Source organism: Quercus suber, unplaced genomic scaffold (genome assembly GCF_002906115.3).
Source record: "Quercus suber isolate HL8 unplaced genomic scaffold, Cork oak 2.0 scaffold_366, whole genome shotgun sequence".
Taxonomy (NCBI): domain Eukaryota; kingdom Viridiplantae; phylum Streptophyta; class Magnoliopsida; order Fagales; family Fagaceae; genus Quercus; species Quercus suber.
Window position 1 is genome coordinate 35,517 of NW_027069818.1, and position 69,115 is coordinate 104,631.

General features: G+C 34.7%; 5 protein-coding genes across 5 annotated transcripts; 1 reads left to right on the forward strand and 4 right to left on the reverse strand.

Moving 5' to 3' along the window:
* Positions 1-23,190: 23,190 nt before the first annotated feature.
* On the reverse strand, positions 23,191-26,217 carry LOC112026955 (nicotinamidase 1). The gene is made up of 5 exons (XM_024059624.2): positions 25,992-26,217; positions 25,378-25,561; positions 24,156-24,289; positions 23,840-24,025; positions 23,191-23,491 (listed from the first exon to the last, which is right to left on the reverse strand). Exons 1-5 carry the CDS (start codon positions 26,127-26,129, stop codon positions 23,399-23,401), a joined length of 735 nt encoding a protein of 244 aa, XP_023915392.1. The 5' UTR covers positions 26,130-26,217; the 3' UTR covers positions 23,191-23,398.
* A 4,139-nt stretch (positions 26,218-30,356) lies between these two features.
* Positions 30,357-33,757, forward strand: LOC112026954 (fructose-1,6-bisphosphatase, chloroplastic). The gene is made up of 3 exons (XM_024059623.2): positions 30,357-30,924; positions 32,251-32,647; positions 32,967-33,757. Exons 1-3 carry the CDS (start codon positions 30,496-30,498, stop codon positions 33,365-33,367), a joined length of 1,227 nt encoding a protein of 408 aa, XP_023915391.1. The 5' UTR covers positions 30,357-30,495; the 3' UTR covers positions 33,368-33,757.
* Positions 33,758-38,847: 5,090 nt separating this feature from the next.
* LOC112023576 (UDP-glycosyltransferase 91C1) lies at positions 38,848-40,435 on the reverse strand. The gene is made up of 3 exons (XM_024056189.1): positions 40,351-40,435; positions 39,268-39,905; positions 38,848-39,108 (listed from the first exon to the last, which is right to left on the reverse strand). The coding sequence occupies exons 1-3, from the start codon at positions 40,433-40,435 to the stop codon at positions 38,848-38,850; spliced, it is 984 nt and encodes a 327-aa protein (XP_023911957.1).
* Positions 40,436-44,437: 4,002 nt separating this feature from the next.
* LOC112023577 (anthocyanidin-3-O-glucoside rhamnosyltransferase) lies at positions 44,438-45,633 on the reverse strand. Its single transcript, XM_024056190.1, has 2 exons — positions 45,211-45,633; positions 44,438-44,809 (listed from the first exon to the last, which is right to left on the reverse strand). The coding sequence occupies exons 1-2, from the start codon at positions 45,631-45,633 to the stop codon at positions 44,438-44,440; spliced, it is 795 nt and encodes a 264-aa protein (XP_023911958.1).
* Positions 45,634-61,857: 16,224 nt separating this feature from the next.
* Positions 61,858-69,100, reverse strand: LOC111993927 (uncharacterized). The gene is made up of 3 exons (XM_024025767.2): positions 68,862-69,100; positions 62,821-63,001; positions 61,858-62,386 (listed from the first exon to the last, which is right to left on the reverse strand). The coding sequence occupies exons 2-3, from the start codon at positions 62,977-62,979 to the stop codon at positions 62,219-62,221; spliced, it is 327 nt and encodes a 108-aa protein (XP_023881535.2). The 5' UTR covers positions 62,980-63,001; positions 68,862-69,100; the 3' UTR covers positions 61,858-62,218.
* Positions 69,101-69,115: the final 15 nt, after the last annotated feature.

The following is a 69,115-nucleotide window of genomic DNA, read 5'->3' on the forward strand; positions in this document are numbered from 1 at the left end:
GTAAAGTGCCTTTCAAATCAAATCTTTCTTCAGTTACAAATTACTCTCTCTCAGCACGTATTCATTGAATCTGTCTTTCTCTCATTACTCTACACTCTCATAAATACCAAGAGTCCGTCCGAGGAGCTTATTTTCCACACCTGTAAGTTTCCTTAACCCTCCCTATTTTTTCATCTTCTGTATCATTTTTTTTTTTTTTTTTTTTTTTGCTGTTGTTAGAAAATGGGTAGATTTAAGCACCTAGTAGATTCCGAGGAGCAAATGGAATCATTTAGGGCTACGTACAGGATTCCTTCAACAGTGGGTATGAGATACGCTTCCTCCCAAACCTGGTCGCGCGATAGAAGAACGGGGAGTAGTCATTCCCATGGTAGCTTTTGTCGAAGGAGGGATGACTATCCTAATGGGTAATTTGACGAGAAGCTACCTTAGGTTTTTCACGTTATCTCCTACGCAGTGCGCCTCGAATATGTTCAGGGTGCTCGGGAGCATAGAGGCTTTAAACGCCTTATACAACTTAGGTTTAACACACCACGATGTGAATTGGTATACAACCTCAATCATTTGAAGGATCAGGGGTATTACCTTAAGTCTAGGTACCCTGCGGTAAGACTAATTCAGTGCCTCCCTACCTCAAACAAGGGTTTAAAGACGACTTCCTTATTTTTCCGGGAGTGCACGATGGTTCGCCTTACCCAACTGAAGAGGGACAACCAGGTGGGTTCCCAGGATATGCGTTTTAAATCTACCCATTTTCTAACAACAGCAAAAAAAAAAAAAAAAAAAAAAATTGATACAGAAGATGAAAAAATAGGGAGGGTTAAGGAAACTTACAGGTGTGGAAAATAAGCTCCTCGGACGGACTCTTGGTATTTATGAGAGTGTAGAGTAATGAGAGAAAGACAGATTCAATGAATACGTGCTGAGAGAGAGTAATTTGTAACTGAAGAAAGATTTGATTTGAAAGGTACTTTACAAGAGCGCAGAAAGAAGGAGCGGGAAAGGCCCCGCCCATAAATGCAAAGGATCCCCCACCGTTAGATTCACATCAGGTCGTTGAACGTGTGGGACAACAGAGCAGTTACCATTTAATACTGGCGTGCCCATGACGCCGAAGCGTCAGGAGCGTGCCTTGGGCAAACAAAAAGACATTCTGAAAGCGGCGGAAACCTACGAAATAAATGAAGATTGGATATCAAAATCTCCTTTTTCCCGAGGTGGCAAAAAACGAGATTTTGAGGGGCTATTGTGGGGCCTGTTAACCAAAAAAGTATAGTAGTCCTCAGAAGTGGGCTCGGGGTCCAAAGGCCCAATCCGAGAACACGTAGTCGTCCGAGGACAGCCTAAAAAAATGTTATTCTTATCAAATGGGTAATATGAAAGAGACGAGTAGATATTATGTACGGTGGCATAACACACGCCCGAGGACACCAAAGTCCGAGGAGAAGGCAACCTTCATGTTAGCGGAAAGACTCCGCCAAGTTAGATCTGAACTGAAAATTGGATATAGCTTAAGGAGGCGTTGGGGAAGGTAGCAAATATCTTCTGACGGCTATCACCTCCACATTAAATGCTTTCCAGCTAACGCCCTGGCCGCATTAATGTGGAGGTGATACCTGAACAGTAACTAAGCAGCTTTATGACCACTAAGCTGAAAGTTCCGGTAGGTTCTGGATGGGACAGAAAGGAGCTCCCGGGATAAGAACTACACGTGTACGATGGAGACAAGAAAGAAACGGAGTATATAACATAGGAACGTAGAAAGCAGAGGAGGACTTTTTGAACCAAAAAAAAAAAAAGGAAATAACAAAAGGAAGAGAGAGAGACCAACTAAAAGGAGGCCGAGGATAATTTTTCTCACAGAGCGAACCTAAAGTATCCCTTATTATTTGATGAGTAGAACCTTTCCTGAAAAACAGTACTAGTTCTTGGACCCATTCTCTAAAAATTTATTGTTTGGGCTTAGTGGGCTGAAAACCCATTACTCAGGGTCAATCCAACTTGAGTCCCTACAATTAGTTATATTAATTATAATTGCAATTTAAGATTTTTTTAATTATAGTCTTAGAAAAATTCTATTCTTACCCAATTATATTTGCTATAAAATTCTTATATTTAAAATAAATGAAAATTTTAAAACTAAAAATTCAATTTGCTTTAGAATTATTATATTTTAAAAAGAAATATGTGGGAGATCGATTGGAACAACCTTGAACCGGATTGATACCACAACTAATTTGTATGTAGGAATGAGGGACCAACTCAAAATGGGAGGTACGAAAAGGAAAAGCCCTAAAAGAGGAGAAATTATAAGGTCCACATGGTGGACAAGTGACGTAGTCCACCATTCCACTAAAAAATTCCCACTTGTTTAAAATTGCTGAGTTAGAAATTTTTTTTAAACATAAACTAATTACTGATTTAGCAATTTTAAACAAGTGGAAGTCTTTTAGTGGAATGGTGGACAAATGACGTGGTCCAGCAGAGTACTGTATAATTTCTCCATAATCAGGATGTGAGCTCTCCTGACACCGTCTATGTGGCAATTTCCTCGTAATTAGTGTAATGCATTGAGACCCATACTTGCTTATTTTAAGGAATTAGATATAAATTGACATCATAAGGGCATAATTAGCAATTAAATTTTTTTAATATAAGTTAAACCCTCCCCTTTACTCCCTATTGGCCTATGTGGATTTTGGTTTGTGTTTGATCTGGTTTGTGACCTGACCTAATTTGGATGCGTTATAATTTTAAATGGGAGATTTGCTGCGAGGAAATTTTTTTGGCTCATTTTGGATCCATTTTTTGGGATATATATACTATTGCTTTGGATTAGGGTTTGATGTGTTGAAAACTGTATTTTATGGCCAGTTTTGTATTTTCTCTTCCTTAAATCCTTGCAACTCTGTTGACACCAACATATTGTCGAACCTTGTAAATATTTATGTTGTGTGATTGTTCTTGGCGCATAGTTTTATCTATTTTTCGTTTCTTATAGATTTTGGGATTAGGTTAAATTCCTAACACTACCCTCCAAATTTTTCTAATTGGGAGAACTAAAAAAGTGGGGTTGTGAACCCTCCAAATTCCCCCCTCCTCCCACCTCAAAAAACATTCAAATGAGGTTTTGATTAAACCTAACCTTGGTCCCCTTCCTCTACTCCCCTCTCCATCCAAATAAGCTTCTAGGTAAACTAAAATCACTTCATTTTCACTATTGTTAAATGTTTTCATGCACAAACATGAATTACAATCTAGTTTGTATAAAATTTTAAATGTGTAGTCAATGTTATTTCGGTAAGATAACAATGAGAAAATAAATAAATACATTGATAGACAAAAATACTTGAGTAAAAAATGTTATGAAAACCTACCTCGGTTATTAAAGTGTAGCTGCTAATTGAAAGCCTGAAAGAACGAACTTGTAAGTACAAATTAACTATTAACAGCTCATGCAATCTATGATTCTTAGTTCTCACCGAGGCGAAATGAACCCCATTAGGATATATTTGTTAGGGAAAATATATAAGATGAATTAAATAGAGTAAAATTGAAAAGAAAGAAAAATTTATTAATGGTTGAAGGCTGAAGTGTGGAACTTTACCCACTATCTTAAGAAGTGATTTCACCCCACTAGATATAATTTATTTTTTGTGCAAAATTGGCTCTAACGATTACCCCTAGGATTCAACGGCAAACTTTGGTTGTGTGCACTCACAAAACAAGGTTTTGGACTAGTATTAATTAATGTCCAAAAAAGTGAAGGAATTTGTAATAGAGTAAGGGGCACAAAATAGAGGATTTTTGGACTAATCTTCGTATACGTGAAGAGAACATTACCTCTGTTTATATATTGCACTAATTAATTAGGAAATTTTAAAGGAAATGGTTGACAAAAAGATCAGCACATCCTTAGCATCAGCCATGGTGAGCGTCAACCATATTGTTCCTCTTGTTTGTCTTTTTCGTCTTTTATGATTGAGGGAATCTAGGTGAAAACGGGCTTTTGCCCCTTTTTTTTTTTTTTTTTTTTTTTTTTTTTTTTTTTTTAAATATCCAACAAAATGCCCATATCTGAAACTATTTAGAGAAATGTCCATGTTTTGAAACTCGATTTTCTAAAAATCGAGTTTCAATTTTGATGGTGAACTAAAAATCAGACTATCTCCAATTCGTCCATAGAGTCGTCTAGGACCAAGAAGGTTAACCCAACATAGAAAGGTCGTCCAAGACCAGAAGGGTCATCCAGGTCGCTTCATGAGCTAGACGACCACCTAACACTTAGATTTTCAGAGTGAATATCTACATAAGCTTGAAATTCGAACCACGTGGTACTATTTTGAAACATGAACAAGATCCTTATTCATCGCTACAAATTTCTTGGTAAGTACTTAACTTCCAATGGCAGTTGTAGAAGATAAAATTGAACATTCGAACTTCTATAGCAGTTGTAGAAGTTAAGTCTGAATCTTCTAACTTCCACAAATATTGGGGAAGTTACTAAACAAGTAACCGCTCCAAACTCACCATATAAGGACTCATCCACATCAAATCGAAGTAAGTTTCCACGACTCCTAAAGTTGGAATTCTTGAGTTCTAGAGGGAAAACTAACTTAAGCATCAGAGGGTTCTTGGCCAGTTCACTCCAGTCACCTTTGATCTTGTGTCTCTTTCTTTTCAGGCCTTCCAAGCAACCACTAGCCCATTGAAGCCCGAAGCATTTAGCCTACTGATTTTCTATGCATCATCAAATTTAAAACTCGATTTTTGGACAATTGAGTTATTAGCGAATTGAAAAATTAAAAAAGTAATAAATAAAAAAAATCTGGAACTCAAGTTCCATGTGAAGTACTCGAGTTCATGGAACTCTAGTTCCTTGAAAAAATTCAAGTGGAACTCGAGTTCCAAAAAAAAAAAAAAATTCCTAAGTCCACATTCGCTATAACTCGATATTCCAAAAATCGAGTTAAACATTTGAAACTTAAAACTTGATTTTTAGAAAATCGAGTTTCAAAACAGGGACATTTTTCTAATTAATTTCAGACATTGGGCTTTTGCTTGATATTTTAAAAAGAAAAAACAAAAGCACATTTTCTCCCGGGAATCTGCCTTAGCAGCTGTCTTCCTTCATTTTCATTATTGGAAGGAGGAAATATGTTTAAGAAAAGAGAGATAAGAGGGGCCGAAATGATGGGATGTTTATTAAGTTTATTATCACCTACCCTACCCTTCTTACTGATTTAGTCAAAGATTGTGGATAAGAGTAGAATTTCTACTCTTACACACATGAGTAAGAAGACATTAACCAATGCAGCCATCATCAATTCAAACATAACATTTCCAACAATGTAACATAAATAAAGGATTTTACTACTCAATGACGTTAATTAATAAATTATTTTAAGAAATTTTTATAATGAAAGAAAAAATTATTAATTTTTCTTACAATTTTTTTCATTTTTTTATAGAACTTTTATAAAATAAATGATTAAAGGTATATATTAATTGGACTTATGCATAATTAAATAAATGATGATGTTGACGCCAACGGTGCCCTTATGATAATTGTTAATAAATTCTTTTTTAAAAGTTTTGACATTGCTTTTTATGAGAATGAAATATATAAAAAGTCATCAAAAAAATTAATTACTTTTTCTTTTTACATAAAAAGTTTCTTAAAGTAGTTACTTTTTTCTAAGTTTAAAATTATAATTTCTAAGTTATGTTAAAAAATAGAATATATGTAAAATTGTGCATAACATTTTGTATGTAATAAACACAATTCCATCCCATAATATCTCTATTTCTCCAGTGGCATTACGTCATATCTGAATCCTGCCAATTAGATAGAGGATCGATAGATATAGACTATAGAGATGTTTTTTCTTCGGTTGGTTTTGAAAACTCATCTTCAGAAGTATTAAAGCAGGAAGGTGCAATAGCTAGTAGTCTTTGAAAATCTCGTATTGCAATTATGAGGCCAAAATGAGCACTTTCCCCTTTCGCCCAAAACAAGTAGGAAAATGTCCCTATTCTGAAACTATTTACCCATATGTCCTGTTTTAAACTCGATTTTTAGAAAATTGAGTTATAGGAAAAAAACTAAAATTAAAAAATTTAAAAAAAAATTACATGGAACTCAAGTTCCATGTAACATTTTGCAAGTAACTCGATTTTCATTATATCGAGATTTTCATTGAAACTCAATTTTTTTTTAAATCGACTTTCAAAAACAGGGGCAATTTGCTACTTGTTTTGGGTGAGAGGGGCAAATGCCCATTTTGGCCCAATTATGATGGAAAAGAATCGCTACTTCTTCTTCTTCTTCTTCTTCTTCTTCTTTTGCTAAATAGAATCACTAGTTCATTAACCTTCTTCTTCTTCTTCTTCTTCTTTTTGCTGAATAGAATCGATAGTTTATTAACCTTCGCATTTGGAATTGGAATTATGGATAAAGAGGTTTCTTTTTCTTTTCTTTTTTTGTGTTGGTTTTGAAAGAAAAAATCTCGTATTGCATGGATGACTAAGAAAAAATAGCTCGGTTGTTAAGTAACTTTGCAGAAAAATAATGATTTGGCCCCATTCTAGATCGTGGCAATTAGATGATAGATTATTTTTTTCCCTTGTTGATTCTGAAATCTTATGTTGATCTTAGTATAAAAGTAAGAAAGAATGTGCAATAGCTCAAACATAACTATAGAAATATCAATAACTCTAGAGCCACAACATTTTTCATAATTTCTAAAGTGACAAGTTATTAATAATAGATGATGGTATGAAGTTAGTGATGAACCTGAATTAGAAACAATAAAAACCCAACTCAATTATTAAAAAAAAATGTGAAAATTATTGTGTCTATAGTATTATTCTAGAAACATAGAACCCTAAATTAATGATAGTCGGTAAAAATAAGATTGATTCTATAGTTTTTGTTCTACATGAGAGTTAGAAGACAAAATTTTAATTAATTTATGTTGTTAGTTGGAGAGTACGATACCAAGAGTTTTGTAGTTCAACTGACTAATCTTGGTATTTTCAATAGAGATCTTTAGAATTAAAATCCCCTCACTTTAATTATCGAATTATTTATAATAAAAAATTGTAAGGTACCGTTGTTATGGTGGGAATTTGAAATTTGAGATGAAAAGAAAAAAAACTTGAAATAAAATAGTTTTATGGAAATATTTAATTTAATGCATTAATAATAAAAGGTGTTCGGGCTTGTCTATGTAAGAGTATCCGCATCAGTTGGTGCAAATTTTTTTGTCTATTTTAAAATAAAAACCTATTTTTTCTATTTCACATAACCACCTTGTAAAACACCCCACATCAGATTATCTATTTTACATGACATTTTGTTGGAATACATTTTATTTGTTTAGAGAGAGAGAGAGCATATTTGAGGTGAGAAAAAAAATGTAATATACAAACGAATAGTCATCATGTATATATACATGGTTACAGTAACAACTATAGATATTTACATAATTTTAACTTAGCTGATATGGGTAATATTTAGACTTTAAAGTGTAAATTTGACACATTTTTCTATTATATCCATACTAATATGAATGCTCTAAAGGTGCATCAAAAATTTGTTAGAGAGAGTTCTCAAAAGGAAAAAAAAAAAAGTGTATATATATATATATATATTGTTAAGTAATGTTTTTCACATAACATTTGTGTTGGCTTTATTCCATGATAAAAAGTGTTGTAATTGCATTAATTCATTTCCTTGTATTTGTGGGATTTTATTGAAATGGGTTTAGTATTAAGTTGATCTCTAGAAGCTGAAGAGTCAAGTGCCAGACTATATTTCGCGAGTCACTTTGTGACTCAGGTCAAGTCACGAGTGACACGCAAAACTCTCTGCCTGGAGGATTAGTGTGACTTTCTTACCCTTCACCCATATTATATATACCCTCATTACCCATAAAATTGAAAGGAGGCTATTCAGAAGAAAACCGTAGAGAGGTTTCTACAACACAACTACCTTTTAGAGAGAGAGCTACTCATACTTTAGTGAGAAATCATTATNTCTACAGTTCCTGCCCAAGCCCTTTTGGGAGGTACGTCCTATTAGGATGACAGACCGCCAAAAGAGGCAAGGTTGAGGGAGGAACCGTTGGGTGCATGCCATGAGGGAGAGAGAGAGAAAGCATTTACATCGTGGCAGGAAAGGTGCCACGATAGACTAACAAACGACATAAACCTGCCTTTGTCTGGCAAGTGTAAGTGGTACACAGACGAACTCCTTGGTGGCCGGCAAGTACACCCAGACCAGACAAAGGCGGTTAAGGGGTAAAGTGGTAAAATTTGGTCACGGCAGGCCCTATAAAAGGACCCTTGCCGTGCACTGTAGAAAAGATAGAAAAATATAGGTTTTATAAAGTGAAAAGAAAAAAAAGAAAAAGAAAGGAAAGAAGAAAAGATAAGAGAGAAAACAGAAAGAAAAAGAAAGATAATATAATGGGCATGCACTAGTAGGTCAGTTCCCTTCTCTCCCCCTCGAAATCCCACTCTCTTGGAGGCAAGTAAACAATAGAGATTCCTTTGGACACTAAACATTTAGGTCCGGTTCCCTCAAAGTCATTAATCCCTACAGTAGGATCTTTTCATGGAAGATTAGTTTCATTGAGAGGAGGCGTTCTTCCTCTTTGGTTTTTGTCTCTACGGACCTAAACTTGACTTGACATTTATTTTCAATTAACTTATATTAGCACTTAATCCACTACTTCTTTTGAAAAAAAGCCATTGTTATCACTGTTATTGTCATTAAAAAAAAAAATAGAGATTACTTGGTCTTTTTTCCATTAAGAAAAGGTCACTATATTCTGTTTTTCTGTTGTTATTATATCTGCCTGCCATAACTCATTTGAAACAACTCTGCCCGCCATAAGTACACTCCTGGCAGACAAGGCATAGTTTGTGCACAAGCCGGTCCAAAGTGAGTTACAGTTGGGCCGGTCTTAACTCTTCTACTTGGAATACTCGGGCCCATCTCGCAGGAGGCAGCCTAGCCCAACGCACAACACAAAAAAGGCCCTTACAAGTAAAAGAAATAAGTAATAACGAAGAAAAGAGTAAAAAATAAATTGGAGAAAAAACACTTTTCTCCCTCTATGTTTGAGGTAGTTCATAATTCTCCCATTTTATTTGGAACTAACCAATTTTCCCTCTATATTTCGTAAATAAGCAAATACCTTCATTCCGTTACTCCCTTAGTTAAATCTAACAGACTCTAGAATATTCTGTTGTGAAAGGTCAGTTATTCATGAAATTATGAACCTCAATTCCCTTTCATTTTTCATATTGTTGGCATATTTAAAGTCTCCAAAGAATACTTACTTTTCAAGTAAAAATATTCTAGAAGAGATCCGAATTGATATCCTAATTTGGCTAGAAAAGCACTAAATATTCCTAATATTCAAGGAAATAATAACCCTAAACCTAGGGTTAGGAAAATCATCACATAAATTTTAAAAAAAAAAAAACAGTTAAAATTATCCCCGATGTTCAATCCAACATAAGTATATTAATGTGGTAGCGTATCAATAAGTTGGAACTTCTAGTAATTCTAGTTGTGGTAGCGTATCCAGAGATTGAAAATGACCATATGGAACGCATCTAACTCTATTCGACGTGCTTCTGGACCTGATTTACAAATAAGAAAAGTTTTAGGGTCTGTTTAGATACTGCTTATTTGCTGAAAACTAAAAACTTATTACTGAAAACACTGTAGTAAAATAATTTTTAAATGTATGAATAGTGTTGTGGAAGTCAAATTTACCTAAAAATCTGCGTTTTACTAAGTTTGATGGTCCATGAATAGTATCCATGGGACCCACTAAAAAAACGTAAAATGCACGGATTGAGCAAAACGCCCAATCCAAACGCACACTTAGAAGATAAGCCAGTCTGTAATCCAAGGAATAAAAGATTCATAGGAGAATGTATCATACAAGGAAATGGTTTTCCATATTTGACTTTCTCAAACTGCGTTTTGGTTTTAATCACTACCCTCATAATGTTGAAAGTATATTTCCATTCATTTAGTTTATTTATTGTGCAAAAGTAACTCTACATTAAAAAAGACGTTTAAATAATAAACTGTAAATTCTACTGAAAGATGAAAATAAGTTCATCCAATTATATCAATTCAATTTCACATAAATGATTTTTGTTTCATAGTTAGTTTCATAATTTTGAATTGGTTTTTCATAGCTAAACCCTAGGTCTAATTTTTTTTTTTTTTTATATATATATTATTTTTTTATAGTTTTGTATATTTCATTTTTGCAGTTAGACCCCTCTTCATAACTTTAGATCCCCATTCTCCTTAATAAGCTTAGCTAGTCTCACCCAAATAGCAACTATCAAATCTAAAAACTTAACAAAAACAATAAAAAATTCACAATGGTGATTGTATTTTAGTAAAAAAAAAAAACTATTTTACCACCAAAGAACAAAAATCATGTGTTATTGGAGAAGAATTTTTTGCAACTATAAACACCAATTGACTGTAGTAAGTTGTTAAAAATAAAATACAATATCTTATTAAGATTATATCTTTTCCTTCAATTAAAAAACTCAAATTCTCTCTCTTCCTTTATTATTTTAATGAGTTGTTTATATTATTTTAAATGAAGTGATAAAAAAATAAAACATTTGATATTGGATGTATTGTAAAGTGATGTGGTAAAATAGATAAAGTAGCTTTTTGAGATGCTAAAAGCTAAAATTTTTTAGCACCACCATGGTGAATGCTTTAACTTCAATAGGAAAAGAAAAAAAAAATTTATAGCTAGCCTAGCATTAAAAAAAAAACATTATTTTATTTTTGTTTTTATAGGTAAATAATCGCATCTTAATGTATTTAGAAACAATGATTTCGAGTATTTATAATTTTTATTTATAATTTTTTTTATACTTTGGCCCCTGCCAGCTTAAAATCCTGGATCCATATCTGATTTTGCATATTATGATTGTGCAATTGACCTGTTACTTTTTTTTTTTTTTGGTGAGACAAACCAAATAAATTAGTAACCTTGTAATAAGTTATTATTAGGCTGATGTTAGGAATATGAAATAATTGTTGATTCATAGAGCATATGTTGAATTAACTAACCAATTATCTTGAGTGATGTGGGCTAATGACATTAGAGCTAGTCTCCTATAAATACATGATTGTAATTCAAAATTAGATATCAATTGAAGAATAAACCATTTTCTTAGTGCATATATTAGTGCATATCTCTCTCTTTCTATGGAGGGTGACTATCTTGAATTAAATTAATTTCCCTACAATTCCCATCAATCGCTCTACAGTTCATACCCATTACCATTAGGAACCTCCTAACATTTGGTATCAGAGCCGTCGATCTTAAGATGGGCAATTGTGACCAAAATACTTTTGAAAGAAATACAGTGTAGGGCACTTTTTTGCGTACTATGCGTTGGGCTAGGCTGCCTCCTGCGGTTATGGGCCCCAGTATTCTGAGTATGAGAGTTGAGACCGGCCCAATTGTAACTCACTTTGGGCCGGCTTGTGCGCAAACTAGGTCTCGTTTGCCAAGAGCGTACTTATAGTAGGCAGAACTGTTTCAAATGATTTACGGCAGACATATATGATAATAACAGAAGAACAAAAATACAGTGACCTTTTTCTTAATGGAAAATGACCAAGTAATCCCTATTTATGACAATAACAGTGATAACAATAGCTTTTACAATAGAAATAAAGGATTAAGTGACAATATGAGTTAATCGAAGAATAAATATCAAGTCAGGTTTAGGTCCGTAGAGGCAAAGACCAAAGAGGAAGAACGCCTCCTCTTAATGCAACTAATCTCCCAAGAAAAAGATCCTGCCGTGAGAATTAATGATTTTGAAGGAACCGGACCTAAATGATTAGTACCCAAAGGAATCTCTTTTCTTTACTTGCTTCAAAGAGAGTAGGATTTCGAGGGGGAGAGAAGGGAACCGACCTACTAGTGCATGCCCATTATATTATCTTTCTTTGTTTTCTGTTTTCTCTCTTATCTTTTTTCTTTCCCTTGTTTTCCTTTTGTCTTTTTTTTACTTCGTAATACCTCCGTTTTTCGATCCCTTTCATAGGGCATGGCAAGGGTCTTCTTATAGGGCCTGCTGTGACCAGATTTTACCACTTTGCCCCTTAACTGCCTTTATCTGGTTTGGGTGTACTTGCCAACCACCAAAGAGTTCGTCTGTGTACCACTTACTCTCGCCGGACAAAGGCAGGTTTGTTTCGTTTGTTAGTTTTCCGTGGCACCATTTCTTGCCACGGTGTAAATGCTTTCTCCCTCTTTCCCTCATGGCATGCACCTAACGATTTTCCCCTCAATCTTGCCTCTTTTAGGTGGTCTGTCATCCCAGCAGGACATACCTCCCAAAAGGGCTTGGGTAGAAGCTGTAAAATAAGTCTTTTCCCCTCTCCTCACCACTAAACCATACCCCCCTTACCTTTTACCTATGACCCATGGCCCCACCAAGTCCCATATTGGCTAGGTACAGGCTGGTGGTGACTGGGCCTTGTGTGTACTTTCCTTTCATGTATGTCTAAAATCTGCCTACTGCTCATGCGTTTGTCACGGTCTGGAGCTTTGTTTGAATAGTTTGCCGCACTTCTTCTTTCTTTTATGTGGGCCGTTTTATAATTCACTGTTTCGTTTAGGGGCTGAGCTTTATTTGATACTGGGTTTTACATTTCTCTTAGCCTATTTCTTGATTACCATCATGTCCTGCCATACCATTCTGTCATTCCTGCTGTAATGACTTGGTCCTGCTAGTCCTCTTTTAGACCTGCCATTTACTCTTTTCTCCAAATGGCTTTGCATGGCCGTGGGCTTTCTTACTTAGGGGCTCCTGTGTCCCCTTAGGCATCCTCGGCCCATTTACTTGTTTTGGGCTTCCTCAGCCCTTTTCCTAACTTTGTGTTCCCATGGGTTTTTACTTACTTCATTGAGCTTCCTCGGCCCAATTGCTTCATACTCATCCTTGGGGTTTGTGGGCCTGCCAACAATTCCCTACTCTCTTTGCTTACATTACTTTGAGTTTGCCGCGGCCCATTCTTATTTTTTCACATCATACACTGCCCATGGGTTTGTTATTCTCTCTTTTCGGGCCTTTCGAGCCCACTTGCTTCCTCAAGGCCTATTTATTTATTTTATGAACCTGTGACCCATTATTCCTGCCGCTTGGGTTTAATGGTTTTGTTCTATGCTTGCCACTTCTATTTACTGCCTACATTGTTGAGTTGGGTCTCCTTCCTTCTATTTGTGTTTTACAAAAATGACCCTCAACATACAGCAAATATTGAAGAAAGCCTCAAAGGATGTCAAGGATATTTAAGAAAAAGTCAAGGCCTTGGCTAAATCTAAAAAGGCCATGAAAGAAGAGCTTTCAAGATTGCAAGAGGATCTTGAGAATATGATGAAGGAGGAGTTATAATCTCTTGATTCAATGGAACTCGAAGAAAAAATCAAGTTCCAAGAATCTACTGCTGTTGTTGCAAGCTGGGATGTTGATTTTTGTGTTAAAGTGGATGATGATATACATAAGAACACTACCCTTGAAGTTCAGTCCAAAGAACCAACAAAGAAGGTGATGATGATCTTCCAAGAACCAATTCTTGATGCACCAATGGAGGCTTCCATTCAAGAGTCTATGATTCAAGAATTGGCAATTCTAGTGTCCCTGATCCAAGAATCCAAGATGCAAGTGCCAACAATTTTAATGGTTCTAGAATCAAATGAGGTCTTGAGGATACAAGAACATTCCAAGGTTCAAAGAACCAATGAGACCTTGAAGATTGAAAAACCATTGAAGGCTAAAAAATTCGAGCAAAGTTTGAAGATCTACGAAGAAGAAACCTTCATGTGCACGAGATCGCTTGTCAAAGAGAAATGCATGAATATGGTGATCAAAATGTCACTAAGGTATTGGTCCATTGGAAAAGCTCCTTTAATGAAGGTGTCATTTCACAACAACATCTTGTGGGCAAGGTGTTTTCAAGGGGTGAGAAATATTAGGAATATTAAATAATTGTTGTAATTCCTTTAATTAGGTAGTTAGCTAGTCGGTTGAGATTAGGTTTAGGATGAGTTAGATAGGACTTGAGCACATGTAGCTCATTTAACACATGACTTAATTCATAGAGCATATGTTGAATTAACTAGCCAATTATCTTGAGCATGTGGGCCAATGACATTAGAGCTAGTCTCCTATAAATACATGATTGTAATTCAACATTAGATATCAATTGAAGAATAAACCATTTTCTTAGTGCATATATTAGTGAATCTCTCTCTCTCTCTCTCTCTCTCTCTCTCTATAGAGGGTGACTAAAATTGAATTAAGTCAATTTCCCTACAATTCTTATGAACCCCCCTACATTCATACCCATCCCTATTAGGAATCTCTAGGTTCCTAATAGTTGAGTAGGTAAAATTTTCTCAAAAAAACGGTTGAGTAGGTAAAATAAATAAATTTAGGTTAGCTAAATCTGTTGTTGGAAAAAAATTATTGTACTTAAGAGAATTGAGAAAGAGTTAAGAAAAATTTAGTCCTCTAAGAACCAAGTTTCTCACCCATAATTCATTCTTCCTGATCACTAGCAATTTGATTTGATTTGAATTTTTATAAAAATAAAAACCATTATAGCAGAACTATTAAACATGACAGAGCATTGGGTTGTAATATCAGTAATTTTTTTTTCAATCAATCATTAACCTATATCTATGTAAGAATTCTATGCTCAATAAAATCCACAAAGACAAGAAAAACCATGTAGGATTATACGACAAAAGTGTGCACAAACTAATGAAGAAAATAATATTATCAAGCAGGGATGGAGCCAGAACTTTGAGTTAGGGGGGCGGTTTTACTGTTGGCTGTGTGTGTGACAGTTTTAACTTCTGACTTTACTACTACTTAGTTGCTGAGATTTTTTTTTTTTTTTTAAAAGGGTAAGGTTATTTATTTTGGATAAAATTGGTTAATTGAGCTTAATTTTCTTTAGCTTTACTATTGGTAATTTTTGTTGTTGATCTATTTTTTTGGGCTAGTATATTTTGTTTTAGATTATAGATCAATAAATTTTTTTATGGTCACTAAAATGAGGAAAATACTAGAACTACAAGCTTTTATTTATTTATTTATTTATTTTTATAAATTACTGATATGATAAGTGGTTACTGGTAAGTAAAAATATGACGTGAGTGGTGGGTCCATTATGCGAACAAGTAAGAATTTGCTGCCAAAATGGTTTATAAAAATGTTGTAAAAAAATTTGGGAGTATAACATTACGCTTAAAAGAATCAATTATACTGTTTAAGGGAAACAAAATGTAATTTTATAGAACAAAATTGCTAAAATTAGTACACACACACACACACACACACATGTATATATAATAATAATAATAATAATAATAATAATAATAATAATAATAATATTTTTTTAAAAAATATTTGGGGGGCCGTTGCCCCTCATAGTCCAATGATACATCTATCCCTATTACGAAGAACACACTCCTCAAGGATCGATTTTGTTGATGACAATGAAGGCATGTGCAAAACATCTCAAGCCGATTTGTTTAGTGTACATTATTAACTAAATATACTATTGCAATAGCGATTGCAAGAGTGATTGAGATAGCGAGTACCATTTGAACGCAGGACTTCACAATGCGGTAGGCATAGGTATTCGACCAAGATATAGTTGAAGTGTTGTGTGGCCGTGGTGGTGGCTGTGGCTATGGATTGGGGATTCTCACGACGTGTGGCTACAATTGTGACTGCATTGCTAGGGTATTCTTTCTTACTTTCTTGGATGGATGAGGGATTTTCTAGCTTTCTTGGGAAACAAGGAAAGTGGGAGCTAGAGAAGAGGAGTTAGGTTTTATATAGGGACGAGAAGGGCAGATGAGTATTGATTTTTTATACAATTACAATGCAGAGTTCATGCTCAAATCAACCTTAACCTTAACATTGAAGATAAAGAGATAATATTAATTAAGCCTTTTCTTTTATCAACACAAATATATAAAGATAATTTCGATTTGATGAGTTTTATATCTATTTAATTTCAAATTCTCTCTTGTTCATGGCTTTATGAAAACGTATTGTATTGTGCATGGTTTTCAGACCCAGATCATTCAATGAATTGAAAAAAAGAGAGGTTTAGGGTTTTTGATGTATGACTGAGGTTAAACCGAGGTTGAATCATGATGATATCATAATTAATTTAATAATTATTTAAAATATAAAAAATATTAAATTAATACAAATAGAAAATTAACTAAAATAGTCAAATTAAATATCGAGATTTATCTTTCAAATGTATTTTTCACATCCTAAGCAAACATAAATATAGTATTTCATCAAATATATTTATAATAGGGTTGGGTTTAAGTTATACCTGGTGTAACTCTAAGCAATGTTACACCACCTAATAACTTGTTATAAAATTCAAATTTTGAAAATCCCACCATTCAATTACATGTTTTATATGTTTTTAACATTCTTGCCAATTTTCATGTCAATTGGATGTTATTTACTATTTGATCCATAAGCTCATATTTTATGCATTATTTTAAACTATAAAAATTTGAATTTAGATAATTGATTGATGATATGAGTATTAATCTTTGATCACCATGAAAATTTGCAAGCATAGAGAATATATGAAGATAATGTAAACCAACGGTGGATTTGTCAAAATTTGTATCTGTGGGGGCCTTTTTTGTTATGTTGGGCCGGGCTGCCCCTTTGTGAATGTAGGCCCAAGTATTCTGGGTAGCAGGAGTCGAGACCGGGCCAATTGAAACTCAACTTGGCCTGTTTGTGCGCGAACTATGCCTCGTCTGCCAGGAGAGTGCTTACCGCAGATTGAGCTGTTCTAGAGAAAAGCTTACGGCAAACAGATACAATTGATAAAACAAAATCACGTATTCTGGAATGACCAGATAGTTCTTTTAATAAGAAATGACCGAACTACAATAATATTTAACAATCTTTGACAAATAAATAGTAAAGGCAGATGGTAATAAAGATTTAATCCACAGCTTGTGTAAATAAATTTAGTTCTGTCCACAAGAGTAAGGCCAAAGAGGAAGAACGCCTCTTCTTAACGCAATTAACCTCCGAGGAAAGGAAACGGGATTCCTGCCGCGGAAGTTAATGGGTTTGAGGGAGACGGACCTGAATGGACACTTCCCAAAATAGTTATAGAAGAGAACAGGGATTCGAGAGGGAGAGAAGGGAAGGGGCCTATCGGTGCATGCCACTATCACTTGCTCCTTTTTCTCTCTTTCTTTCTTTCTTTTCTAGACTTTTTTTTAGTAATTTCCACAATGGTCGTTTTTTAGTGTTATGCTCCTTTGTTCTTCTAAGTAAGTTACAGAGTATTTTCTTTAAGTTGCGTTGTATTGCTCTCGTGCTTGTTGTTCTTGCACACGGCAGAGGCGTCCTTTTATAGTGCTTGCCGTGACCGATTTTTTTACTATTCTACCCCCTAACAGTTTTTCGTCTGGTCTAGGCGCACTCGCGGACCCTTATTGTTTTGTCTGCGAGTCCCTCTGTCATAGACATAGACAACGTTTTGTCTGTTAGTCCGCCGTGGCACCTTGTCCTGCGGCGGTGATGTTTCTCTCTCTCTATCTCTCATGGCATGCACTTATTGGTTCTCACTCAGCCTTGCCTCTTTTGGGTGATATGCCATCCCAGCAGGACGTATTCCCCAAAATAGTCTGAGCAAGAACCTCAAAACAGGCCTTCCCCTCTCCCCACCTCCAAACCATGCCCTCTTACCTCTGACCCATGACCCCACCATGTCTTGTATTGGCTGGGTACAGGCTGGTGGTGCCTGGGCCTTGCGCGTAGTTTATGTTTGAAGTCTGCCTGTTGTCCATGTATCTGCCGCGTACTGGACATTTTGCTTGCATTGCCAGTCGTCCGTTCTTGGCTTTTCCTAAGCTGTTACTCTGATTTCTCACCCCATAGGGTCTGGACTTTACTGAGTACTGGGCTTTGTGTTCTCTTCAGCCCAATTCTTTAATTGCCTTAGCTTCCCATCGTGTTACTCGGCCTTTCCTGCCGTGGCGATTTTTGTTCCTGCTGGGCCTCTTTTCAGGCTTGCCGTTCCTTTCTTTCCCCCAGTGGCTTAAGAGAGCCTACTGGTGTTCTTACTCATAAGCTCCATTGTCCCTTTCTTTTTTCCCTTTGGGCCTGCGGCCCTTTTACTTTCCTTGGGTTTCCTCGGCCCATTTACTGACTTTGCTTTCCCATGGGTTTTTACTAACTTGATTGGGCTTCCCCGGCCCAATCTCCTCATACTCATCCTTGGGGTTCATGGGCTTGCCATCAACCCCTACTTTCTTTGTTTACATTGCCTTGGGCCTGCCGCGGCCCATTCTCGCTTTTTCATACCATACATTGCCCATGGGTGTCATTTCTCTCTTTCTGGGCCCTTTGGGCCCATTTGCTTCCTCAAGACCCATTTATTCATGTTATGAGCCTCTGTTCTATTTTTCCTGCCGCTTGGGCCTAACAGTCTTATTCTATGCCTGCCACTCTTATTGCTTGCTTTGCTGGGTTGGGCTGGCTTTACAAAAATGACCCTCAACAGTATCCAATTAAAAAATATTGAATAGTGTAATATTGTTTAGAGTTACACTAGGTATAACTTGAACCCAACCCTTTATAATATACATTATTTATATGTTCATAAATTTAATTATTTGGTAAAAGGCCATATAAGTTTTTTTTTTTTGAAGTATTAGTACAAATGCAAATTGCAAATTTATATCTAATCCAATATGCCTTAGCCTAATTTCAGGCCAGTAACATATTTATATAATATAAGACTAGTTAACTTTATAAAATAAAAAAAAAAATCAATAAAATATGTTGTATTAATATAGGAGTAGTAAATTAGAGATGTTGGATTCAAAGTAAAAAATGTAGAATTTTAAACATTCATAATAAAAATTAAAGACGGTTGCCTGGTGGCTGTGGGTGATAAAACCTATAAATAAAAAAGGTAAAACACTTAGAGGCTGTTTGGTTTTTGGTGTTTCCATTACTCATAACTAAAAAATGGTAGGACCCACGGAGAGAAGCTTGTTTGGATTTGTTTTCAAGTTTTGTTTCCATCACTCAATTCTTTGATTTTTGAGTGATGAGTTATGGAAACTAAAAATACATTTTAGGTGTTTTCAAGTTATGAAAACAGAGTTATGATGGTATTTTTGTAAATACACACACATTGAGGGACCTACGGTCAGACCTTTTGCTCTCTCTAACACAGTTGTCTTTTTTTTTTTTTTTTTTTTTTTTTTTTTTTTTCACGCTGGGTGTGGATTTTTTTTTTTTTTTTTTTTTTTTTCTCACATTGGGTTTTTGGGTCCTGATGTTGGTGCAGCACCAATTAAGTCTAATATTGAACACTATGAGTTGAAAAATACAAAACTTGGCTTCATATCCAAAACCAACATCATACCTTCATCCGAAAATGCAACATGATCTTCATGCGTCCAAACAAATTTTGACATTCAATTTAACATTAACACCATCCAATTCATATCAAGTCAGACCCACTTCAACTCAATCAACATCAACCTTCAATTTAACATCAAAATCCATAATCCCCTTAAGGAAATCCAAAATCCAAAATCCATAATCAAAAATCCAAAATCCAACATCCATACAAATCACTACGGATTGAAAGAAAAAGGAAATGAGTGACAGATCAAGCTTTGAAATGAGTGTTTCGCTTCTCTCATTTTCTTCGAGTCAGAGCACGTTTCGAGGATGATTGATCGGCGTTGCTAGGTGATGATGGAGAAGATCGGTGCCATCGCTGCACGTTGGAGAAGAACAATTGGCATGAGGTAGGCAACGAGTGTTGGTTGATGATGGAGGAGATCGGCGTTGCGTTGGGTGACGATGTGCACGAGGTACAGCGAAGCTGGGTGACAGTGGAGATCGGCGCCGCAGGTCCTTGATTTGCTAACAATGGTTGGGTTCGTCGAGGGTTTTGGCATAATAAATGGGTTGAGAAAGATGAGAGGCAGAGAAAGATGAGAGTTAGGGGAAAAAGAAAAAAAAAAAAAAGGAGAGAGAAAAGTCTTATGACATTGGGACAGTGTGTGGGTCCTAGTTTTTTTAGTTTTTTGGTTGAAAACATGACTGAGTGATGGGTGCCAAACGTGTGGGATTTAGGGAATTGGGGTATTTTAAGTGATGAGTGATGAGTGATAGTTTTTTTAAAACCAAATAGCCCCTTACCAACTTGTATTTCAGGTCTCCCAAGAGTCCCTACCTGACTTTTCCTACTATCACACTTTTTTCAACTTTACAGCCCACATATTATTAATTTACCTTCACACTTTCTTATTCTTATCTTCCTCTTTCTTTCTCAAAGTTTCAAATTTTCAGATTCAACCTCCTCCTTATCTCAGTTCGAACTCTCTATCTCAGATCAAACTTTTAAGCTCTCAAGTCTCAACCTTGTTTTGCAGCATCAAAGAATCTCTATTTTAGTGATGGTGGTAATGTGGCTTTTTTTTTTTCTTTCTCTCTCTCAATTTTTTTTTTTTAATTCAAAACATTTACTGGTCGATATTAGTTTTTTGGTCAAAAGAAAGAACCATGTGAAACTCAAAAACCGGTCACAATTCTCAGAACCATACGGTCTGACCTCGGTTTGGATGATTCCATGTTTTTTCTTCGTATAGGGGTTCTCAAGGTTAAAAGTATTGGAATTGTGAGAGGTTCATGGTTAACCAGGTCAAATTGTACGGTCCGGTTCGAGTTTGAGAACCATAGTATATTGTATAGTTACTTGTTTAATACAAAGAGCTCTGTTGATCAAAAAAAAAAAAAAAAAATTACAAAGAGCACTACTTGAAGAGAGCAAATATTACTAGATTCTTATTCTCTAGAGTTTCTAAGATACTCTAGTTCTGTAAATGCTCACCACTTTTTTAAAAATATACTGTAAGATTCTATGACATCATCAACGTCTAATTAGATTTTATTTATTTGTTTTTTAAATCATCAACACAAAAGCTCTCCTATGGTCCTACCTAATTGATTTAATTTCCCTTTTCTTGATTTTCTTGAAATCAAGAGTTGGCATTGAGAGGAACTCTTGAATCTTGAGAACCAAGTTTTTCAAAGAAACAACTACCATCCATGTGTGATTTTATTTTAAAGAGATTAATTTTGATGGATTTTGATTCAGATAGGAGTGCCATGTTTGTCATCAAAGGGTTTTTAGGCAAGTCATAATTCTATGTTTGCCATGTTTGTCATCCAAGACTTGCAAAATGTGATCTATTCCCATAAATGTATGTGGCGTTTATATCACCACTTGTAGTTGTAGCAACATTTTGAATCAATTGTCTGCTTTCAATTATTTCTTCATTAAGGAAATATTTGTACACTCCTATGATCAGTAATGCTTGCGAAATCTTTGCTTCAAAACACTGGAAGATCAATATTTTTGCTTGGTCATCCAGGAACATTGGTGGTTGAAATAAGGTACCAATTGAATCCTTTGTAGGACCAATTTGTTTTCCAATTACAATAGTTGGAAAGGGAAGAGAAAAGTAAAATTTTTCTACCTTTCAAAACTTCAGCTTGTAGCCATCTATTTTAATGCTAATATTTAATCCCAAACCAGTACCTTATCATTTAATGTTATTATTGTTATTTTTTTTTTTTTGAGAAACAAACATACACACACAATGGAGAGGAAAAGGAGTTCTAACACAAAAGCACACCGAAACTCCACTTGAAAGCCTTGGTAACTTTTAAGGGAGGGTGGGGCAAGTTATACTACACACAACACATTCTCTTAAGCAATGTGGGACAATTACCTTTTTTTTTTTTAGAAACAAACACACACACAAGGGAGAGGGAAAGAGGTTCTAATATAAACGCACACCACAACTTCACTCAAAAGTCATGATAACTTTTAACGAACGGTGGGACAAGTTATACTACAAACAACACACTCTCTATATCTTATTTAAGTATACAAAAGTATGACCATGACATTTCTTACCAAATACATTTTTTATATATATTCAAAAATATCAACCAAATTAAAAAATATACCCATATGAATACGCCTTGCGAAAAAAGCACAAAATGTCATATTAGGATTTTTTGCTTAATAGTGATTAAGTGCACCAATTAAGAAAACAACTTGCTTTTAATGACCTATTAAGATTACTTTCACCAAAGAAACTACAAATTTTCACACTCAAAAAGATTATCAAATAAAAAAATATTAGCAAAATCTCATAATTAAGCTTCTATACACATCATTATTAAAAAAAAAAAATCCAATAGCAAAATCTTAAATATGTCATTTATTCGATTTTTTTTTTGACTAACAATTTTTTTTTTTGCCTGAGTAGGTGCCACTATAGAATACTTTAAAAACAACTATTGAGAGTATTTTCTCTACCAAAACTACAAATTCTACATCCAAAAGGATATAAATAGATAAATAAAAGTTAGCAAAGTCTCACAGTTCAACATTTAAACAAATCATAAAAAATAAAAATAAAAATCAAATTCTCACTTCCACAACTAATTATTAAACCAAACTCAAATAAAATCTAAGTGATATAAAGAAAGAACATGAGAATTGAAACAAGAAAATGCCTAAATGCATAAGCCATAACAAATTTGTTAAAAAAAAAAAATCTATTCCACAATTAAATCAACAATAACAAAAAGAATCATTAATGGGGGTAAAAAGTGGTAGAAACAATTAAAAAAATTCACCAAAAGATAAACAAAATTGAAGAAATAGAGAGAGTGTTGACCTTTTTTTTTGTTGTTGTTGTGGATAGAACTTGGAAGGAGTATGTAAGAGAGGTGGAAAGGAAGTTTAAGATATTTATATGAAAAATAAAATAGAAAAGGAATGGTTGAAGGAGATGAAAGGTTGAACAAGGTAAAACGGTAGAATTTAAAAAGATATAAATATAAAAATTTATGAATGTATAAAGTGTATGAAATGGAAAATTTAAGAAGATAATGATTGGAGAAGATGAAATGTTAAATTAAGAAGACATCGGTAAAAGGAGATGGAAAGTTGCACATTTTTTTTTTTTTTTTTTAAATTTTAAAATGATGTCAATGACATGACGCAATAGGAACTTTGCAAAATTTATTACAAGGTTTCCATTATTATATATAGTATAATTTTTTTTTCATATCTCCAACACAACTTTCTTTTTGTCAAGCTCCATTCCTATACCTACACAACTTTATTCAGAAGAGTAGATACAAATCCTTTAAAAGTTCTCCATTAACACAAGTTTTATATTAGTAATGTTGCATCCTAGCTAGCTCATAGCTTCTTTGGTGCATCAAATGACACTTCACTTGCTATTTTTGCTCCCCTTTGTTTAGCCATGTATAGGCCGACATGATGCATAAACTCCTGCAAGTAACACAAGAATACCTTTGAGAGTGGCTTCTATTCATTCATTCACTCATTTTTTGTATCAAACATAGTGAGGCTAGCACATATACAATTAAATATAGCTAGTTTTCTGACTCATGTCCATAGCATGGCGATTTGGCAAATATAGACGTTACAAATTTGGCAGAAAAATTGTGACGTTTAGGTCTTCTTTTTCCTTGGTAAAGTTCCCATGAATTCCATTTACAAACAGGTTTTAGATTCATAACAAGTCCTTTTTAAAGTACCGAAGTTTGTATATTCCAAATTCCCTGTTTGATCGATGAGAAGGCAGTGTATGAGGAAGGTTAATGTAATCCTATTTACCTGGGGATGAGCTAAAGCTCCTTTGGTGTTTTTGGCAACTTGGATAGGAACATCAAATGTAGCGCATCCACGGGAATACACCACTACATCCTTAAGAGGGGTGAGAAAACCAAGGTTTCTTGCAGATAATGCAGAGCAAACGAAGTCCAGAACACAGATATCTGTGCATATCCCTACAACCAATATCTTCACCAAAAAGAAACCATGCTTATTAAAAACAAAAAATTAGGACGATAAAATGCACTAACAACTCATAATTAACCAAGGAAAATAACATAAGGCCGGACAAGCTCCAGCAAATCTTTAAAATACTTACGGCTTTGATCTGATTCTTCTTCACCCAATCCACAAAAACATTTGAACCATCATCCTCGGTTGAACCTAAGTATCCATCAAAGCATTCTTTGCGCCTGATTGTTACATTAGGCTCATTCTCTAACCATCTCAGAGCTGCACTTTAGTGGAAGAAACTAACATGAGAGAGAGAAGTTGGGAGGGTTTGAAGCTGGGTATATTAAATACTTAAACACAGAACAGTCACACAAGTACACATCTCATATATGGTTAGGCCTATGATCTAATCTATGAGTAAAATACTGCCAGAAAATCTGCCAACATGGAGATGATTATACAATCTAAAGATTGCTTGGGGGCAAAGGAAGAATTTTTCTTCTTAATCTATGCTATGGCAAAGCATGTATAGACAATACAAACAGAGAATTCAAGACGTCATAACAATAAAATTAGTTTATTGTGAAAGCTAACTTGCCACCATAACCTTAAGCTTTAAGCTAAATCAGCACTACAACTTCTAATTCTTAATTAAACAGTCTTCGCTTCTTCAAAACTCCATTAAGTGTGATCCTAAATCCAAATTGTAGACGCAGTTCATGTTCAATCAAAAGATGAAATAACAACAAACACTCATCATATACAATATTTTCCCCAAAATTAGGCAGGGAAATAGCCAGGTTTTGCTCATTAAACCATAGCATATGCCATATGTTGCAAATTTTGCAGAGGGCTAATGCCAAAAGCTTATTTCATGTTTATTGTTTATTCTTGACTCCAAGTTTAACAATCCTACACCTTGTTTCTGGTTGGAGACACCTGAAGTCCGCTTCTGCGTTTCCCTCTTTTAGTAACTTAAAAAAAAAAAAAACTGAAACATATTATACCACTATTAATGTTGCGTCAGGTTTTGCATCATACTCTAGATTTTGGATTATCAATACATGTACCTCTTTGGAGTAACAGGAAATTTTGAATTACCTTTTCTAACAAGCATAGTCTGATTTCAGTGATAAATTATATACATATCATTCATCGTTGTTAAAAAAATTGCTCCTCTATGCAAACCCAAATATACAGAGAAACAGACAACTGCTTTGGACACCATAAATAACATAGTAATCATTCAACTGCAAAGATTAATTTTTCATGTTTGTGTGTGTGTAACCATGTACTTGGATATGAACAAATAGGCATGGAAAGACACTGTACAAAGGCATTAGACAAGAGAAAACAGGATTATATACCAGGAACCAAATTTGCCTCATCGGTGCCAGCAATACAATGAGGAGGATATGGTTCCTCAGGCTTATCAGGATGATGAGAATCAAGAAATCCAATAATAGGCCTTTTCTTTTCACAGAACAATCTGGCCAGCCTTTCTGATTCCTTGATCATTTCTGAAATCTGACTATTGGCCTCTCTTGGTGCCTGAAAACACACATGTTTCTCAATTAGTAAAATTCCAATTCTACGGCTCTTGTTAAATACAATCTTGCCAAAAGTCAAACCCAAGACAAGTTCTAACCAGCATCCATGATAAACCTAAAGGTGATATAGATCCCTTCGGATTTAAAAAAAAAATACAAAATCCATGACTTTACAACAACAATTACAACAACAAATTTTTTGTCTAAAGATTTTGAAGGTATTGATCTTCAACAGACTAGTTAATATTGGTTACATGTATTATTTTGCCTTATTTTTCTTTATTCGAAATTATACTTTATGTTACTTCCTTCCTTAATTGATATGACCTTAGCGAAAAAGCTTGAGCAAAATGAGAAGAAAAAAAAATTATCTCATCCAACTCAAAACAAAAAGATGTACAACAAAAGAAAGCCATTTAAAGCTAGCTTACCAGATTTCCAGCACCAACTGTGCAGAAACCATTACTGATGTCCACAAGTACAAGACCAGTCACATCTTGGGGTAAAACCACCGATTCCTGCTCAAGAGGAATCTCACTCTTCAAAAGCTCAACTGTTGGAGATACCATTTTAAGTTCTAGTTACTTAATTCACTTCACAGAGGTATAAATCAACCAAGACAGACAGAGATAAATTGCATTACACAATGGGTGAGCGACACTAACACCACTGTACAATAGACATGGCAAAAATGGGTTACAATTGTCTGCCCCGACTTGAAAAATACCTAATCTGGAGCAAAAACGAATTGACCCATGACCCAATCCATATTTTTTGAGGGCCAACCTGACCCAACTTGAATCCAAACTATTTTTTAAAACTTTTTTTGGGTTAAAAAAAATAAAATTAAGACAATATTAGTTTAATTATTTGTTGTGAGTTTTAAGGAAACTTTAAGGAAATAATTGAGACATTTACATAACTGTATGCAAATTAATTGAAAGATGAATAGTTGAACATTCTATAATTAGTAAAAAATTTTAGATATCAAATAGCAAAGTACGTGTCAAGATAATCTAGTTACAGTAGAGTTAAAAACATAAATTTAAAATTGTAGACAAGTATAAAAAACATTCACAAGTGTGAAAATAGTGAAGCCAAAGTATTAAATTAACATAAATTATGAATGCTTAGACTGAATTTGTAACAATTTATGTCCAAATTAACAGTTTTTCAAAATAAATTATGATATTTCCTAGAGTGTATGTTGCTTAACAATGATATGATATTTATAAAAAAGACCATATATAAATAAGTAAACAATCAAACTTTAATGTTTATCTCAAATTGAAAAAGAATGCCAACCACAAATTATAAAATTAATTTTCAAGATTGTAAATTTCTTATATATTTTTATTATTTGTCAAATGAGTTATCCATTAAGTCATTTGTAAATTTGTTTTATATTTTGAGATGTTGATATTGTGTAGAAATAAAACCTGTGTTTTTGTTTTATTTATCTTTGTGTTATTTTGTTTTAAATAGCAATGTTAGGATTTGTATAATTTTAAAATTATTGAATAAGTATTAATAAGTTTAACTGAGTTCATTCTTGATATAAGTAATGAATTCAAAGTAATGCATTCTACATCAAGTAATTTGTTGCATGACTTTCCAAATAGCAAATACATGATTTTTTCCTTTATAAAAAAAATTTCATGTGAAAAATACGGGTCAACCTGACCCAACCCACAACCCGATTGACCCGAATCCGTTTAGTCCGCTTAAAATGACCCATTTTGACCTACAACTCATTTGACATGTAACCCAATTGACTCGATCCGACCATTTTGTCATGTCTTTCTATTTTGTCATGTCTTTCTACATACGCATATTTATTTAGAAAGTGGGGTTGCATTATCTCGACCCTCATTTTATTTTCTACTCACTAAAATCCAAATTTGAAAAACTTAATTGATTTTCTTTGTCATTTTGGTAGAAAAGTCCAAAGAACATATAGAAATGTGCACATGCGTCCAAGTAAATCTTCATCATCACCATGTGAATTCAACTTAACACTCTACTTTGGTTGGATGAGAATAACGTCAGCCATCAAAGATCAAAAACTGTAAACTTTAGTGTTTTCATAAGTAGATAAGAGGCAAAAAAGTATATATGTCCATCCAAATTAACAGTCCAAAACTTGGCTGGTTAAAGCCTGGTTTATCCACCCACTCTAATTATTAACCAGTAAAAACCAGGTTTACCATGGATATTCTTACCCAATATGCTTTTCTGAGTTGGGTTTCATCAGCATGATTGAGTCAAAACCTAGACTGTCTTCCTTGTCCAAATCCAAGCTTGCGGGCCGGGATTCTTCGCCACACTCTGGTGGTTGAAGATATACCCTAGGAGGCTGCTTTCACTGTGTGGTGCTTCAACCTTATTCAAGTGTCTACTGCTACTGTGAACTGTCCAAGGCCTCTCACTCTCAAACAAGGGAGCATGCTTTTGCAGCTCCATATATAACTACGCACGTAGAATTCCAAGCACACACCCTGTTTCATATGGAAATTAAGTTGCTTCCTATCTATTTATATTGATATTCTCCAAATGCACTTAGAGAAGAATTTTATAAAATCTTATGAATCTTCTAATTTATTGGAATAAAATTTTATTACTTAATGAGTGTATTTAAAAATTAAGAAATTAGAGTATTATAATTGTTACAATTATAATAATGCCAAAGGATGATGGTGGTATGGTATGGTATGGTATGGTCATGTTGCTGGTGGCCGCAATGGAGAGCAGTGACAACAACGACAGAGGTGGTGACTTTGACATGATAATTATGGTAGTGTTGATGACAGTGGGTGATGGCATGATGGTAATGGTGATGACAACAATGAAAAAATGACAATGCTGATATCACTTTTAAAATCACAATTTTTTTTTTTTTTTTGGGTAGGTAAATGAAAATAGGGGTTTGCTAGGTAACGCTAGCCCCCGAGTAGGGCATTAAGGTTAAAGCGCTTGGGCCAACCTGTATGAATGCCCACCAACAAACTCCTATTGGCAACATGCCTCGAATGTAGGTGGGTTAGACGAAGTATTTGAGCCTTATCAGCTGAGCTAAGCCCCTGTTGGCTTTAAAATCACATGTTGCCTTCTAGAATTTGAACTTGAGATTTGGATGCTTGAAAGTAATCTGCAAAATTTAGTAGTGTTGGCATTTAGGCCCAAGCCCATTCTTGGACCCATTGTACAATCATTATACTATGATGACTATCTATTGTATTGACTTCTACGACAATGCTACACATATATTATACAAACATTAGAATTTTTTTTTTATAGGAAATATGTAACTTTCATCAAGAAGAAGAGAAATTCAATACATCTTAAGCCCATAAGGGCTCAATCATACTAGAATTTTCCTCTATCCAAGTTACAAAATTAGCAACACCCTTGATATATTGAATCAATACATATGCTGGTTTGTTCGCTAACATAGCACACTACTTTACTACTAGGTCAATTAGCCTCTATATATAAGCTCTCTCTACAGTCCTTATCAATTATTTAGTAATATATATCCAGCTTAATATTCTTGATTTCAATCATTTTATTCAAAAGGGAATCGGGCTTTTGTAGGCTGGATGTTTTCTACTGAGTTCAAAGGTCTGCGGGCCCAATTTATTCTAAGGTGCCCAGGTCATTCTGCAGAAGACCCCTTTGGGCTTTATTCTCTTCTCTTGGTGTTTGGGTCATGACAAACCCCAAGTTTTATTCTCCTTGGAAGATCCCCTTTACAGTGGTTATCCTTTTTATTTTTTTTTATTTTGTTCCTCATTCAAGGGATGGTATCCGGTGGCTCATCCTTTTTATTCTGTTGTAAGTTACTCTTATTTACACTTTATTTTGGACTAAGTGTGGGCTTGGGTTTACTTATTCTCTTTCTTCTTTGGGCATTTGGGTTTGGCCCATTGAATCTTCTTGCTCCCACCTCGACTATGGGCCTTGTTTTGTTCGGCTAGAGTTCATGAAAAAACGGGTATCAACACTGTTATTTTTATGAATAAAAAAATTTCATACGAACTTCGAGTCTTCGAGGTATTATATAGAACATCAAGCAGTGTTATTGTAAAAGATTGAGGTGCTTAAAATTTTCACTAGAAGAGGTTAAATACTTAAATATAATGGTGAAAAACTCAAAAACCTTGAGATCATCTTAGAGCATGTGCAATGAAAAGTCTTCTAAAAGAGGACGATACATAAAACAATAGGAGTTCAAAGTTTGTGATTACTTCATGAAAAACGAAAAACCTTATTTGGTAACTTTTATATAACTTTTTTTTTATAGATAATTACAATATACTGATGCTGCTAATTTCGCAATTTAAATCATTTTTCTCTTAGACCTCCAAATACTTTATGTATAAAGAAGTGCCAAAATGACCTCACCCTATTTTGTTGAAGTTCCTAAAAAACAAGTATGTTATTTTTTAAAAATAGATGTTGCTATTATTACAATCTTTTTAAAAAAAAATAACTTCAAGCTTTTTTTATTACACCCAAGGTATAGAAATTAAAGTGACAATTTGAAATTATAAAATAAAGAAATAATTTTAAAATTTTATTTCTCGTATGTTATTATATGTTACTGTTAGCATTTCAATTTTTTTTTTTTGAAAAATTTATAGAATTTTAACTTATAACATCTATTTTAAATAACGGTACTTTTTATTATTAGATCAACTTCATATTTTTTATTCAACTATAAAATTTGTTATCCGTTGAACTAATTATAATCACGTTTCCATTTAATTTCAATATATATTTTTTTCATTGTTTTTCTTATGCCCAAAATCACTTTGCTGTCATCTTATCCCTTTCCTTTGGTTTCCAATCCGAGTCCAAACTCAGCACCGAGCACTGCATCTCAAATGACACAGCTCCTAAAATTCCAACCTTGGAACCACTCTCTACCATAATATGCAAACACCCACAATACCTCTCAACCCATCTTCAACCTACCCTCCAAAATCCCACCATACACAGTTGAAGTTGCTTCCAAAACTTCATCTCCTTCCTCAAAGCTTATTCTGTAGACCACCAAAAATGGCTTCTATTGGTGGGTTTGGTTTTGGTGCGAGGTCACAAGTATTGGGTGTTGGTGCTTCTTCTCCTTCAAGTGGGGTTGATACTAATGGGTTGTGTACTTTGACAGAGTATGTAGGTAAGGAAGGAATGAATGTGGGAGATGATATGGTGGTCTTGCTTCATCATATTCAGTATGCTTGCAAGAGAATTGCAGCTTTGGTAGCCTCTCCTTTCAATTCCAGCCTTGGGAAACAGAACACTGTTGCTGGCACTGGTACTGGGTCTGGCAGGGATGCTCCAAAACCACTTGATATTGTCTCAGTAAGTTTTACTCTCAATGAATTGAATGCCAATGATATTATTGTTGAATTTTGGATTTTTTTTTTTGTTGTTGTTGCATACTTTATTTATATGGTCTAATGTGCCTTGTTTGGTAGTCTTATAAGGGCTTTGATTTTATTTTAAATGTGGGATTTCATTTGGGAAGGAAAATATTGGATTTTAGTGTGTGTTAAAATAGAAAAAAAGAAAATAAGATGTTGTAGAGAGAGGAAGAGACTGGAAATAAGAGAATTAATGTGGTTCGGACTAACAGGTTACATCTTGCTTTTTGGAAAAGGCATTAAGGGATGGTGGGAGTTGTTTTCAGGTGGATGGTGGGAGATGGTAGTTGGATTTGCCTTTTGGTGCCATGAAGTGTTGTGTGGAGAGGCTGCTATGAAGGATTTGTTTGGTGATGTATTTCTCATAATAAAGGATAAAGATGCATCTATAGCTTGGTATTTGGGCACATTGGAATCCTAGGTTTGTGTGATCTTTCCAAGATTTAGAGGTAGAATTGCTTAGTTCAATTTTTAATTTATTATAACCAAATCAGCCTTTGGGTGGTGGATAGGACATTTGTTGGAGGCTTACCAAAAACGCTAAGTTTGATGGTCATGCTTAAGTAAGGTTTTGGCAGGGACTAATGGCGTCTTTGGATGTGTGGACTGTGGAAGTTCCATTGAGAGTTGCTCTTTTGCATTTGGACATCTGCTTCAGGAAAAATCTCAACGGCTGGAAATCTTATCAGGAGAGAAAGTTATTGTTTGCAATTTTTTTTTTTTGGGCGGGGGGGGGGGGGGGGGGGGGGGGTAGGGGGAGCAGCTGTTCTTTTTTTTTTTTTTATAGGGTACGTAACCATGGCAAGAGGCCTATGGTGGTGATTGTTTTCTCTTCTTTGGAGTCTGATGGATAATGCCTACGATGGTTGTTGAGGTACTTGGTTCAGAAAGGGAGGTTTGGCCAACATAGAAGCAATAAGATTTGCAACACTGTCCAGACTTGCCTTATCCGGACAATCTAGGATAAGAGGACTAACCAGACCTGTGGTATTGAGCTTTTCTGGAAGAAGCTTAGGTTTATTTCTGAGGTTTTATGATTGGATGACTGCTATAGGCCATCTCCTCTCTCTCTCTCTCTCTCTTTTGATTTTTTAAAGCTTAGACTGTTTACTTCTAGGAAATTTACTGTTTTGTTAAGTTGTTCGACCCTTTTCTTTCAATAAATTTTTTTTTCTAGGGAAACTATGTTTTCTCTGCCACAAATAATGGTAAGTAAGGAACAAACAATCATGACATCCAATATTTCTTCTTGTTAAATGTGCAGAATGAAATCATCTTGTCGTCTCTTCGCAGTTCTGGAAAAGTTGCAGTCATGGCTTCAGAAGAAGATGATGCTCCAATCTGGTTAACTGATGATGGACCATTTGTAGTGGTAACGGATCCCCTTGATGGTTCTCGAAATATTGATGCATCAATTCCAACTGGAACAATTTTTGGAATTTATAATCGCCTTGTGGAAGTAGATCATCTACCCAAGGAGGAGAAGGCTTTGCTGAATTCACTCCAAGCTGGAGCTAGGCTTGTAGCTGCTGGCTATGTTCTCTATTCATCAGCTACAATTCTCTGCACCAGCTTTGGTTCGGGGACACATGCATTTACACTGGATCATTCAACAGGAGATTTCATTCTCACACATCCAAGCATTAAAATTCCTCCTCGAGGTAATTATGAAGAAAGTCATGTGTACTGTATGCTAATAATGCATAAATGCTATTTTTACCAAATCTATTTATGCACCATAACTCATTTTGCCTATAATAGAAATCATAAGAATGATCCAAATGGATTTGTATGTGTGTGGTAAACTTTTTTAATACATACAATTGTCTGTTGGTTTCTACTCTTGTCTTGGAAATTTTTTTTGTCAGTCTCAATCACCTAGGGCTTGGCCTTGGAATAAACACTGACTGAAACNAAAAATACTACGAATGTCAATAAGCTGCTTTTGATTCTATTAAAGAAAAATCTCTATCATGTCAGGACAAATCTATTCAGTAAATGATGCACGATATTTTGACTGGCCGGAAGGGTTAAGGCAATATATTGACACTGTGAGACAAGGAAAAGGCAGATACCCCAAGAAGTATTCGGCCCGTTATATTTGTTCTCTGGTAGCTGATCTCCATCGGACTCTAATGTATGGAGGGGTGGCAATGAATCCAAGGGACCATCTTCGTCTGGTTTATGAGGCAAACCCTCTAAGTTTTCTTGTAGAGCAAGCTGGGGGCAGAGGATCTGATGGTAAAAGTAGGATTCTTTCAATTCAACCAGTTAAGCTGCATCAAAGACTTCCACTGTTTCTTGGAAGTTTGGAGGACATGGAAGAGTTGGAGAGTTACGGGGATGTACAACAGAGAGTAAATCCTGGTTATGACGTTTGATGCTACAGTAATCCCAAAATTTCATTGGTTATGTGTAAATCAACCTGGGTTTGCTTTGTGTCACTAAAACTCTCTGTCTATCAAGAATTCAGACCTCTCATCACAAGTATGTATAATCTAGCCACTCCAACTATCAAGAATTGTAAATTCTTGACTGTTGTTTGTTTCTGATATTCATCATACCCATCTTCTCAGGAAATTAAAGTAACTTGAAAAGTTTAGATGTGAAAAACTAGAAGCCTAGAAGAGGTCTTTCTTCCTCTTTCCATGGTCAAAAAATGTATTGTGTAAATTTTTAAGTTCACTCATGTAAAGGTTGTATACTCTTTATGATCTGTGTAATTTGTTTTCTGTAATAAAAAGTATTCTAGTTTGACATGTATTTGCAAAGTTCTGTCCAGTATCAAACAAGAGCTTGTACAAATGATATTGAAATTCTTAAAACTTAAAAGAGATTATTGCCATCTCTAGAGATTATGATGAGCAATATGGTGTAATAATCTTTGGTTGGCTAAGTCAGCTTATAATTCATAACACTGTCATAGTAATAATGATTAAGATGTCATGAGGGATACATGCATTAGAAGAGAACAATGGTAAAGTGATTATTACTCTTCTTAATTATGTGAATACTTTCTCAGCAAAGAGTTTTGAGAAAATGGGAGTTGACACTATTTGATGCGTTAAGAATTCACAATTAACAAATAAAATTGTAGCATGCCTGAATTACCTTTTCCTCTAGAAAATCAAATGCATTAATTTCACTCCAAGGCCAATAGAATAACTTATCTTTAGTAAAAGCTTTTACATGAAGATATAGATGAAAATATTACAGCGCAGATGACACAACATTTTATACTCCTTGAGGTGGTTGTTTCACTGCAAAATGTCACACTACGCCTTGATTCACTATGAGATCACCAAAACCAACAGAAACACCAAACAGCTGAGACAAGAGGTTTCGCTAAGGCATAGAATCCATCACATTGGTAAAAATGAATACAATCATCAGGTCAAGGACAGCATAATCAGCTGACTGTGCAACGATGTGGATTCCAATTGTTACAACAATATCTGGCTTTGCACCGCAGCATTTCCTTTTACAATCAGCAAAGAGAGCAAGAAAGAAGAAAGCAACAAAGACTGAAAACCTGAGCTTGGCCACATTTGACTTGAGGTACCTTTTTTTGAGAAGCGACTTGAGGTACCTATCTAGTTAGAAAGAAAGTTAGAGGCTTGAAGGGAAAGTAAAAAAAAAAAAAAGTGTGCTGTGACTTGTGATATTGTTTTATTTTGTCAGCTTAATCCAGTTGGTTTTAAGGTCCTTAATTTTTATTTTGTATTTAAAGTAGGGGTGTGCATCAAACCCACCAACCTGACGAAACTGACCGAACCCAATGCCTCGGGTTGATTTTCATGGGTTGGAATTTTATCTTGAACCTTCAGTTGGATCGGGTTTGGGTTAATAGTTTTTTCAACTCATCTAACTCAACTCAATCTACTATGTATATAAATTTATTTTTATAATCCTTTTTTTGATTTTTTAGTTTAATTGATTTTCGAATTTTGAGAATTAATTTTGTTGAATTTGGAAATTTGGATATATTATATGAATTGTAATAATTTATTGAAAAAAGTGTTTACATAAATTATCAACGTCTAATTTTTTACAAGGCATAAAAACATGTATGCATTATGCACAACTCACCAACACTTATGATGGGCTGAGAATTTCTCAACTTGACAAGGTCAAATTGGGTTGAAAAAACCCTCCAACCCAACTCGTGCACTTCTAGTTTAAAGTGTGTTTTACCACTTTGAAGGCCGTATCTTTTGATCTCGTCAATTTGAGATCTCGATAATTTTTTAAAGTTTCTTTTACTGCATTGAAGGCCATAGTTTATAAGTGATAATAAGGATATTATAAATTTTATTGTTTAAGCCATACAAACTAATGTATCAAGTTTTAAACCAAAAACAAAAAAATGTAATTATATATATATATATATATTTGAGTTTAAGTTACACCTAATATAACTCTAAATATTGTTACACTACCCAATAATTTGTTATAAAATTCATTTTTGAAAAATCCCATCTTTGAATGACATGTTTTATATATTCTTAACATTTATGCCAATTTTCATATCAATTAAATGTTATTTACCATTCGATCCGTAAACTCATCTTTTATGTTTTATCTTAAATTATAAAAGCTTGAATTTAAACAATTAATTGATGATATAACTATTAATTTTTGATTACCTTTAAATTTTGTAAGTATGGAGAATATAAGAATATAATGTAATCTAATAGTAGATTTGTCAAAATTTGCATCAAATTAAAAAATATTGAGTGGTACTACCGCAAACTTTTGGTGCGATGGTAACTCCACAATAATAAGTGCTTGTGGGGTGTGGAGGGCAAGAGTTACGGTTCAAGTCCAAGGAAGGGAGTTTTATACATATATATACTTAGATTATGTTAGAGTAGAATTTCTATCTTGTATTAAAAAAAAATATATATTGAGTGGTATAACATTATTTAAAGTTATGCAAAGTGTAACTTGAACCTCTCTTTCTCTCTTTCTCTCTTTCTCTCTCTCTAGAGTGACATTGATATTTTGTCATTAATTTGTAAAGATTTGTTTATATAATACAATTTGTAGTAATTTAAAATTTTCCAAAAAAAAAAAAAAATCTTTTTCCCTCGGTTTTCTATAGTGGTCAAATTTATTTTACAATAAAATAATTGAAGAGGAGAAATTTGAGATGACGGATTATGTATGAACGGACATAGTGTGGACGAATCAAATGGCCACGTGTCATCCAACATATCTTTATGTGGTCTCTAAGAAACCCTAAGTATAAAATATTTGCGACACACGGTTAGCCCAAGTTTGTAGGGTTCCAACGCAAATAGAATTCTAACACAAGGAGAATTTCGGAATATGTGGGTATTAATGAAGATCTTTCCTATAAGGAAAAGACTTGTTGTGCAAGTAGGGGAGTTCGATTTTACACTACTATAAAAACCCATAGGCCCTCAAAAAACAGGTATGCATAATTCACCCCAGCTCTGGCACTCTAGAGTGGTAAAAAGTTTTTTTTTTTACTTAACTTTTGGAGGGTTTTTGGCCGGTACTACACTGGTACCCTTTTAGGGTTTTCTATTTTTGATTGTGCAAATGTTGTTTTGAGTGTGTGAAGACTGTGTAGCTCATTGGTGATTTTCTCTGCATCATCAATAATCATTATTTTCTTATATCATCTTTTTGTTTTGCTCCAATTTTATTGATTGCCCCCAAAAAAATATATGACGTTGTTGGTTATAAAATGTTTAATTTAATTTAATTAATTAATTAATTAATTAATTAATATTTTTATATAGAAATGAGAAATAGAGTAATGAAGAAAAGATGCGTCTTTTCACTGCTTTTGACACCGTTTCATTGAAGCAACACAATTTGCTAGCTAGCCTTTTACTATTTCCTAATTACTGTATTTCCTTTTTTAATTTATGAACTAGTGTATTTCCTTAACAATCTTAAGTGTCAACTGTTCTTTAATTTTAAACCGTCCTTTTCTTTAATTTTTTCTGTCTATAAATCAAACTAGAAAATATTTTACTAAGCTCATTTTCTTTTATTCCCTCTTCAATCTCCCCCTTCCCAATTTCTACATCATAGACACCCTTAGATCCTAACCTAAACCATTTTTGTTAATTACTTGAATGGTTTAATTAGAATTTCAAAGTGTGAAACTATTTATATTTGTTCGAGTCACGTTAGTGATAGAGTTCAGGAATTAACGGACCATGCTTTCTTTTACTTTCCCAAGGGTCAAGTTTCATTAAAGAAATTTTCAAAAAAAAAAAAATTCATTAAATAATTTTTCGTATGTCCAAGGTTAGGCACTTGGTTGATTCATAGCCTTAATATTTTATAGAGATTGAAAGCATAAAATGATGTAATGCTCAGTATAAATAACTTGCCTATTGCAATATTCATCTGCAATAAGTGAGATTAAACATGATTACGTCTCTCTTAAATCTGTTTATTTGGTTTTCATCTTCTTCATATTCATCATTGGCGCAAATACAGGTATTTTCGTATCTTTTACCATGATATAAACTAGGGTTTGGTTAACGGATGCCCTTAAATAATTTGTTAATAGAATATTTTAAGAAATTTTTGATACAGTTTTTATGAAATATATAAAAAACTGTCAAAATTTTGTGTTTTATTTTGTTTTCTATAAAACGTTTGTTAAAATATTGTCCAAACCAATGCAGTAAAGGAAATCTATTATATACTGTCATTTGATTAAAGAAAATTGGGCAAAGATGGTATTAGTGTGAGCGGGTTTAATTGTTTGACATTTACATATTCTTTAATGCATATTTTGTTACTCTTTCTTTCCTTCTATTTTGACAGACTTGAAGAACTGCAAGATATTTGATCGAAATTGCTTCATATTTCCCAAGCAATGCAATGGCATATATCGTGAACATAAAAGCAAAACATGGTCAGGAATATGCATCGAGTCTTCTCATTGTAACAATCAATGTAAAAAAAGGGAGGGGGCACTTTGTGGAAAATGTCATCTTTCTTCTCTCGAATGTCGTTGCTATGTGTATCATTAGAATGCTGCCAATTGTACTTTTTCATGCTTGTGAATTATATGCATGAAGAGAAATTTTAATGACCAATTAGTTACTGTCACCTCATATCACCAAATCCCTTTAATTATTAATATAATAAATTTCTGATAAAAAATGAACTGTTAATTGGATACATGTTGTCATATTTTTTGTCCTATGATTGATTTTAATTGGTCTTTAAATATTAAAAATAATACTTCATCAATTTCTATGGTGACATTATTATCGGACTAAATTTTAAGTTGTAATTATATACAAGAATTTTCAACAAGAATGATGATAAGGTAGTCTTACCTAGCTAAATGAGTGAGATAATCATCTTGACTTTTGCATTGAGTGTAAAGAATGAGTTACTTGACACTAAAATTAAGAAAAATAAAATGGACATTTGGGGTAAAGTTAGACTACAATTAGAAGTAAATTTGGATTCGATTTGAATTTTAATCATGCTTTTAATTGTTCAACAAGAGATTCAGTGATGAGCCAACAGAATATTCAAGTAAAGAACCCTATAATTTGTAGGCTGTATCCATGAAAAACCTTATAAATTGCCAACTTTAGGCCATCATAACTTCACTAGGATTGGCTATAACTGTTTGATGATACATACTAGAATGTTTTCTTGAGTAGTGATGATGCGGGCTAAGTCCTATGTGTTCAACAATATAATTGGTAGATTACCTATTTGGGCAATTGGTTTATCTAATCCAAAACTTAAATATATCAAAGATAGTATAATGTAAACCTATAATTACCCAAAGATATAATGCCAGACATGCATGAGAATGCTTATGGAATATGCAAATAGGAATTGGTCTTTATAGCTTCTCAGCATCTTTTATAGGCATTTGATGACCCTTTTGCTGGTAAATGCCCATATAGTGAATAAAATCATTTATGTAGTTCTCATGAAGGTTCTGGTTGCCAAAAATGGTTTTCATCTGAGCTGCTTTCAGTCTTAGTGGCTCTTCCTCTTTATCTACCATCACTAGCCTCATGGATTTGGCAACCACATCTTGGTTGAATGAGCCATCTTTGTTCCTCTGAATCTCAAAGCCAATACCTTTCTCCACTAATAACTAAGCATTCAGGCCCTGGTCAGACACCATGGGCATGAGAATTTGAGCATGTCCAAAACCAAGTGACTCATTGATAGAGCCCCATCAAAAGTGGAAAAGACAACCTCCAATAGCAGGGTGAGCCAGATTTTCAAGTTGTGGTGACCAACCAAGACAAACCATGCCCCGGTTAGAGATTCTAGCCAGAAACCCATCAGGCAATAGTTCTGAGCTACCTACTCCTTCTGGCTTTCTCAGAATCCATATAAAAGGAAGCTCAGACAACTCAACCCCATAGGCCAATTCACGGACTTGTTCAATAGGCATCTTGTACTCATTCCCAAATCCTACAAAAACCACTGACTTTGGTCCTTGTTTGTCTAGCCAGTGGAAAGTACTACACCAATTCGGGTCAATGTGACTATCACTGTTCTTTACAGGACTTCGGGGGAGTAATCCAACAGGTAAAATTGGCTTTTGGTAGAGTTCTTCATGGCATCCTAGAAATGCTCCTTCAAACTCCATACAACTTCTTACTGCTACATAGTCGCATCCCTCCAGAGTTGCAGCCCAGCTTTGGCCACTTGACATGCCAGAAATGTCAGGAAACTTCAACTTTCGCAACATTTGTGCCGCCTGGTCAGGCCTCTGTGAGACCATAGAAGGGAAAGGCAACCATTTTGGTGGTACCACAAAATCTTCAATTTTGGTACGTTTTTGGAGGAATTTTAGTTCATCAGGTTGCCCTAAGAAGCAAAGTGTAGAAGCAGAATAAGCACTAAAAAAGACAGAAGGCACACCAAATTTAGCAGCAGTTTCTGGTGAAGAAACAAGCAAGTTTCACAAAACTGATCACACTGATCTTTGATTCAAACACAGCACAGTAAAAGAATTGTATGAAAGAAACAGAGAAGAGAAGAGAGAACGAAGAGAGAAATAGAGAGAGAGAATTGAAGAGAACTCTTGAGAGAAAAGAACTAATTCTGGTTATTTACTCAATGAAACAATATTATACATCCACCTCCTATATATAAGCATTAACAGAAAATAGATAGAATTAAGATATTTCTAACAGCACTAACTAACTTCTAACAGACTTTCCCGCCACAGCAGCTGGAGCTTGATTCTGTTTGGATCTTCAATTGACTCGTGCTACACCAGAACTACACGTGTCATAGCTAACTCTCCTCCATACAGAAACGACACAGTTTTGGTTAAATATCTTGCACGTGCGTGGACTCATCACGTGGGAACTTGTTTAACTGTCTTCCTTCTTTGGACTGCAAGTGTGCTCTGTTTCTCCATCTTTATCATCCCTTCTCAAACGAATGGGAGAGGCACGAGGCATGAGTTTGTCATGAAAGAAGAGAAATAAAGGACCAGGTAAGGGTTTAGTAAATATGTCAGCAAGATTATCCTTACCAGAAATAAAGGAAATGGTTAGATCCTTGCGAAGAACTCATTCTCTGACAAAATGAAAATCAACTTCAACATGTTTGGTCCTAGCATGAAAAACTGGATTTGAAGCAAGTGCAATGGCAGACACATTGTCACACCATAGAACTGGAACATGATGGAGAAACAGAAGCAAATCACAAAATAATTGCCTAAGCCATGAGAGTTCAGCAGCAGTGGTGGCAAGTGCTCGATATTCTGCCTCTGTGGAAGATCTGGAAACTGTAGTTTGTTTCTTGGAAGACCAAGAAATAGGATTAGGACCTAGAAACACCATAAATCCAGTAGTTGATTTTCTATCAAAGGGATCACCAGCCCAATCAGCATCTGTGAAGGCAGTGAAAGTAAGAGGCCCTCGAGAAAAATAAATCCCATGAGAAAGTGTACCCCTCACATAGCGTAGAACTCTCTTGGCAGCCTCCAGATGAGTAGTGGTAGGAAATTGCATGAACTGACATAATTGATGAACACTGAAGGCCAAATCAGGTCTAGTAAAGGTGAGGTATTGAAGAGCACCAACCATGCTTCGATATGTAGAAGGATCAGATAGGCGAAAACCAGAATCAGAGGTAAGTCTAGCAGCAGGACAACATGGTGTTTTAGTAGGCTTAGAATTATGCATGTTAAACCGATGAAGAACATCAGATGCATACTTGGTTTGTGACAGGGTTAGACCATACTTGGTAGGAGAAATTTGAATGCCCAGAAAGTAACTGAGAGGGCCAAGATCCTTGAGATCAAAAGTAGCACTGAGAGCTGAGATAAGATTGGCAATCTGAGAGGGAGCATTGCCAGTGATGATGATATCATCAACATACAAAAGTAGATAGAGAATGATAGAGCCTGAGTGATAAACAAAGAGTGATGAGTCTGCCAAGGAAGCCACAAAACCAAGATGAAGTAACTGAGAAGTGAACCTCTCAAACCATGCCCTTGGAGCCTGCTTCAATTCATAAAGGGACTTGAGCAATTTGCAAACATAAAGAGGTCTAGACTGATCAATATAACCCTGTGGCTGCTGCATATAAACTTCCTCCTTGAGATAGCCATGGAGAAATGCATTGGAAACATCCAATTGCCTAATGGACCAGTTTAAACTAACTGCAATTGCCAAGACCAACCTGAAAGTAGCTGGTTTAACAACTGGACTAAAGGTCTCAGTGAAATCAATTCCAGGTTGCTGATGAAATCCTTTGGCAACCAGCCTAGCTTTATACCGAGCAATGGAACCATCACTGTTAAGTTTTAATTTATAGACCCATTTGCACCTTACCAGATTAAAATGGGGAGAAGGAGGAACAAGCACCCAAGTTTGCTGCTTCTGCAATGCATCAAACTCAGCATCCATAGCCTTGCACCAATTTGGATAGGAAGAGGCTAGTTTGAAAGTGGAAGGTTCTGTGAAGTTGTAGTCAATGGTAGCTTTATAGCAGAGTTTAGGCTTGGATATACCATTCTTGGACCTAGTTTGCATAGGATGAAGGTTAATAGGAACATTGGGTATGGAAGGTGGTGAACTAGAAGGAGCAGAAGCAACCAGTGAAGGAGAGTGAGCTGGAGGAGTATTATGATATGAGGAAGTATGGGAAGGATTTGGGGAGTGATCACTGTGAAAAGAGTGATCAAGGGAGGAAGGGATAGAGAATGTGGCAGAAGGGACAGAATTTGGAGGAGGCCCTAGAATAGAAGTTTGATTAAGAGAATGCAAAAACAGGAAATTGGATAACCAAATTGTAGAAGATTTAGAAGTGACAGGTGACTGTGGAGTAGGAATGAGTGTAGGAAAAGGGAATTTTGACTCATTAAACAAAACATGTCTAGAAAGGTACATAGAGTTTGCAATTGGATCAAAGCATAAGTAGCCCTTTGAAACAGAAGAGTAACCTAAGAAAATACATTCCTTGGTTCTGGGTTCAAGCTTGTGTAAGGTGTAAGGTCTTAGAAGAGGATAACAAGCACACCCAAAAATTTTGAGTTGTTTTAAATCAGGTTTAGAGTGATATAACAGAAAGTAGGGTGAGTGGAATTGAAGAGTGGCAGTAGGTAGTAAATTGATGAGGAAAATAGCAATTTGGGCTGCATAAGACTAGTATTGAAATGGAAGAGAGGCTTTAGACAGCAAGGTAATTGAGGTTTCTATGATATGTCTATGTTTTCTTTCCACTAGACCATTTTGCTGTGGAGTATATGGACATGAGAGTTGATGAATAATACCATGGAGAGATAAGTAAGTTTCAAATTCTTTAGAAACATACTCACCACCCCCATCTGATCTCAGAATTTTAAGTTTAGAGGAAAACTGAGTTTCAGCCATGGATTTGAATTTAACAAAGACAGAAAAGACCTTAGATTTATTCTGGAGAAAGTAAATCCAAGTAAAGCGAGTGTAATGATCAACAAATAGCACATAATATCTGAATTTATTGATAGAAGAAACAGGAGCAGGGCCCCATACATCAGAGTGTACCAATTCTAGTGGTGAATGTGCATCAAATTGAGAATTAGGAAAGGGAAGTCTATGAATTTTACCACTAAGACAGTGTGTACAAGAGACAACACCATTACATTTATTCAAAGAACTCTTAAGCATAGGGAAAAGAGTGTGCAAGACTTGAGCATGTGGATGTCCAAGCCTATTGTGCCATAATTCCCAAGATGAAGAAGTGGAAGCAACATGGTTGCAGATTGAAGAAGGGGAAACAACATGGTTGCAGACTCTAGAAGGTAATGACAAAGTAGGAGCTTTACTAGGGTAGATAGGGTATACACCCTGTTCACTCTTGCCCTGGTAAAGCACCTTCCCCGTGCCCAAGGCCTGAACAGATAAAAAATTCTCATCAAAATAGCAGTAACAATGGTTATCATGGCAGAGTTTGTGAACAGAAGCTAGATTTGAAGCAATTGAAGGAACCCTAAGGACATTGTTGAGATGTAAAGATGAGTTTTGAGTGGGAAATTGAACTTTACCTGTGTGAGTGATAGGAAGGTTTTGGCCATTACCAACAGTTAGGTGGTCCTGTCCAGTATAAGGCTTTGGGAAAGACAGTGCATTGAGGCTGGATGTGACATGATCCGTAGCAGCATTGTCAGCTAACCATGGTTGCTCTTGAGTGATTGCAGCATTTGAAGCTGTTGCCATAGCTGCTAATTTTGTGGGAGGATGCTTCCCTTGGTATGCATAGTCCATGCGATGATAGCAGTCAATGGCTGTATGGCCATTCTTTCCACATATCTGACATGAAGGTTTATCATTCTTCAAGCCTTGAAACTGTGAAGATGAGGTAAACTGATTGGCCTGATTTTGATTTGAAGAGTATGGTGAGTATTGCTGTTGTGGAAAGGCATTGAAACCTCTACCACCACCATTACCTCTTCCTCTATTGTTATTCCTTCCTCTACCTCTATTATTGTAATGATTATAACCACCATTGCCACCAAATCTAGGTGTAGCATTCACAGCCATAGCAAAGGTTTCTTTAACATCATTTGAGTCATTCAAAGATTCTTCTTCTAAACCAAGCAAAGTGGTGAGTTCATCAAAACTCACTGGTGTACTCCTTGTACGTATGGCAGATCTGAATGCATTGTAATCTTTGGGAAGGCCTTTGATGGCTATGTGGAGCAACTCTTCATCATCAAGAAGTACTCCAACTGCCATCAACTTATCCCTCACAACTTTGATCTTCTGAAGATACACATCAACAGAATCACAGCCTTTCCTAATATTGTGAAGTTCTCCTTTCAGATTCATAATGTGTGATCTTGAGATTGAAGAAAAACGGTTTTCAAGAACCTTCCAAACCTCTATTGCTGAGTGACATCCCACAGTGAGAGCAAGAATTGTAGGTGTCAATGTAGAACTGACAAAAGTAAGAAGTGCTTTCTCTTTTGACTTCTAGATTGAATAATCTGGATTGATGATTCTAGTGACAGATCCTGAAAGATCCTTGAGGAACTTCTTTGGAATTGATTGAGTTTCATCGAGTAACTCTAATAAAGAGTAAGTATCAAGCACCATTGAGATTTGATATTTCCATACTATATAGTTGGAACTATCAAGCTTCACTGTCATCATGTTTGACATGTTTGACAGTAACAGAAGAGGTTGATTGATCATATTGATTGAGGAAGTGGAAGTAGATGCCATGGACGCCATTGTTGGAGATGATGATGGCATTGTTGTAGAAGCCATTTGTTCAGTAGAAGCCATCTGTGGCTCTGATACCACGAAGAAACAAGCAAGTTTCACAAAATTGATCACACTGATCTTTGATTCAAACACAGCACAGTAAAAGAATTGTATGAAAGAAATAGAGAAGAGAAGAGAGAACGAAGAGAGAAATAGAGAGAGAGAATTGAAGAGAACTCTTGAGAGAAAAGAACTAATTCTGGTTATTTACTCAATGAAACAATATTATACATCCACCTCCTATATATAAGCATTAACAGAAAATAGATAGAATTAAGATATTTCTAACAGCACTAACTAACTTCTAACAGACTTTCCCGCCACAGCAGCTGGAGCTTGATTCTGTTTGGATCTTCAATTGACTCGTGCTATACCAAAACTACACGTGTCATAGCTAACTCTCCTCCATACAGAAACGACATAGTTTTGGTTAAATATCTTGCACGTGCGTGGACTCATCATGTGGGAACTTGTTTAACTGTCTTCCTTCTTTGGACTGCAAGTGTGCTCTGTTTCTCCATCTTTATAGTTTCTGGGACCCAACATTGGATGAAATCAAAGAGAATTAAGTCTGGGGGATCCTTATGCACTAGCTTTTCAAATGGTGCCTGTAACACATCACAAGCCTTCTTCAGATACTGAATTTTCCCTTGTTGCAAGTCAATGCTGGCCTCACAATTTTCTAGAAGACCATGAACTGATGGCAGTGGAAGCTGCACAAACTTTATGTTGCCTGCTAAATTTGGAGGTATAGAAGGCAACCTCTGAATATTTCTTGGGGTGGAAATGAAGGAAATTCTAATACCCTTTTTTGCCAACTTTTTGGACAACTCAAGAAATGGTATCATATGGCCAAATGCCAGCCATGGGAACACCATAATGTAGCACTGTTTAGAAGCCATGATTTCTACTAGCCAGAGAACAAAATAATGAATCAATAGCCTCATTCTGATTTCTTTAGTAGTCGTTTTGTTTGGTAAATTGCTGACACATTATTTGCATGAAAGTTAGTTTGGCATTATATTAATAGGGCAAAATGTAAAAAGATCCCTCAAAGTTTAGGACAGTTCCAATTCCAAACTAACATTTGTGCTATTAATTTTTAGTTTAGGTCAGTTGCAAACTAACCCTTGTGCTATGAATTTTTTAAAATTGACCCCAAGGTTTACAATTGTTCAAAATCAAATGGACTCCATCTCAATTTCGTTAACTATAATAGATAGAAATTGGTTTATGTGTGCACAAATTATTTTAAAAATAATTTGTTAAAGTAAAGTGGTTTGATGCACATCATTTGACTGTTAGTTATAGTTAACAAAATCAAGAATGGATCAATTTATAAAATTCTTAAATCTTAGGTTCAACAAGACAGCAATACAACATTGATAGTTAGGGAGGTCTTTCTGCATTTTGGCCATTATATAATAAGAAATATTATGTCTACAACATTTTCACAACAAATCATAAGTGGTAATTTGTTATTGGTTGTTATATATGGGTGGGCAAAAAAGTAATTTAATTTGGAGATTCAAATTATAACTAATAACAATTTATCACTTATGATTTGTTGTGAAAATGTTGTAGATGTAGTATTTCTCTTATATTATACAAAATATGTCGTCATTACATTTTTTTTGGGTCTCCCTTGGGTTCAGGATCTTTTTTAGTATTGGCTCAAGCACTAGGCCAATTAGACATCTGCCTAAGACCTCCAAATTTTAATCAATAGGGATATATTTTTACTTGTGAGGGTATTAATTAAACCCCAAATATTAGTAGTCAATAAATAAAATCTATTTTTTATAATAAAAAAACCAAAAAAAAAGAACAATGTTATGAATACTACAAATTTTACTGTATGGCATTTTCCAATTGATGTGTTATCAATCATAAAAAAAATAATTCAACACTCATTTATTATGTTTTTTAAAACTATAAATTAATTGTTCCGTCAATTTCTAAAGATCATGTAGTAAAATTGCTAGTATCTTTAGCATATTTCCAAAAACAAATTTATTGGATGTGCTACAAAACTGTTCATTTTCTCTATAGAGTGTTGAAAAATCTCTCTCTCTTAACGAAGCAAAACTGATACGAAAAGAAAAAAAAAAAAATTAAATACCAAACCTTTTTTGTGTACTAATTGATGTGAAATTTAGTCAATCTCTCCGTTTTATAAAAAAGAAATAGTAGCCGAACTTGAATATAAAACTTCATTAAATTTTGTATCTTAAAAAAAGTAAGAAATATTAGATAGGCACAGAAGTCATGGTTGCACTAAGTAGATATCATATTTAAATGCTAAGTGATTGTACCAAATTGCAGCAATTTTTTTTTATAGAAACAACAACTTAATTAATTGTTGTAATCAACTTCTTTATACTACTTTATCAGTTTTTAAGACAGTCATTGATAGTTTTGGGAAAATTAGTAGGTTGGATTGTAGATGACTAAATTTCTAATTCGAAATAAATCAAACAAGTAAAATAGTTGCACAAATGCGAATTTGTATTGATGATTGTGGTATAATTATCTGTGATTACAAAAGAGTTATCCTCTGATTCGATCTCCTTGCAAGATTTATTGATTTGGATTTGTGGTAATGTGATTGTGACTTGAACACAAAATATCCTTCAATTTGGTTGAGGGATGGATTGAAGATTGCTAAAACGGAATTACAATGAATCTCTGGCTATGAGCTTGTTAGAAATCCTTTGTTCTTCACGTTCTTCGTGTTCTTCGTGTGTTCTTTGTGTTCTTGGATTTGTGGTAGAAGTTCTTCAGGGCTTTAGAGGCTTGAATCCGTAGAGCTTCACTAATTTGTGATTTGTTGATGTTTTCGGACACTTTAGGCTTGATTCTCGCAAACTCTTGGATCTAGGCGGATGATTTGGATGATTTCTCTTCGAATGTTCTTCGTATTCGAAGTTGAAGTTCTTGAAGTTCTTGGAGGCTTTAGAGCTTGGTTCCAGCAAAGCTTCTGGACTTCTGAGTGCTTCAAATGGTTTTGGTGTCCTCTAAATGTCTCAGGAAGGCTTCTAATTATAGGAGTTTTGAGGTGGATGGGCGACACGTGGCGGAGTCTGATTGGTAACACATGTCACAGTCTGATTGGTCTGCTTATGTCATCGCTTACACGTGCTAGCTTGATTGTGTCATCGCTTACACGTGCTGACTTGATTGTGTCATCGCTTACACGTGCGAGGTTGCTTATGTCATTGCTTGCACGAGCTGATGCATGATTGGTTCTTGCATGACATTTGGCGAATTTCTATTGGCTTCTGAATAGTAATAGTAAAACCTAGCAGTAGCATGTGGCGCTTTGTAATTGGCTGCATTTTGTGGACTTGGTAGTGTGACGTGTTAGCTTGTGATAGGTCGAAAATTTTCCTTCTCTACAAATGCCCCCTCGAGACTCGTACACACACACAGTTTCAGAGTGTGGTGTGAGAATGAGTTTCGAAAACAGACTTTTACTCTTGGCTCTTCAAATGAAGTAATTGAAGGTGGCGGAGCTTTTAGCAGGATGAGATAATTTTCGAGGAGTAGACCCACCCATATGAAAGGTTTTAATGAGGCTGAAAAGAGGTTTGCAAGTATTTGAATGTACTTACATGACCGAGCTTTCTCAGCAGAGGTTAAGTTGAAGTAACTTCAGAAGAGTGTTTCTGGATCGTTGGCGGCGATCACATGGTGTAGAAGATGGGGAAGACGCGAGGATGGTGGTTGGGTACAACATGCAGAGTCATGGGGCTAGCCTCGTGTTTTTTAAGAACCGCCAGTGAAGTTATATCAGAAGAGTATACTTCGGATTACGGCGAGGCCATGTGGGAAAGTGGTTGAGTGCGCTTGCGTCATCATTTTACTCAGGTTAAGTTGAGGTAATTTCAGAAGCTTATGGATTCTGGAGATGATGGTGTTGGTGGTGAAGAAGACGGGGATGAAACAAAGCGAATGGGTGAAACATACGCCACCATGGTACTGGTCCTGTATGTCGGGGACCCTCTAGTGTAGGTGTTTCTAGGAGATACACCTTTGAAAATGGGATGACTGTATTTTTGCATGGGGTCTGACAGTAGGTCATTGAATGTGCGTGTGTAATGGGACCATACTGACAGACGTTAAGTTGAAGTAATTTCAGAAAAGTTCATTCTGAAATACTTCAAGTTGAATTTAAGTTGGAGTAATTCCAGAAAGTGTGTTTTGAGGTACCAGCAACGATGACCTCTGGATCCCACGCCGATGGGAACATGAAATATGGCTTTGGCAACCATTTACCAGCCCCAAAGGCTGAACTCTGATGAGCTGGTGCCCTGGAGGTCGTTTCAAGTGTTGGATGAAAGACAATTTGAAGGATACCCCAACATTTTTTACCATCTTCACTTACTGCTACTTGTTGGAAAGACACAGAAAAATGAAAGATGGAGCTAACTTGTGATTCTGGTCCTAAAAACCAGCCAAGTTGCTGTTTGTTCCGAACCACTGCTTCTGTTGGAAGGCCAAACAATTGGAAAGAGACTACGAGAGACCTGAGATTAGGAACTGGTGTCTCTGCTGGACTTGGATTTCCTAGCCAACCAAATCTACGGAAACATGGAAGGTCGATGCAGGCCTTGTTATGAATAACTTTATGGACAAAGGTGGTTGTTAGGTGAAGAAACAAAATTTGTTTGGATCTCAAAACTACAATGATGCTGTGAAGAAGGCTTTTACCGAACCATGAGAGGGTTGATTTCAAACTGATTATGAAGCGATATTGGTTGCTAAGTGTTGAGAATGATGAAGCCATAATGAGAAATGGTTGTGGGAAGGAGGACTTGAAAATTTGAAAGAAGCAAATCTTCATTTATGACTTAGTGTGTTTTTCTGGATGAGTTCTTGATGAATCCAGCCCTTCTATTTATAGCGAAGAGACGAAGAATGGTGGATGGATAGTTGAGAATGACGGATGTGAATTTTTGGTGAGACCGGTGGATGAGAATGGTAGGTTGGAGATCGGTAGGGAACGAAAATGGTAGGTGAGAGAGATGAAGAATGGTAGGTGGGAATGTTCGGCACCGAAAGGGGAATGGAAGGTTGGAATGTTTGGCACCGAAAGGGAAATGGTAGGTTGGACGGGTGACCCGATGTAATTTCAAATTTAAGACACACTTGTGAGAGTTCATCTGTACTTTGAAAGAGAAACCTTGATGAAGTATGGAGAATAACCTCGAGGGGATCCAAACTAAATGGATGAATCTCAAATCTTGATCTTAGGAGCTTAAGTTTTGGACATTGTCAGTACTTTGGAGATGTGGGTTAGATTGGTGACTTCCAAGTCGCGAAAAACTGAGCAAGACAAGTTTGGCTTGAAAATCTTGATTTTGGGTCGAATTCAACACAAAAATCAACTAGCTTGGAATTGAGTTATTTGTGTAATTTTCGAGTCTCAAATGATGGAACGGACTCCAAAATTGGAATGTACGAGAAAAATTGAGCAAGATAGGTCCATCTTAAAAATTTTGACTTTTGGTCAACATTTACACAAAAGTCAACTTTTTAGAAATTGGTCGTTTGCACAATTTCCGAGTTTCGAATGAAGAAACAGATCCCAAAATTGGAATGTACTCGAAAAACTGAGTGGGACAGGCTCGTCTTGAAAATTTTGACTTTTTGGTCAAAGGTCTAACTTGATCAAAGCCCTTTTTTTTTTTTTTTTTTTTTTTTTTTTTTTTTTTTTAACATCAGTTGGTGAACATTTGAAGTGAACTATAACTGTGATTAGTGCAAGAGTTTGAAATAGAATGTTGACTCCAATATAACACATCGGAATATATTTTTCGTCATTGGATCACTCATTCTAGGTTGTCGCTCACGAGTCCACTTGTGTACTGTAATTACACAATTAATTACACATGCCAAGCCCCTTCAAGCAAATTTTATTCATGCAGCATTCAAAGTGCAGTTAAATATTGGTCACATTTTAGGAAACATATAAACAAATATAGTTAATGGTCGTCAAAATATTATTTTTCAATATGAAAAAAAATATTTCAAAATTCAAAAAATGGCGGCCCCTTGGAACGTAGATGCTTTCTTTATATCTAGGACGATGATCTATAAAGTCAAATTTAGGGTAAAAAAACTACTGTCATTTTATTTATTTTTGTTCTATTAAAAAAAAATTACTTATTTCTATTAACAATATATGTGTCTAGACAGTTATATACAAAAAACTAATATGTATTAATGTTTTCATGTAAATTTCTATTGATAAGTAGATTTCGAGCTCTAGATCGTTGCAGTAATTTTGCTAAATTTGTAGTGTGAGTGATGCATAAATTAACAATGAAAAGTACACAGGCAATGGAATATCAAGGGCTAGGAGGCAATAAAGTAAACCCCCAAAAAATGGAGGCTGTAAATTTCTCCCCTCGTAAACTGTGCAATTCTGACATAGGGAGAAATGATTTGGTTCACAGTTTGCAAAGGTCTGCAGGAATTATTAGATTCGTTTCGAGGATTGCTAAAGTGGTCCTTCTCATTAATTAAATTATTTTACATATATAAATATGTGAATCAGCTTTTTGGTTAATAAAATAAATAAAAAATAAAAAATTATCAAATGATACCACATTTAAATAACAGTACTTTATTAGTTATAATGATGCTTTCAACAGTCATGAACTAATAACGTTTCAGACGAAGATAGAGTGCCAAAGGCGAGTCCAAATCCTCCGTCTCATCAATTGTGCTCCACTTCATGCTCCACCAATAAAATTTGGACAAGCCTTTGAAAACTTGAAGGACAGAACATTAGTTAGGTACGCTAATTTACACTGGTATTTATACAAATTAAGGGAAGTTTTAGGAACGCCACTAAAGCCAAGTCCCACGCCCCATCTTTGTACTGTTCATTTTAATTCTAGTCTTGGTAATACTCTTTCGCATTAATTTCAGACATTTGTACCAAGTAACACGGTATTCTTTGGGTGCGTTTGTGTAATGTTTATTGTGTTTGCGTTTTTTGGCTGGTCCATGGCACTGTTCATGGACCAGTCAAGTGCAAATTGCGGATGAACAATAAAATTGAGTAATAAAAAATATTTTGTTACAATGTTTTTAGTAATAAATTTTCAGTTTTCAGCAAAATAAACAGAATCTAAATGCACATTTTATAGATGAATAATTGTATTTGTAAGTAGGTATTTGCATTGCATGCACAGGCTACTACTGTACTCGATTGAACTTATTACCATTTTTTTGCTTATGCAGTATATAGTATAAATTGTATAATAGTCAATAGATGAAGTTCATCAAAAAAAAAAATTAATCAATAGATGAAGATTTTGGTAAAGGATAAAGTTTGGCAAAAAAAACTTGGTTGTAGTTTAAAAATACAACTTCACTAAATTATTTTTATTAGATGTGAATATTCAAAAATTCATTATTGAATTACATTTTCTTAATATATTCACCGTACTTGCAAAATTTCAAGAAAATTAAATATCAATAAGTATGTCATTAATCATATGTTTAAATTTCAAGTTTTTGTAATATAAAACTGTAGGGTTAGGGGCCCAAATAGTATGTTGGGCCTTGGGCTTGAACGAGAGCATAGAAATCCGAGAACAAATGAATGATGTTGAATGGGTCAAGCCTAGAATCTAACGAGCAAGATACGAATGGGAGGGTGGTCCGAGGAGGATGTCTCCTCAGATAGACTAAGCACGACTTAAATGTGTATTCTAAGGTTCAAGGTAAACCTTCCAAGAAACTCCAGTGATAGGGACGTGTATCTCGAGTGTACCAAAAGGCTGGGAGCTCAGAAATATCTAAGGAAAAGCTGCTACCACTGCATTAAATGCTCTACAGCTAACTTTCTGGCTGCATTAATGTGGAAAAAACCCCTAAACAATGCTGTCTTAACTATCCCAACTCATAGAGAACCTGAGGGGGTGTCCGATGGGACAAACACTCAAGTAGTGACTTAAATGACCAATAAGTGGAAGACCAAGATCGTTCAAAGAAGACTATATAACATGAATGACCTTCCATGAAGAAGGGATTGAGAAAATTCAGAAGAAAAAACACTGTAACAGTTGGAATTATATTTGTTGGTCCAAGAATAGCCCTCCTCAGATTGGTCCAAGAATAAATTTACTTAGAGAATAAATTTGCTTAATGATCTTTTAAATCTATTCTAACCGTTATCCAACTCATTAGGGCCTAGTTATCTAACCCATTCCCTACAAATTTATTGTTCTTGGCTCATTAGGCCAAGATCCCTTCATATTTTAGGCTTGGGCTCAAAAACGTGTTCATACAAAAACTATACATAAAAAATAAGTTTATGGGTCGAATAGTAAATAATATCGATAGACATGAAATTTGAAATGAGTGTTAAGAATATAAACAATATGTAATTCAATAGTTAGATTTTCAAAACATATAATCATGTAAAAAAAAATTAATGGAAATTGTAACATTAGGCTATACCAAAGTTTGTAACCAAACTTTATCCTTTATTAAATCAAAGAGGTAGAAATTAATTTTTTAGATATAAAAAAGAAAGAAATGAATTGTTATTTATATCAATTTACTAGCATGCCCTTATTATAATAAAATCATTTTTTTCATTATTTTTATATTATTTGAAGATTTATTATAGCAATATAAATATGGAAATCATCTTTGCATCAACAAATGAATTTTAAGAAGTATATTTCGAATATATAATGGGTTGATTCTTGGTGAGTCCGAATCTTTTGTCTCATTCTTTATGCTCCACTCTCTGCTCCACCAATTAAAATTTGCCACATGTATACTGAATTTATTCATATCTAATTTTAAGCATTTTTTACTTCAACTTCCTAAAATAAATCAAACTTCCAATAACTCAAAACATCTCACTGATCTTCCACCCATCCCACCAGCCACACCACCGGTCCTCCATCACCACCATTAGCTTTCGCCAGTGCCACCAAGAGTAGATCACTGATATCATCAACGGCCAATAGCCACAATCGGCTAGCCACCCACCACTGCTTGTCAACTACCAAGAAAAAAAAAAAAAAAAAAAAAAAAAAAAAAAAAACAACAACACACGATCACACCCCCACTAGCCACCCCCACCAACCTTGCTAGTGCCATAGGGAAGGGACCGCCGACATCATCAACAGCCATCAACCACAGCCTCCTTGTCTTTAAATCCATGATTGGAATTGGTTTTATGACGTCTTATTAGTGGTACCCATGAATGCCCTTCTTCTTCAAATCCATGGCTAGTACCCAATCATGGTAGCGGTGCGGTGTTGATGTTGTTGCTAGCGGCACTGGGAAGGGTGGTGGTGATTGGTGGGAGATGTGTTGTGCTTGTCTTAAAAAAAATTAAATTATTTTTGGTAGGGGATGACACACGGTGGTGGGTGACTAGCCGATGGTGGCTATTGGCAATTGATGACATCAGTTATCAACTCCTAGTGGCGCAAACAAAAGGTGATGGCGGTGGTAGAGGATCGGTGGTGTGGCTAGTGAGATGTGGTGGAAGACCGATGGGATGGTTTGGGTTATTGGAAGTTTTATTTATATTAGGAAGTTGAAGTAAAAAAAAAATGCTTAAAATTAGACATGAATTAAATTCGGTATACATGTGGCAAATTTTGATTGGTGGAGTAGAGAGTGGAGCATAAAGAATGAGACAGAAAATTTGGACTCGTTCTTGATTGCCGGGTTCTAAATCCAACTGAACCTTTTCTCATTTAATTTTTTTTTTTAATTTGTTGATGTGTGCATATAATTAAACTATCCTAATCTTCCTAGATATTTTATAAAGAGTTTTCTTTGTTAGTAAGTCAATAATGTTATCGTGTATATATATATATATATATAATCTTAAAGCTCAAAACATGTTATGTATGTTATATTTGCTTCAATATTTAGCCAAAACATAAAATGTATGCTTCAAGGAAATATTACAACCCATCCACACATTAGTTAAAAACGTTTGAGTGCCATGTGCTAAGTGAATGTGATCCTAAAAGACAAGATTGACCTAAGTGGATATAGCAAAATGATATGACTGTCATTGTGAGACAGTGTGTGTCTATGAGGTGTGTGTATTGTTTGTTTGCTTGTTTAGGTTTTTTTTTTTTTTTTTTTGAGTGAATATCAAAACATTTTCGTTAACGCATTTTTGCTTTACTACTTGATTTGGCTTGTTTTGGTTTACAGTTAGATTTGTAATTTGATTTTTGTAGCAAGAAGGTTCCTGTGTTGTTTCTTCCCTTCTATGGTTTTGGGGTTACCATAAGTATTATGTTTTATTTCAATGAATATAAACTAAATTACCCAAGAAACAAACAAAAACACTTTTGTTAATTAGTTCAAAAATGTTTATGTGCTGCTAAGTTGTTTGTTACTAATTATTATACTATTTCAATTGAAAAAACGGAGTATAAAGTTTTGAGTTCAGTCATTGCCCTTTCACTCAATTCCCCAATCATCTTTCTATATTTTTCCTCTTCAAGTTGTTATAATATTTAATTAGCCACTCGCTCGGTCTCATTATTCCATTTAAGATCATTTCATCGTAATTAATTTTATATAAAAATTAAAAGTTTTTTTTTTAATTTTCTTTAATGCATCACATGGACTTGTTTTTCCTGAAATATCCAAAAGACACACAAAAAACATATATTTTGTTTAAAAGTTGAACCATGAGAATTTAATGGATTTCTGACGCAAACCAATAAATTTATATGATGTCTAATTCTGTTAAAAAGCAATAACGATTTTGCCTACTATTTCAGACACCCAAAGCCCAAATAACCTGTACCATTATAATTAAAAGAAATGCCAAAACAATATTTTTACAATTATTGAGTTGACAAATAAGGAATGTGTCAATTGGGTTAGGTTGAAGGATTATTTCAATCAAATCCAATCTTGTAGGGTTGAAAAATTTTCAGCCTACACTACCATAAATGTAGAAACCAACCCAACCCTTCACACATGAATCGAGTTAAATTCAGGTCAATGGATGTGCTTGCATATCTCTTTTGTATTTTTTTTTTTTTTAATAATATAGTTACAGGAAAGAGATATTTGAACTTAATGTCTTTGCTAGAAACATCAAAAGGTGTTAATTAAGATATAGACTTTTAGTGTGCTTAAATATTTCATGCCTTGTAAATAAACTGGAATTTTATTTATTATTTTATTAATAAATTATTACAATCACAAAATAAGCCTAAATTATATATGCAAATTTCCAAATTAATTGAAACACTTTCTTAAAATACCAAATAAATCGAACTAAAAAATAAATAAAGGTAATAAAATGAATATATATTATGGTAGTCAAGTTGGGTCAAATAGGATGAAAAAAATATTAACACAAATTCAACCCAACTCAAGGCTTAAAATAAAATTCCAACCTACGAAATCTCACCCAATGCATTGAGTTTGGTTGAGTGCACACCTCTATAGACAAGCTTTTATTAGTTCTCTTCTAGGTTCACCACTTACATTACTCTTTGACCTTTCATTAATAACTCGTCACCTTGACAGTTGTGAAATTGTTGTCTCTCTAAAGCAATTGATAATTATAAACTAGCTTGGCTAAGTGGGTAAGGCTCGGATGCTTCGTGCAACACACCTAAGTTCGAGTCCCGCTGCCCGCAAGCTTTCGTGGATGGGTAAACTTATGGTGTACTCACAAAAGTGAGGTGACTCCCACACGAGAGTACGANGGTAGGGGATGACACACGGTGGTGGGTGACTAGCCGATGGTGGCTATTGGCAATTGATGACATCAGTTATCAACTCCTAGTGGCGCAAACAAAAGGTGATGGCGGTGGTAGAGGATCGGTGGTGTGGCTAGTGAGATGTGGTGGAAGACCGATGGGATGGTTTGGGTTATTGGAAGTTTTATTTATATTAGGAAGTTGAAGTAAAAAAAAAATGCTTAAAATTAGACATGAATTAAATTCGGTATACATGTGGCAAATTTTGATTGGTGGAGTAGAGAGTGGAGCATAAAGAATGAGACAGAAAATTTGGACTCGTTCTTGATTGCCGGGTTCTAAATCCAACTGAACCTTTTCTCATTTAATTTTTTTTTTTAATTTGTTGATGTGTGCATATAATTAAACTATCCTAATCTTCCTAGATATTTTATAAAGAGTTTTCTTTGTTAGTAAGTCAATAATGTTATCGTGTATATATATATATATATATAATCTTAAAGCTCAAAACATGTTATGTATGTTATATTTGCTTCAATATTTAGCCAAAACATAAAATGTATGCTTCAAGGAAATATTACAACCCATCCACACATTAGTTAAAAACGTTTGAGTGCCATGTGCTAAGTGAATGTGATCCTAAAAGACAAGATTGACCTAAGTGGATATAGCAAAATGATATGACTGTCATTGTGAGACAGTGTGTGTCTATGAGGTGTGTGTATTGTTTGTTTGCTTGTTTAGGTTTTTTTTTTTTTTTTTTTGAGTGAATATCAAAACATTTTCGTTAACGCATTTTTGCTTTACTACTTGATTTGGCTTGTTTTGGTTTTACAGTTAGATTTGTAATTTGATTTTTGTAGCAAGAAGGTTCCTGTGTTGGTTTCTTCCCTTCTATGGTTTTGGGGTTTACCATAAGTATTATGTTTTATTTCAATGAATATAAACTAAATTACCCAAGAAACAAACAAAAACACTTTTGTTAATTAGTTCAAAAATGTTTATGTGCTGCTAAGTTGTTTGTTACTAATTATTATACTATTTCAATTGAAAAAACGGAGTATAAAGTTTTGAGTTCAGTCATTGCCCTTTCACTCAATTCCCCAATCATCTTTCTATATTTTTCCTCTTCAAGTTGTTATAATATTTAATTAGCCACTCGCTCTGGTCTCATTATTCCATTTAAGATCATTTCATCGTAATTAATTTTATATAAAAATTAAAAGTTTTTTTTTTAATTTTCTTTAATGCATCACATGGACTTGTTTTTCCTGAAATATCCAAAAGACACACAAAAAACATATATTTTGTTTAAAAGTTGAACCATGAGAATTTAATGGATTTCTGACGCAAACCAATAAATTTATATGATGTCTAATTCTGTTAAAAAGCAATAACGATTTTGCCTACTATTTCAGACACCCAAAGCCCAAATAACCTGTACCATTATAATTAAAAGAAATGCCAAAACAATATTTTTACAATTATTGAGTTGACAAATAAGGAATGTGTCAATTGGGTTAGGTTGAAGGATTATTTCAATCAAATCCAATCTTGTAGGGTTGAAAAATTTTCAGCCTACACTACCATAAATGTAGAAACCAACCCAACCCTTCACACATGAATCGAGTTAAATTCAGGTCAATGGATGTGCTTGCATATCTCTTTTTGTATTTTTTTTTTTTTTTAATAATATAGTTACAGGGAAAGAGATATTTGAACTTAATGTCTTTGCTAGAAACATCAAAAGGTGTTAATTAAGATATAAGACTTTTAGTGTGCTTAAATATTTCATGCCTTGTAAATAAACTGGAATTTTATTTATTATTTTATTAATAAATTATTACAATCACAAAATAAGCCTAAATTATATTGCAAATTTCCAAATTAATTGAAACACTTTCTTAAAATACCAAAATAAATCGAACTAAAAAATAAAATAAAGGTAATAAAATGAATATATATTATGGTAGTCAAGTTGGGTCAAATAGGATGAAAAAAAATATTAACACAAATTCAACCCAACTCAAGGCTTAAAATAAAATTCCAACCTACGAAATCTCACCCAATGCATTGAGTTTGGTTGAGTGCACACCTCTATAGACAAGCTTTTATTAGTTCTCTTCTAGGTTCACCACTTACATTACTCTTTGACCTTTCATTAATAACTCGTCACCTTGACAGTTGTGAAATTGTTGTCTCTCTAAAGCAATTGATAATTATAAACTAGCTTGGCTAAGTGGGTAAGGCTCGGATGCTTCGTGCAACACACCTAAGTTCGAGTCCCGCTGCCCGCAAGCTTTCGTGGATGGGTAAACTTAGTGGTGTACTCACAAAATGTGAGGTGACTCCCACACAGAGAGTACAGAACAGGTACCGACTACGAACTCCCTGAACGAGGCCACTGCTCCTTGCCTGGAAGTGTAATATGATCATAAAGACCCCCATTTTTAGCTTCTCAAAAAAAAATTGTATTATATTAAAACTTAAATTAAATTTGAATATGGTCTTTTTATATTTTTTAAGTTTAGGTTTATGAATTTGTGTGTAAATATTATCTTGCCAAAATTAGAATATAATTTGAATAACACTTGGCAAGAAATTAGATTTTATTGAAAGTCTTGAGACACTTGATATAAAATTATATTTCAGTTAAAATAATACATGGTACAAAATTTAAATGTATTAAAATATAATTTGGATTCTTATATATATATATATATATATAAAGATACAATGATGTAGAACCTACCACGATTATGTATGGGTAAGCAAATACCCCACAAGATGGCCACTGGAATTTGTAGCGCAAAAGTGGATATGGTTAATTAACCACAAAATTTCAAATGCCAAAGAAACATATGGTAATTTGACTAATTTTTTCCTCTCAAAAAAAAATTTGAAAAAGCTTCAATCTATGACATTCACTTTTGATAATAACTTTTTATCATTAGACCAACACACTAATTAATTTTTAGTATAAACGAAGATTGAATCTTAGATTTCTTATTCAACCATCAAAAATTTTACTAATTAACTAATTATAACTCATTTCCTCTCTAAATATATTTGTACGAAAAAGTGAGATGGTTATAAATGAATTGTGGGTGACTCATGACTAGTAGTTAATGGTTAGCCATGTTGTGTCATTTTCAAGTTAATTGTAAGGGACACCATTATTTGAGAGAGAAGTAACAAACACCGAAAACTTCTCCTAAACTAGAGCAACAAACCCACCAACTCATTGCCTCTATGGGCCAAGGTGACTTTAATATCTGTGAGGACTTTTTAATCTTTCCTCTTTTTGGGTTTTTGTGCAGTGGCTTGGAATTAAGGTTTTCTTTTTTTGGGTGGCTGGGCTCATTACCCCTATGGGCCATGGTGTAAGCTGGTCACTTTAATTACTGTGAGGACTTTTTAGTCTTTTCCCTTTTTGGGTTTTTGTGCAGTGGCTTGGAATTTTTTTTTTTTTTGGGTGGCTGGGAGAATGGCCTAACTGATAATCAAAAGTTACAGGGGAAGATCCCCACTGATAATCAGTTAGTCAAAAGTTATAGGAGAAAATCTTAAAGGGGAAGATCCTATAGTATGTCTAACGTCACTCTCATGTTTTCTAACTATTAAATTATATATAAAATATTGATATGTATTTTAAAAGTTTAACCATTAAATTATATGTTTTTTATGTTTTTAATACATATGTCAAATTGTGTGCCAATCAGATGTTATTTACTATATGATCTATAATTTTTTTTTTTTTTTTAATTTTACTAATTAACTAATTATAACTCATTTCCTCTCTAAATATATTTGTACGAAAAAGTGAGATGGTTATAAATGAATTGTGGGTGACTCATGACTAGTAGTTAATGGTTAGCCATGTTGTGTCATTTTCAAGTTAATTGTAAGGGACACCATTATTTGAGAGAGAAGTAACAAACACCGAAAACTTCTCCTAAACTAGAGCAACAAACCCACCAACTCATTGCCTCTATGGGCCAAGGTGACTTTAATATCTGTGAGGACTTTTTAATCTTTCCTCTTTTTGGGTTTTTGTGCAGTGGCTTGGAATTAAGGTTTTCTTTTTTTGGGTGGCTGGGCTCATTACCCCTATGGGCCATGGTGTAAGCTGGTCACTTTAATTACTGTGAGGACTTTTTAGTCTTTTCCCTTTTTGGGTTTTTGTGCAGTGGCTTGGAATTTTTTTTTTTTTTGGGTGGCTGGGAGAATGGCCTAACTGATAATCAAAAGTTACAGGGGAAGATCCCCACTGATAATCAGTTAGTCAAAAGTTATAGGAGAAAATCTTAAAGGGGAAGATCCTATAGTATGTCTAACGTCACTCTCATGTTTTCTAACTATTAAATTATATATAAAATATTGATATGTATTTTAAAAGTTTAACCATTAAATTATATGTTTTTTATGTTTTTAATACATATGTCAAATTGTGTGCCAATCAGATGTTATTTACTATATGATCTATAATTTTTTTTTTTTTTTTGCATAATTATAAACTACAAAAACTTGCAATTTAAACAATTGATTGATAACATAACTATTAATCTTTGATTTCCTCAAAATTTTGCAAGTATGAAGATTATAAGAAAAAAAATATAATTTAACAGTAAATTTGTCAAAATTTACTTCTAATAAAAAGATATTAATTGAAATTGTAACATTATGTTACAACCAAATTTGTAACCAAACGTTGTCCATATATATATATATATATATATATAAAAGCGTTAAGTTCAAGTTACACTCTAAGTAATATTACACCACTCAATAACAAGTTATTAGATTCATATTATGAAAATCTCACTACTAGATTATATGTTTTATATGTTCTTAACATGCATATCAATTAGATATTATTTACTATTTAATCCATAAAATCATCTTTTATGTATTATTTTAAACTATAAAAACTTGAATTCAAACAACTGATTAATAACATAACTATTGATCTTTGATCATTTTAAAATTTTGTAGACATAAAAAATATACAAAGATAATGTAATCTAAATGGTAAATTTATCAAAAAAAATCTCTTCCACTTAAAAAATTGAGTGGTATAACGTTACTTAAAGCTACATCAAATATACCTTGAATTCAACCCTTAAAAGAAAAGCAATCTTACAACAATTGATGGATTCAGATTAGGTACAATGTACTTGATGTAATTGTAATCAATGGCTGAGATTAAAAGTGCAAAAAGTAACGTTTAATCTCAATCATTAAATAAAATATATTAAAGAAGAGTTAAAAAGTTAAAATTAAAAAGTAAAAAATATATAAAAAAAAATTTGTGAGAAAAAATAGGTGAATTGCACCTACTCTCGATCCACAATTGATAGCCATGGACCCTGAAGTTTTCGGTTTTCGTGAAAATATTAATTGCACAATTTGCAGCTTGTTATCATTTGCTAACGAAAATTCCGCCAACAACAGTACAGTATACAGTCTCTACAGTATTGTTTTGCATCCGTTCAGAGATTGCTCCAATAGCATTGTAGCTTTAATAACTTTACATTTAATACGGTGTACAACTATTAATGATTTTCAATTTACGACAATTACCATTATAGTGATCCATAGTGACCCTTAAATATTAATGGCATCTTCATACGAAGGAAGATTGAAGGGCAAATGGACCTTTAACATCGTGAATATGAAGATGTGGAACTTGCACCAAACTGAAACCTGGGTGAATTTTTACAATTTGAGCATTACCAACAGGAACTTGCATGGTCCCAGCCTAGTTTCCCAGAATCTGCTGTCGTTCAAGCCCAATAACATGTTCAGTCAAAGGGCTTGCATTGTCATTTGTAGTCTCATTATTGTCTCTACACTGCTGCAATTGTTCTCGGAGACTACGTACAAGTTCATTAAGTCTCTGAATGCTCTTCTCTTGTGATAAAATGATCTGCAGCAAGTTTGACACGTCAGAAAGTATCAGAGAGCTTGACACATATATAGGCCTATACACTTAGATTAGGTTAGAATATAATTTTTATTTTGTATCCAAAAAAAAAAAAAAAAAGTATCAAAGAGCTTGATTGATATGGCACAATAGAAATTGACAAGCGAATTCATAAGCTTGCAACTGCTAAATTAGGAGGTAGAAACTTGTTAACTAAGTAACCAAATTCATAAAAGAAACATGCTCAAGAACCAGCAATGTATTGATTGTGTAGCATGTGTAGAAAAACATGCATTTCAAAGAATTTCAACTGCCTACCGATAAACTGAAAGCATCTTAAAATTCAAAAGCATTTTGCACAAACACCATCTTCACTCACTAACCAAATTAAAAGGGGCACACATGAAAATAAATAAGGTTGGCTTTTAAGTTTTAACCTTCTCTTTTACAACTTCTTCCCGCTTTGAAATTTGGTGCTGCTTCTGTGAGATGCTCGGAGTTGAGTCAAGGTCAATCACAAGCTGTTGTTTCCATTCAAACTGAGAAGTGATTATGAGTACAAGCAACAGGAAAACAAGCAACATGGGTCTCGACATCCTTACAAGCAGCTCACAAAACCTGTTCAGCATTAGAAGTACAAAAAATATCATTGTCCACTCTTGCCATTCAATTAAATCTCCCACAACGAAACCCTCATTTTGACACAAAGAAAACCAGGGAAAAGAAAAATAAAAATAGAGTATAAAAAGAGTTATATATGTTACATAATAATATTTTAATTAGCATATACTGAATACCTCCTCAATTCAACCTCATAGCCATATGGGGGTACCCTTTAGAGTATGTGACTTTCCAACAATGCATCCCCAAAATTTCAAAATTCTAAATTGAATTCAAGTCATTCCTTTCCTTAGCAACCAAAGAACATTAACGTTAACAGGAAGTGGTATTGTTAACACAAGCCCAGCAGGGGGCTGAACTATTGTGTTAGCTGGGCTGGACAATCAATTAAAGGCCCAAGCCCTTAAAACCCATGGCATGTATAGGTGAGAGACTCAGAGCTGGAGTTATAAACCGGGCTAGTTGTTAAACTTGGCAAGATGAGTAAAGAGAAGTTGGAAGGGTGTGGGCAGTTCAAATAACTGGGGAAAGGAATCAGCGTGCGTTATACAAGTTTGGAAAGAATCCGGTTAAGTGTGTTCATAATAGCTTCTAAGGTGATCGGAACACATACACAGTGGGGTCAAGTTGGATCAACAAAAGTTCTTGACTCTCAATTGTGCATTTGCACTGACCATGCGCCGTAGGCTTCAATAATGATTTCAGCTGCAAGACAAAGCATAATAGTAATTCATAATGAAGGAAGAAAAGATATAAGTGATGCAATCAGTGGCAGTGATGGGCTCAGTTGGACAAAGTTATTTTGCGAGATGGAAGTGGTGATGAGAATGGCTTCACAGGTTTGAAAGTGGCACTATATGAAGGTCCCATGGAACTTCAACCATTAGTGACCTACCCACAAAAAGATTTGAGACAAAGGATGACAACCAAGATGTAGACCTCTCTAAATGGGTGATGCTATGATTAAAGAGCTTTAGCAAATTCTTGGGAACATAATTTACAGGATTTTGAGGCAAGATTGTGAGGTTGTTCTCTAAAATTGAATAATATAATAAAGCAAGGTTGCTTAACAGAGTCCAAGAAATGTAGCTAAGGAGGTGTGGGAACCGAAAATTATGGCTTGTTCCCTTAATTACAACACAAAGGAGATTGAAATGGAGCAGTATCAAGAAAGGCAAGAGTCTTTCTATTATAATCATCATGCAACTGAAAACTTTATCCTAGAATGTTTGGGGGTTGAATGATGGAGAGAAAAGAACAAGAATTAACAATCTACTGCAGCACTAGAAAACAGTTGTATGCTTTCAAGAAACCAAGATGGTGCAAATGATAGAAGTATAGTTAAAAGCATTTGGGGGGATAATTTCATAGATTGGAGTCATTTAGACTCATTGTAAGCTTCAAGAAGTATTCTGCTGATGTGAGATAAAAGAGTTGTAGAGAAGCTTGAAGATGCAGTTAGGCTGTTATGGATTATTCTGTTTCATGTAGATTTCAAAGTGTGGATGATGATTTTAAATGATTTTTTTTTTTTTGGAGTTTATGGTACTATTGCTAATGCAAAAAGATGGCGGCTTTGGACAGAGTTGGCAGGTATCCAGAGTTGATGAAGGGTGCTTTGGTGTATAAGGGGGATTTTAACATAATTTGCTTCCCAAGTGAAAGGAGGGGACATTAAGAATAATGACAGGGATTTGGGATTTTTCAGAGTTTATCTACGAACATGGCTTCATAGACTTACCAACGGAGGGAGGTATTTATTCTTGGTCGAATAACCATGATCCACCCTCAATAACCAGATTAGACAGGTTTTTGGTCTCACCCAATTGGGTCGAGCATTTTACAACTAGAGTCAGAGGTTTCTTCAAAGACCACTATCAGATCATTTTCCTATTTTACTTGATAACAATGGTGTCAAGAGGTGAGAATTATTTTAATTTTCCGAAATTGATGGGGAGCTATCATAACCAGGGGTCTCCTGGTTATATATTAGCTCACAAAGTCCAATCCTTGAAAGTGATTTGAAATTTTGGAATAAGGATACTCTTGGAGATGTTTCAGTAAGGAAGGAAAAACTTTTAGAGGAAATTAGGAAGCTGCATGGTGTTAAAGATACTATGGCCCAAGAGATCAAACCTAATGTAAGCCCATGTACTTGTAGAGTAAGCAAACTAACCCTAGGGTTGGTCTAGAGTTCTCTACTATGTAAACCCTACATTGAGCCATTGTAATTAAAACTTCAATAGCTATCAAAGGTTTTCCACTATGGGTGTAAGGCCCAACCACATTAAATCCTTGCTTTGCTTCCACTTTTCTCTCCCGCAATCACTCAACAACTATAACATGGTATCGGAGCTAAGCTGATCCATTCCCTTTGAATTTCCCAATTTCACAAAGAAAAAAAGAAAAAAAAAAATCCATAGCCATCACAGATAGGCTGCAAGGTGGTGCACAACATCACAAATCTGGACGGTGTTGCCACCCACATCCTGCACAAGTAGCAAATATGTCCCAGTTGGTCAAGAATCCAACCAAGTCCTTCATTTTTTTTTTTTTTTTTTTAAACTATCTCTTTTCTCTTTGTCATGGCCTTGTCAAAGGGCATTGGTACTTATGAACACATGCTACAGTCATAAAACACAACAAAATCTCCCATCACCAAGTTTGATTCAAGTACCCAAACCCATCCAAGTTTCTGTCAAAACCCAAATGAAGCCCAAGGTCACCATCACCTTGGCCAAAACCCTAGTGTTGCCACCAAAAACTGCTTTAGATCCACCATTCATGGTGCCATTAATGCCACAGCAACCTAGCTTATCAAAACCTAGTTGCAAGCTAGTCTTCATTGATGCCAAGCCCAACAAGATATGCTGTGTGGTGCATGATCTCCAACACGTCCACCATGTGTGCTTTGCCTCCGACGACACGTAACTGATCATCAATCTTGGATCCTCTGAGCATTGACACCTCCAAATCTACTTCCAATAAGCCAATAGTCTTTACATACCTAACTTGACTATACATGTACTGGTGCCAGAACCAGGGCCAAAATAGCTGACTCCTGAAAGGCTGCTGCTCATGTAGGTGGTTGTTTCAATGTTTCATTATGGACTGGATACAAGTAGCCCATTCAGAATTCCATTTCTTCAAGACTTGGTGTACTTTGACATGTCGTCATCAGCACAGAAATATAGGCAGATAGTTCTGCTGCACTGAATACACTCTGAAACATGGGTATAGCATGCATTAAGGTACTTCTCAAAGTTTTCTCCCCAATTACCAAAGCAATGTCACCAAATCATAGAAATATTGGAGGCTTACAAATCAATACAACTGTTTGCTTGACAAATCTTTGAGAAGCTGGGTCATTATTTCCATAGCCTTCTCCAAGCCCACTTCTTCAACAAAAACAAAGGTGGGTACCTTGCAAACGACAAATGGGCTCCATGTAGCTCCAACAAAACCACAAAAATAAATAAAAGGGATGCCACACATGCATGGCCACATGGCGTTATAGGGTGTTGCCATGTTAGCCCTAGCCATGTCAGTATGCCATGCTCTGTCACGTTTTGACACAGGGTCCTGCCATCTCAACCAAACATCAGTGTGTCACATTACCTACCACGTCAACATGGGTGCCACATCAATTTCCATGTGAGCGTCTCACTCAGGCCCATGTGCCACACATTTAGCATCATGCAGGCCCACGAGCCTCCAAAATCATACAGGCCCACGCTCCATCATGAGACCACATGCACCAACATATCTAACCACCCAACAACTTTAACAAATGGATTGGAGGAAGGAAACTTGATTATTGAAGAGGAACTTATAAGGAAAGACTCTAAAAAGGAGGCTCAAAAGATAATGCTCACAGAGGAGACAGGTTGGAGGTAGAACTTTAAGGGCTCTTTGGCTAAAGGGAGGGGATAAGAAGACTGGGTTATTTAATCATTTGGTTGATTCTCACTGAAGGAATAATTTCATTGGAAGCCTAAAAATTGGTGATGCCACCAACCAAGATGAAATCAGGGAGCATATTGAACAATTTTACAATGATCTTTACCAGGAATAGGAAGCTTGGAGACCTAGAATGGATGGGATGTTGTCGATGCAAGAACAGCAGCCTTTTCAGAGTGACAATGAGAGGAAAAGTTCTACATGCCTTAAAAAGCATGAATAGAGACAAAGCACCAAGTCCAGATGGGTTTACTATTACTTTCTTCCAAAACCACTGGAGTGTGGTAATAAAGGACATAATCAGCTTCTTCATTGATTTCCATGACCAAGGAATGGTTGAAAAAAGTCCAAAAGCTTTCTTTGTGGTTTTGATACCAAAAAAAGTGGAAGAACTTTAGGCCCATTAGCCTTGTGGGAGTACTTACAAAATTTTGCCAAAGTACCATCAAATAGATTGAAGGGGTTTTGTAAGCGATAGTGATGGGGAAGTGCAAAGAAAGTTTTAATACAGTTTAATCTTATTTTAATAGTGGAAGTCAATTAGATTTTTTTTGGTCAATTGGATTTCATTTTAATGTCTTACTAAACTCAAGGAAAGCTATCCTGAAAATTTTTTCTAATAGCTGTGGACAGAGATGTCAGTAGCAGATTATGATCTAGAATACATAAATGATTTCTCTTATTGGAATCCATTACTTTCTTGAGAGCTTCATGATCGAGAGCTAGAATAGATGAAACAGTTTTTGGATGACCTATGTGCTACCAAGATCTGTGAAGAGGAGATAGAAAATTTGGTGATGATCCCATTGAAAAACTATTGTTTTCAAGCAAAGAGTTCCTACAAGGCACTGAGAGAAAGGAGGGGAAATTTTTTCCCTTCGCAAAGCATATGGGAAGTTCATGTACCACAGAAGACCTTTTTCTCATGGTGTGTTGCACTGGAAAATTTTTTAAACATATAACCTGAGGAAGTGAATGATAAATATTATGGATTGGAGTTATATGTCTAAAAATCATGGAGAGTCAATGGATCATCTCTTTCTCCATTGTGCAGTGGCTTGAGAAATGTGGGCTCTAGTATTTTCTTTGTTTGATGTTTCATGGGTAATGCCTAGTCCCATGATAGACTTATTATCTTGTTGGAAAGGACAATTTGGCAAAAGAAAAGAAGCAATGGGGAGACTTTGAAAGTTATTCCATTGTGCTTAATGCGGTGTATTTGAAGATAAATCATTGTTTTGAAGGGAACGAGTTACATTCAATGAAGCTTAAATTTTTTTTTTTTTTTTTTTTTTAATTTTAACTTTATTGGGAAGACTTTATACGAGTGGAATTCAGCATCTGTTGTGTTTTCTAGCTCAAACTTACTAGAGTTCTTGGATAGTTTGGGTTTTTGTTAGTTTCTTTACTGTATCCCCATATACTAAAGTAACTCAAAGCAATTAAACTATCATTCCAGAATCTAAAGTAACTCTCACAATAACTATACCAAAGATTAGCCAAAACGTATAAATAAACAAACAAGTAAGAGATTAATACAAATCAATAAATAATAAAAGTAAGCAATTAATACTGAAAAGAAAGCAATTCAACCATAGAACAGAACAACAGTTACAAAATTAAAAGGCAGAATTTCTGCTTTATCAATTTGAGTAATGTTAAAATTAGGTTCAGTTCAACTAATTATATAATTAAGTTTTTTCATTTACTTTAAGCAATTAATAGAAAAAAGGAAAAAAAAAAAAAAAAACCCATAAAATTAAGGTCCCAACTAAATTAAAAACACTAAATTTAATTTCTTTTCGAGCCTGCTTTTCTCAGCTACCAAACAGAAAACAAAACTCATGATCAACAAGCAATACAAAATGGAATACTAAAAAGAAAGAAAAAAACTCACAAATCAATGTCAGCAAGAAAACCCCAAATTCATGATAGAATTCGTCTGGATTCCAGCCAGTTCTTTGAACTTCTTTTCTGAGTAGCAGAAACGCTATTATGTAACTGCGTTTGCTTGCTTTTTTTTTGGGGGGGGGGGAGTTTTCTTTTTCCTCAGTAATCAAGAAAAAGTCTGTGTGTTTAGTATGATTTTGTCAATGAAGGTACTGGGGTTTTTTTTTTTTTTTTTTTTTTTTTTTTTTTTTTTTTTTGTTT

What these genes read in the sequence shown, in the direction of transcription:
- LOC111993927 (XM_024025767.2), bottom strand. Translation starts at nt 62,979, where the DNA reads ATGTCGAGACCCATGTTGCTTGTTTTCCTGTTGCTTGTACTCATAATC. An exon ending in AAGAAGTTGTAAAAGAGAAG is followed by an intron (nt 62,387 to 62,820) that starts GTTAAAACTTAA and finishes AACTTGCTGCAG; the next exon opens with ATCATTTTATCACAAGAGAA.
- LOC112023577 (XM_024056190.1), bottom strand. Translation starts at nt 45,633, where the DNA reads ATGGCTTCTAAACAGTGCTACATTATGGTGTTCCCATGGCTGGCATTT. An exon ending in CAGTCCAAAGAAGGAAGACA is followed by an intron (nt 44,810 to 45,210) that starts GTTAAACAAGTT and finishes TTTGAATCAAAG; the next exon opens with ATCAGTGTGATCAATTTTGT.
- LOC112026955 (XM_024059624.2), bottom strand. Translation starts at nt 26,129, where the DNA reads ATGGTATCTCCAACAGTTGAGCTTTTGAAGAGTGAGATTCCTCTTGAG. An exon ending in CAGTTGGTGCTGGAAATCTG is followed by an intron (nt 25,562 to 25,991) that starts GTAAGCTAGCTT and finishes GTGTGTTTTCAG; the next exon opens with GCACCAAGAGAGGCCAATAG. An exon ending in TGAGGCAAATTTGGTTCCTG is followed by an intron (nt 24,290 to 25,377) that starts GTATATAATCCT and finishes ACTAAAGTGCAG; the next exon opens with CTCTGAGATGGTTAGAGAAT.
- LOC112023576 (XM_024056189.1), bottom strand. Translation starts at nt 40,435, where the DNA reads ATGCCTCGTGCCTCTCCCATTCGTTTGAGAAGGGATGATAAAGATGGA. An exon ending in CAGTCCAAAGAAGGAAGACA is followed by an intron (nt 39,906 to 40,350) that starts GTTAAACAAGTT and finishes TTTCTTCACCAG; the next exon opens with AAACTGCTGCTAAATTTGGT. An exon ending in GAATCTCTAACCGGGGCATG is followed by an intron (nt 39,109 to 39,267) that starts GTTTGTCTTGGT and finishes CTGAATGCTTAG; the next exon opens with TTATTAGTGGAGAAAGGTAT.
- LOC112026954 (XM_024059623.2), top strand. Translation starts at nt 30,496, where the DNA reads ATGCAAACACCCACAATACCTCTCAACCCATCTTCAACCTACCCTCCA. An exon ending in AACCACTTGATATTGTCTCA is followed by an intron (nt 30,925 to 32,250) that starts GTAAGTTTTACT and finishes TTAAATGTGCAG; the next exon opens with AATGAAATCATCTTGTCGTC. An exon ending in CATTAAAATTCCTCCTCGAG is followed by an intron (nt 32,648 to 32,966) that starts GTAATTATGAAG and finishes CTATCATGTCAG; the next exon opens with GACAAATCTATTCAGTAAAT.